The sequence below is a fragment of the Oryctolagus cuniculus genome, chromosome 1 (assembly GCF_051225735.1).
Source record: "Oryctolagus cuniculus isolate XC-2025 breed Fujian yellow rabbit chromosome 1, ASM5122573v1, whole genome shotgun sequence".
Taxonomy (NCBI): domain Eukaryota; kingdom Metazoa; phylum Chordata; class Mammalia; order Lagomorpha; family Leporidae; genus Oryctolagus; species Oryctolagus cuniculus.
This window is the reverse complement of record NC_142867.1, coordinates 61,429,017-61,501,105: the sequence shown is the minus strand read 5'-3', so window position 1 is coordinate 61,501,105 and position 72,089 is coordinate 61,429,017. Positions and strand designations below refer to the sequence as shown.

The 72,089-nt window shown below is 38.9% G+C and overlaps 6 protein-coding genes across 6 annotated transcripts; 2 read left to right on the top strand and 4 right to left on the bottom strand.

The window, feature by feature from the left end:
• Positions 1–10,425: 10,425 nt before the first annotated feature.
• OR51Q1 (olfactory receptor family 51 subfamily Q member 1) lies at positions 10,426–11,373 on the top strand. The gene has a single exon (NM_001171458.1). The coding sequence runs from the start codon at positions 10,426–10,428 to the stop codon at positions 11,371–11,373; it is 948 nt and encodes a 315-aa protein (NP_001164929.1).
• Positions 11,374–19,899: 8,526 nt separating this feature from the next.
• On the bottom strand, positions 19,900–20,850 carry OLFR639 (olfactory receptor 639). Its single transcript, NM_001171459.1, has one exon. It carries the CDS (start codon positions 20,848–20,850, stop codon positions 19,900–19,902), a length of 951 nt encoding a protein of 316 aa, NP_001164930.1.
• Positions 20,851–29,686: 8,836 nt separating this feature from the next.
• Positions 29,687–30,631, bottom strand: OR51I1 (olfactory receptor, family 51, subfamily I, member 1). The gene has a single exon (NM_001171460.1). It carries the CDS (start codon positions 30,629–30,631, stop codon positions 29,687–29,689), a length of 945 nt encoding a protein of 314 aa, NP_001164931.1.
• A 13,842-nt stretch (positions 30,632–44,473) lies between these two features.
• Positions 44,474–45,412, top strand: OR51I2 (olfactory receptor, family 51, subfamily I, member 2). Its single transcript, NM_001171461.1, has one exon. It carries the CDS (start codon positions 44,474–44,476, stop codon positions 45,410–45,412), a length of 939 nt encoding a protein of 312 aa, NP_001164932.1.
• A 7,685-nt stretch (positions 45,413–53,097) lies between these two features.
• OLFR642 (olfactory receptor S85) lies at positions 53,098–54,042 on the bottom strand. The gene has a single exon (NM_001171462.1). It carries the CDS (start codon positions 54,040–54,042, stop codon positions 53,098–53,100), a length of 945 nt encoding a protein of 314 aa, NP_001164933.1.
• A 12,685-nt stretch (positions 54,043–66,727) lies between these two features.
• OLFR643_1 (olfactory receptor MOR13-2) lies at positions 66,728–67,672 on the bottom strand. Its single transcript, NM_001171463.1, is given in 1 exon segment — positions 66,728–67,672. A coding segment is annotated over 1 exon segment (945 nt).
• Between the last annotated feature and the right edge of the window lie 4,417 nt (positions 67,673–72,089).

The window sequence follows — 72,089 nt, the reverse complement described above, 5'->3', positions numbered from 1 at the left end:
AATCCCACCAACCACAGAGCATGGTACAGATGTTAACGGGAGCATTGCGGGAACACAGAGAACACACAGGTGAGCCTGGAATGCTCAGTGGGTGGTCGAAGTAAGAGGAGGGTGTACCTGGTGAGTGAGAACAGGAGACCTCCCTCAGTGACAGAGGAGAAGTGTAGCAAACTCATTTCAGATACACAGAGAGTGGGGACTGCGGTGAAACCTATAGAGCTCTATCACTGTGCCCCTACTATGTGCAAAGAGTAGCCTTGGGTCCATTATTCACTTTTTACCAAATCTGTAGCTGTCACAGTAAAAGTGTTATTGTGCGTGCCACCAGCACAAATTTTTTAACCCTGCCCTCCCTAAAAATTAGACTTTACCAGTGGTGTTCCCTATTGTTCTTATTTTTATCTGTCTGCCTTCTTTCCCTGCAATTGACTTATTGAATGTCTCAGAAAAAAGTGAGTTCAAGGGACACGTGAACGCGTGAGTGTAGGAACAGAACAGAAGCCAGGATGAACCTGCTAGGGGCTTGCAAATTATAAGGTTAAGGTTCTGTGAGGTTAGAAGCCAATGTGAAAGTAAATAAATAATTTTCTCAATGTTTTTCCAGTCATAATTCAGACTTTACCACCCAAGGACGTGTCTAAGAAATAAAAAAGTGGGGTTAGACGAAATATAAAAATCTAAACTACCCTGCACCACGTCCACCTAGCATAGAGTCCCTAAGAATTTTATCTATTCAGAGTCACTTGAGAGGCTAGAAAACAAATGTTGTTTGCAGCAGAGTAAAATTATTAATAACATTTTACTGATACCAAGAAATTTCCTTCTTCCTTCCTTCCCTCCTTTTCATCACATGTCTATTGGCTTTAGGTCTGTCCCTCTGAGGTCAAAAAATATCAAGTGTAACTCCTGGATTCTCTACTTTCTGGTAGAGTTTGGGGTGATGTGTGTTGTGTTCTAGCTTCACCCTGACCTGGGCACATGAATGCTCATGCATTCACGCGTGGTCGTAAACATACACATTCTCACATTTTTCATCTGCTTGGCTTCTCAATTCTATCTTGTTTTGTGCCTGTCACAGCCTGTCTCTCCCAGATTCACTCCTTTAGATGTCTCTGCTATTACCCTCCAGAGCCCTTTTTCAGTTCTCAGCACCAGTTTTCACTATCCTTGCAATCAGGCCCAACTGTCAAAAATACAGAGGATGTTATTTCCTTCACATGTCATCTACTGTCATCAAATATGCTCATTGTCTGCCATAGCCTCTTTTCCACCCTCTCAAATTTCTACCCATTCTGCAAACAGCTGATAGTCCACTTCATCTGTCAAGACTGTCCTGGATTAAAAAAAAAATCACTCCTCCATCAGTAGTACACATCCCTCGTTGTATAAAATGATAGCCATCAGTTATGCAGTTATGCAATAACTTAAATGAGTGAAAGCAGCTAAACATCCAGAAACTGTGTGAGGCACAGCTTAAATTCTCTCCAAACCTTGTTGCTGCAATCGTTGTTTTGTCCTCAACTTTGGCATCCACAGAAATAAGCACACCACATCATCTGTCTTGGTTTTACTCAATTAGAACACTAGAAGAGATTTTGATTGTGGCGAACAATATTGAAGCTTAAAGTAAGTGCAATTGTCCTGCCACATCCATGGAGGATTGCTTCTAGCACCCTCTGCAGACACTCTCAATCGCTTATGTAAAATGGTATAGTATTTTGAGTGCACATCCTCCTATATATTTTAAATCATCTCTAGATTACTTATACCGTGTAATACAATGTAAATGCTTATATTTACTTGTACATAAATAGCTGTTATACTTTATTGATTATGAAAAAAGTCTTTATGTTCAGTGCATACCAAACTGTAGATCTAATTACACAGTGAAAATCAGCAACAATATGATTTTTCTTTTCAAAATGCTTTCTTTTTAAAAAAGATTTTATTTATTTATTTGAAGATCAGAGTTACAGAGAGAGAAGGAGAGACAGAGAGAGAGAGAGAGGTCTATCATCCACTGGTTCACTCCCCAATTGGCTGCACGCCAGAGCTGTACTGATTTGAAGCCAGGAGCCAGGAGCTTCCTCTGTCTCTCACAAGGGTGCAGGGGCCCAAGGACTTGGGCCATCTTCTACTGCTTTCCCAGGCCATAACAGAGTGCTGGATCAGAAGTGGAGAAGCCGGGACTCAAACTGGCGCCCATGTGGTATGCCACAACGCAGGCCCCTGAACTTTTTCTAACTGGTTGGTTGAATCCATGAAGGTGGAACCCATACATACAGATGATCAACAATATCTGGGCATCTCACAGATAGATATATCTTGTCCCTCAAGAATTCTCTGAAAATTACAGTTTACTCTTAGCTTTGTTAATTTGTAAAATCGATTATTTCATAATCATACACACACACACATACACACACATATATCACTATTAATATATACACTAACCAAATTAAAATAAACTGAAATACAAAAACAATGGCCGGCGCCGCAGCTCACTAGGCTAATCCTCCGCCTAGCGGCGCCGGCACACCGGGTTCTAGTCCCGGTCGGGCGCCGGATTCTGTCCTGGTTGCCCCTCTTCCAGACCAGCTCTCTGCTGTGGCCAGGGAGTGTAGTGGAGGATGGCCCAGGTGCTTGGGCCCTGCACCCCATGGGAGACCAGGAAAAGCACCTGGCTCCTGGCTCCTGCCATCGGATCAGCGCGGTGCGCCGGCCGCAGCGCGCCGGCCGCAGCGTGGTAGCCATTGGAGGGTGAAACCAATGGCAAAGGAAGACCTTTCTCTCTGTCTCTCTCTCTCACTGTCCACTCTGCCTGTTAAAAAAAAAAAAAAAAAAAAAAAAAAAGAGAGAGAAATACCACATACATGAAGAAATATATGTTAGTATCTAGAAAAAATTAAGGTATATGTTCAAATTGTGTGACTATGTCAAAGCCGGAATGCAGTGAATCATTAAATGTTGACTAGTACCAACATAAGTAGGTATTTTTGTTTTTATTTTTCTAATTAAACAAAAAACTTATCATATCCTGGTTTTATGAAAAGGTTCTTACTTGCATCGAGGTTGGATGGGAATCACATAGATTTTTCCTAGGATTTTCTTTCCTTTATTTCACTTCTTCAAACAAATAACTGTCTCTGATGAACATTTTCATTATTGAGAATATTTTATAAATTTCTAATGCTTCAGGTATTTAATGAAAGACCAGTTAGCTCAGTGCTATGAGATTTTAAAAACTCCTCCCTTTTTTTTTGTAGCTTAAGCCTAAAGAATGTCCCAATTCCTATCATTTATTATTTTATTGGTGATCTCTTGCTGGCCTTTAAATTTCTCCACAGTTTTGGATAATTACATTTCATTTCTAAACACTTATCTGTAGTCCTTTCTTTTTAAAAAATATTTTATTTAATTGAAAGAGTTACAGAGAGAGAGAGAGAAAGAGAGAGAGAGCTAACATCTGCTGATTCACTCCTCAGGTGGCCACAATGGTCAGGGCTGGGCCAAGCCAAATCCGGGAGCCTGGAGTTTCATCTGGGTCTCCCATATGAATGGCAGGGGCCCACACATACAAGCCATCATCCGCTGTTTTCCCAGGACATTAGCAAGGAATTGGAAGGGAAGGGGAACAGACTGGACACAAACCATTGCCCATATGGGCTGCTGGAATCACAAGTGGCGACTTTACCAGCTAAGCCACAATTCTGGCCATTGTTTTTCTTAATCAAATTTGCTAGGGGATTTGAAATTACAATGGCCATTTCAAAGAAATAATACTTGAATTTTTAATTATTTTTAATTATTCTAATAAAATATATCCATTTTATATTTATACTGTTTGTTTCCATTTCCTTTAATTTTATTTCATTTTTTTCCAAATACTGGAATTTAACGATTTTCTAGTGATTCTTAGTTTAGCATTATGGACCCATTAGGGAGTCTGTTTTTAGACTTCAAAGACTCTGAGAATCCATTAAGTATTGTATATTTCCTGATAAGAACATTCTCAGCTATCATCATTGGAATATTCCAAAAATTAATAAACATTCATTTAGTCATCATATTCATTATTCTATGAATAATAATCTTTTAGCACAGCAGTTAGACTATACATATGAAAAGTTATTAACAATAGACTGAAAATATCTATCACAAAAAATTAGCATGTATCATATAAAAGACTCATTACCATTTTGTTAAAAAATACAAAAAAAAAGAAACTCCCTTAAGAATTTCATAAGAGAAGATATAGTTTGTTAACATGCATATGGAAAAATATCCAGCTAAACTATAAGGATATTAATTTTCAATTATTCATAATCTATTTTATTACATGATAAGATTCTTTAACATGTTCTGAGTACTTAACAAACACAAAAATGTATACCTATTCTGTGGGACTCAAGGTATGTTGGCTTATTTAAAAGTATCATGGAATTCTATTATTTACAGAGTTTGTGTTATTAATTCAATTAAGGCACAGATTGTTGACTTTTTTTTAAGATTTTTTTTGGGGGGGGGGTGGCCGGCACTGTGGCACAGCTGGTAAAGCTGCTGCTTGCAGTGCCGGGATTGCATATGGGCGCCAGTTTGAGTCCCAACTGCTCCACTTCCGATGCAGTTCTCTGCTGTGGCCTGGGAAAGCAGTAGAAGATGGCCCAAGTTCTTGGGCCTCTGCATCTGTGTGCAGAAGAACCTCCTAGATTCTGGCTTCAGATCAGCACAGCTCAGACCATTGCAGACAATTGGGGAGTGAGCCAGCAGATGGAAGATCTCTCTTGATCTGCCTCTCCTTCTCTTTCTGTGTAACTCTGCCTTTCAAATAACTAAATTTTAAAAGGTTTTTTTTTTTGTTTGTTTATTTGAAAGGCAAAGATATGGAGAGAGAGAGGGAGAGGATCTTCCATTTGCTGATTTATCCTCCAAAAGGGCTCGGTGAGACCAAAGCAAGGAGCCTGGAGCCCCTTCCAGATCGCCCACTTGAGTGCTGGAGTCCAAGGACTTGCACCATCTTCCATTGCTTTCCCAGATGCACTAGCAGGAAGTTTTATCAGAAGTGGAACAGCTGGACCTCGAACCAGTGCCCATCTGGGATTCAGGCAACACAGACAGAAGCTTAACCTAATATGCCACAATGCTGACACCAACTTTTTTGTTTAAATAAGAAATTGTGCAGTCTTGGGTTTTTATATCGTCCTGCTTGAGGAGAAGAGCTGTGTCAATAATCCACTTTTGACTTTACAAGGAAAATCAGCATGCCCTGATGTCATCCAGGACACAAGAGTGTCAGGGTGACTAACCTGCTGGGGTTACTTGAGCTGAGTATTTTCTCGAGATGTGGGACTTCCTGTGCTAAAACCGTGGAAGTCTTGAGCAAACAGGAAAGAGTTTGTGCAAATATTAACCAGGAAAACAAATTCTTAAGACAAAAATCACAATTATAGATGTTTTAGATGTCAGAGATTACTTTTGTAGGACATGGCAACTATTTTTGAAGTCCAGTTTTACAAGATTAATTTGTTAGTAATTGCATTTTTTAACTTTTATTTAATGAATATAATTTCCAAAGTACAGCTTTTGGATTACAATGGCTTCCCCTCCCCATAACTTCCCTCCCACCCCCTGCTCTCTCTCCCATTCATTCACATCAAGATTCATTTTCAATTCTCTTTATATACAGAAGATCAGTTTAGTATATATTAAGTAAAGATTTCAACAGTTTGTACCCACATAGAAACACAAAGTGAAAAATATTGTTTGAGTACTAGTTATAGCATTAAATCATAATGTACAGCACAGTAAGGACAGAGATCTTATATGAGGAGTAAGTGCACAGCGACTCCTGTTGTTGACTTAACAAACTTGTCATGAGTTGCCAAGGCTATGGAAGCCTTTTGAGTTTGCTGACTCTGATCATATTTAGACAAGGTCATAATCAAAGTGGAAGTTCTCGCCTCCCTTCAGAGTAAGGTACTTCCTTCTTTGATGACTTGTTCTTTCCACTGGGATCTCACTCACAGAGATCTTTCATTTAGGTGTGGTGTTTTTTTTTTTGTTTTTTTTTTTTTTTGCCAGAGTGTCTTGGCTTCCCATGCCTGAAATACTCTCATGGGCTTTTCAGCTGGATCCAAATACCTTAAGGGCTGATTCTGAGGCCAGAGTGCTGTTTAGGACATCTGCCACTCTATGAGTCTGCTGTGTATCCCGCTTCCCATGTTGGATTGTTCTCTCCCTTTTTTATTCTATCAGTTAGTATTAGCAGACTAGTCTTGTTTATGTGATCCCTTTGACTCTTAGTCCTATCATTATGATCAGTTGTGAACTGAAACTGATCACTTGGACTAGTGAGATGGCATTGGTACCTGCCACCTTGATGGAATTGAATTGGAATCCCCTGGTATGTTTCTAACTCTACCGTTTGGGGCAAGTCTGATTGAGCATGTGCTGAACTGTACATCTCCTCCCTCTCTTATTCCCACTCTTATATTTAACAGGGATCACTTTTCAGTTAAGTTTCAACACTTAAGAATAACTGTGTATTAATTACAGAATTCAACCAATAGTATTAAGTAGAACAAACAGAAAAAAATACTAAAAGGGATAAAATATTAAGTTGTTCATCAACAGTCAGGGTGAGGGCTGATCAAGTCACCATTTCTCCTAGTGTCCATTTCACTTCAACAGGTTTTCTTTTGGTGCTCGGTTAGTTGTCACCGATTAGGGAGAACATATGATATTTGTCCCTTTGGGACTGGCTTATTTCAATCAGTTGATGTTTTCCAGATTCCTCCCTTTTGTTACAAATGGAGTAATTGCACTTTTAAGTTCAGTATTACCTCATAAAACTAAATATAGTTTTCTGTAATGATAGATGAAGAGACAATAATATTTTCTTTTTATTATTTTTATTTTTTTAGAAATTCAAATGAGCTTTAGTTCAAGATAAAGTAAACATTAGTGGAATTTCCATACTATTTTCCATAATAGCTGTACTTGTTTTCACTCCTACCTACATTGAATGAGTTTATTTATCTGGATATCTTTGCCAACATTTGTTGTTTTTGTCTTTTTTTATAATATCTGTTCTAACTGGAGTGAAGTGATAGCTCATTGTGATTTTGATTTGCATTTCCCTGATGGTTAGAAGTGGTGTTTTTTCTTTTTTCATTTTTTAAGATTTATTTATTTATCTGAAAAACAGAGTTAGAGGGAGAGAGAGTTAGAGACAGAGAGAGACAGAGCGAGAAATACAGAGGTCTTTCATTTGCTGGTTCACTCTCCAAATGGCCAAAATGGTCAGGGCTGGGCCAGGCTAAAGCCAGGAGGTTCATCTGGGTCTCCTAAGTGGGTACAGGATCCAGGCACTTGGCTGTCTTCTGTTTCTTTCCCAGAGGCATTAACAGTGAACTGGATTGGAAATGCAGCAGCCAGGACTTGAAGCAGTGTTCATATGGGATGCTAGCTTCACAGGAGGTAGTTTTACTGACTAAGCCACTTAGCCAACCCCATAGTAAGCATTTTTCATGTATCTATTGGCCATTTGCATATCATCTTTTGGGACATGTCCACCTAGCTTTTGTCCACTTTTAAGTTGGATTATTTGTGCTTATTATTTATTTTTTGTTTTTTGCTTATTGAACTTGCTTGAGTTTCTTATACTTTCTGAATTTTTTGTTGCTTATTTTTATTTTTAATATAAAGAGAGCACATTTCATGTATTTAATAGATGCAATTTTAAGAAGATAGCCATACTTTGCTCCATCCTTTTTTCCCTCCCTCAAGTCCCTGCTTTCCTTTCTATTTTTCTCTAATTTTTGCAAAAACAGAATTTCAATTTACTTGGTAATCACAGGCTTGATGCACCACTAACCATAACACTCAACAAGTAAAAAGTAGATAGACCACTGTTCCACAGGAGTATAGACAAGGATTTAATTTTAAAAGATATTAATTTTTATATTATTACTCATCTTAGTTTTCAATCATTTTAAATTTAACTCTTAAATTTTGTCTTTTTATTTTAAAATATTTCAAATTACACAAAACTTTACAAGGAGTTCAATGAGTTCACCAGATTTGATGTTTAACATTTTACCATATTTACTTCATAGTTAAACATTATGTAAACACATGCCGTTTATTTTTTTAAATAGAAGTATGTATTCATCCCATAGGGGGCAGCATAGTCAACTTTTCGTCTTAACTTCTTAGATTTAATTTGGCTTCTCTTTATCTCTCTCTCTCTCTCTCCCCTAAAAGATTTATTTATTTTTATTTATTTATTTTTATTTATTGTTTGTTTGAAAGGTACAATTACAAAGAGAGAGAGAGAGAGATCGAGATCTTCCATTCGCTGGTTCACTCCTCAAATGGCCACAATGGCTGGAGCTGGGTTCATATGAAGCCAGAAGCCTCTTCTAGGTCTCCCACATGTGTGCAGGGACTTTCGGCTGTCCTCCACTGCTTTTCCAGGCACATTAGCAGGAAACTGTATCAGAAGTGGAGCAGCCAAGGCTGATGCTCATCTGGGATGTGGGAACACAGAGAGCAGCTTTACCTGCTACACCACAGCTTCAGCCGCCACCACCACCGCCACCACCACCACCACTACCCCCACCACCACCCCGCCCAATTTGGCTTCTGTTTTCATTACTCTGTTGAAATGCCTTTCCAAAATGTTTATGTGAGCATTCATGTCACTGAACTGAATAGGTGCTTTTTAAGATCCTTTTCAGTGACTGTCAGAGCAGCATTAAGTCATGGGCCCTTTAGTCCATGATTTTGATTTTGATTTCTGCTGCTTCTCTGATTTTGACTTAGTTTTCCTCCCTACTCTCTCCATAGTACTTTACAGTAGTCACTGTATTGTCTTCCACATCTCCTGAACTGCTGAATTTTACTCTTCCTTAGAGACCTGTCTTAGGCCTCTTTCCTTTCTCATCCTGATTTTTTGCCTAAGTTATCAATCCTAGGTTCTCAACAACCATCAGTTCGTCAAAGATACACATAACTCCTAGTTGGCCTCTTTGTCCTCTTGGACCTTATAAGCATTTTCTTAATCATTATTTGTCTTAGGCAGCTCCCATGAAGTTAAACTCAACATACACAAACCAAACCTGTGATATTTCCCCCAGTGGTTCCTTCTCTAGCACTCTGTATGAAATCAATAGTCACTATAATGCATGTAGTTGCTCAAATAAGAAACTGAGCATCATATAATTCCCCCCCCTTTAATACTATTACCATTCAACAGTCAGCAGTATGTTATTTTCTGTGATGTCAAGTATAATGTGGACTAAGGTAATGCTTTGGGTTTGGTTATTAAAAGTTATTTGAAATATTAATGAAACTGGTTTCAGTAAGTAAATGCATATATCTAAGTACATATCTATATATACACACATACAAGAATCAGGGCATGTATTACAAGTGGTTTGCAAGAAACATAAAGCTAAATTGTAGTGCACAGTAGAGTTTGAAATTTGAAAACTAACAAACTCAAACTGATAGAATAAAAAAGGGAGAGAACGATCCAACATGGGAAGCGGGATACACAGCAGACTCATAGAGTGGCAGATGTCCTAAACAGCACTCTGGCCTCAGAATCAGCCCTTAAGGCATTTGGATCCAGCTGAAAAGCCCATGAGAGTATTTCAGGCATGGAAAGCCAAGACACACTGGCAAAAAAAAAAAAAAATGACCTAAATGAAAGATCTCTGTGAGTGAGATCCCAGTGGAAAGAACAGGTCATCAAAGAAGGAGGTACCTTTCTCTGAAGGGAGGCAAGAACTTCCACTTTGACTATGACTTTGTCTAAATATGATCAGAGTCAGCAAACTCAAAAGGCTTCCACAGCTTTGGCAACTCATGACAAGAGCCTAGGGTGATTACTGACACCATAAACAAGAGTGTCAATTTGTTAAGTCAACAACAGGGGTCACTGTGCACTTACTCCTCATGTAGGATCTTTGGCCTTAGTGTGCTGTACATTGTGATTTAATGCTATAACTAGTACTCAAACAGTATTTTTCACTTTGTGTTTCTGTGTGAGTACAAACTGTTGAAAGCTTTATTAATACATGCTAAACTGATCTTCTGTATATAAAGAGAATTGAAAATGAATCTTGATGTGAATGGAAAGGGAGAAGGGAGGGTTGCGGGTGAGAGGGAAGTTGTGGGGGGGGGAAGCCATTGTAATCCATAAGCTGTACTTTGGAAATTTATATTCATTTAATAAAGTTAAAAAAGAAAGATAAACTCATAGTTACTAGGTGTCTGGCTAGTATGTTGCTCAGTGGTGTTAGGTCAACCCAAACACATTTTGTGTCCTGGACTGACTAGATAATGACCCTGTGACAGTAGCATGCTGATGAGATTCTTAATACAGAGCACACAGATTCTGGTTTGCATTCACCAGGTATGTCTGAAGTGACTAACAACACTCAAGGTCCCTTCTACTTCATTCTCATGGGCATCCCTGGATTTGAGGCCTCCCACATCTGGATCTCCATCCCCTTCTTCTGTCTCTACACTGTCTCCATCGTGGGCAACACCACCATCCTCACGGCCATCCACACACCACCAGGCCTCCACCAGCCCATGTACCTGTTTCTCTCCATGTTGGCAGTGACTGACCTGGGCCTCACCCTCACCACCCTGCCCACGGTCATGCAACTCTTCTGGTTCAACATTCAGAAAATTAGCTTTGAAGCCTGCTTTGCCCAGTTCTTCTTCCTCCATGGATTCTCCTTCATGGAATCATCTGTCCTATTGGCCATGTCCTTTGATCGCTATGTGGCTATCTGCCGTCCCCTACATTATGCCACCATCCTCACCAATGAAGTCATTGGTAGAATTGGGCTTGCCATCACTTGCCGCTGTGTTCTGGCTGTTCTTCCCTCCCTTTTTCTACTCAAGCGCCTGCCCTTCTGCCACTCCCACCTTCTGTCTCACTCCTATTGCCTCCACCAGGATATGATTCGCCTGGTCTGTGCTGACATCCGGGTCAACAGCTGGTACGGATTTGGTCTGGTCCTGCTCATTATTGTAATGGACCCTCTGCTAATCATAATCTCCTATACACTCATCTTGAAAAATATCCTGAGCACAGCCACCTGGACTGAAAGATTCCGTGCCCTCAATAACTGTCTGTCCCACATTCTGGCTGTTCTGATCCTCTATGTCCCCATGGTTGGTGTATCAATGACTCATCGTTTTGCCAAACATGCCTCTCCACTGGTCCATGTTATCATGGCCAACGTCTACCTGTTGGCACCTCCCGTGATGAACCCTATCATTTACAGTGCAAAGACTAAGCAGATCCGCCAGCGGATTACCCACCTCCTGTTCAAGGGAAAAGCACACTAAAGATGGAAATTTAGATTTGCAGCAGTAATTTTATTTAAGTAACATGAATTCATGAATACAGACTGCTGCCATCATTACCAAGTAGCAAAACGGGGAAAGAAATAGGTACTGTGTGAGAAGCCTCTGGTGTAGATAAAGAGACTTCGTCAGTCCTTGACTGGCAATTAGAAGTGCAAAGATTTAAAAAAAAATGAACTTTTCTCTTCATTAGCAATTTGAGATTGTGAAGAAAACCATTTAGAAATATAATTCAAAACACAATTCCTGTTCTTTGTTTTTTACAGTGTTCTTAAACATGTGATAAAATCAAAGATTCTGCATTTTAAACTCAAAATTCTGTTAAAATATGAAAATACTTATTGAAATAACATCCTCATGTACTTACAGTTAACCCCTAAAGTAAATGTTAGCGCTTAATTAAGCATGGATACTCATGTCATATCAATCTGTAATGAAAGACAACCTTCACAAGCTGGGGGCAAAACTGAAGAAAATCTATTACAGGATATTGGTGCTACATGGAAAGAAAACAGAACACTAAATCTCAAAAACCAAAATGGAAGTAGCCTGGAAAACTGTAGAACTAATTTTCAAGGCAGAATTCTCTTAAACTCAGTGGTGGGAGCAAGGATTCAGAAATGAAAAATACTGCTGAAAGAAGACAGTAGATCCAGGTGGTAATTGTTAGACAGACACCTCTGGAAGACTGACATACAAAGAGAGTGAATATTAAATGTGAATGTAAGAAAACAATTGAGAATTGCTAAAATTTAGACATGTCTCCTAAGCTGGCTTAAATTGTGCCCCCATTATATGAGTACCTCTGATTTGTTATCATAATTTGTTAAAAAATGAACTGAGGGTGTTTACCTTTTTGAGGAACAGTTTCTTAATCTATAAAAAATTTGCAGTTATACCTTAATAACTTTTAATTAATATTGAATAGAAAACATTTGTTAGCTGCCTTAAATTTTAAGGAATTCTTTCTATGTAAATTATTTAAAAAGCACTATATAGATTGCAGTTGCTCTTAAAAGGGGTTATTGTCTTCCCTTCACTAATCCCATTCGGTAATATTTTCCATCTCTATCCACGTGCATGGCTGTGTGTGTGTGTGTGTGTGTCTTGGGATTATTCACTAACCATCTGGGATATTTGAGATACCTCCTAGGCTATACTTCTCAACTCCCACCTTTCAAACACCATAAACAAGATTTTTCACATAATTGTCAATAATAGGGATAATCTAGTAGTAAAGACATTTGAGGTATCAGAACTGAATATAGATTAAGAGCTATTCTAGGAACTTTTTTTTAAAGTTTTTTTTAATTTTATTTATTTATACAAAAAGTATAAAAGAAGAATGGGTGAGAGAGAGAGCAAGAGATCTTTCATCTGCTGGTTCACTCCCCAAATGCTCACAATAGTTGGAATCAAGTCAGTCAGAAGAACTCCATACAGGTCTCCCAAGTGAGTGGCAGGGACCCAAGCATTTGAGCCATCATCTGCTACCTCCCAGGGCGAGCATTAGCAGGAAGCCGGATTGGAAGCAGAGATGGAGCTTGATGCCAGGCAGTACAGTATGGGATTCAGTGGCTTAACTCACTCTCACTGCACAAAAATATCACATTTCCAGAATATTTTTAAGATGTACTGTTTATTTATTTGAAAGGAAGAGGAGTCACACACACACACACACACACAGAATCTTTTATCTTCTGGTTCATTCCTCAAATGGCCACAACAGTCTTCAGCTGTCCTGTTGACCATATCCTTGACCACAATGTGGCCTTCTACTCCCCTCTGTATCATGCCTCCATGCTAATGAAGTCATTAGCAGAAAAGTTTTCAGCATCATTTGTAACTGTGTACTTGCTGACCACCCGCCCCCTACAGCACACGCCCAAACACACACACATTTTTTCTGCTCCAGTGTCTTCCATCACTCCCACATTTTTTCTCCCTACTACTGCCTTCACCAGGATATGATTTTCCTGGTCTGTGCAGACATCTGGGTTAGTAGCTGGTGTGAATTTGCTCTCAGCATGATCATTAGTGTAATGGGCCCTCTGCTCACTGTACTCTCCAATGCAGTGATTCTGAGAAGTCTCCTGAGAATAGTCTCCATGGTTCAGAGTATACTCTCAGTGATTCTTTGCCCCATATTCTTTCTGTTCTGATCCTCTGTGTCCCTGTGACTCATCACTTTGCTAAGTATGCCTCTCCATTGATCCGTAGTATCTGGATCCACAGACATCTGCTAGCATCTCCTATGCTGAAGCCTGTTGTTTACAGAACAAAGAGCAGGCAGATCTGCCAGGAAAACTTCTATGTCCTCTCACCCCCAAAATATGCATTCAAAATGAGGACATGAGCTTCCTAAATTACTGACGAATAAGTCATAGACACAAGAGGAGATTATAGACAGAATTGAATGTATTTAAAGGGAATATCTGTTAACACAGAATGACATGGTCCTAGATTTTAGCAGGAAATTTTGTCTAGTAGCAAGAATTCTATACAAAAGAGATGTAAACTCTGATTTATGAGCTTCTAGCTCATTCTAACAGCTATGCCAGTGGAATGAGCTTTATTGCTTGAAAATAAGATGAAGGTTAGGCAAGATATCTGCCCTGTTCTTTGTCTCGTTTCCCTTGGTAAACTTTTGGTTATTCTCTCTCTCCCTTCTCTTTCTCTCATTCTCTTTCTGAGTGTGTCTGTGAGTGTGTGTGTGTGTGTGTGCAGTTTATTATTTTAAAAATGTCATAATGTGTTTAGATTTCAAAATATATCTCATTTTTAGATACTTTATTAAATTGGGAAATGTTCCCCAGAATTTTATCTGTGCTTAGAATGTAAGTAACTCTAAAATTCAGATTGTATTTAAGAATGTATTTTAATTCGTAATATTTGGATAAGAATGTAGCATTATTTGTAGCACAATGATCTGTAAAAAAGGATACAGGATTGGGGTTAATTTTTAGAAGAGCTATGTGGATTTCACTAGTTCAAATAGAAGACAGCTCAGATTGCATCTTTGGAAGAATACACTGAATGCCACCCTAAAAACTAAGAATCCTTTTTGCAAATAGTAAGCATCAAAAGAGGAAACTTGATTCTGTCAAGATGTCTTTTAGTAGATGACTAGACAAGGAATTGCAGTACAACTATGCAATGGAATATCAATCAGTCATTAAATAATGAACCACGAAACTACACACAGACAAGGATTAATTCTAAATGGATATTGCTAAGTGAGAGAAGCCTGTCTTAAGCGGCTTAAAAAATGCATGAATCCATTTGCATAAAATTCTGAAAAAGGTAAAACTAGAGAGAGCTCTGATCAGTGGTGGCCAAGACTTTAAGGGCGGGGGATTGGAATGTTGAAAAGGCAAAGCACAGGGGATTATTTCTAAGGCAGTGAAATCAATCTTTAAAACTGTTATTGTGCACATATGACACTATGCACTTACCAAAATCCATAGAAATGTATAGTAGTACAGAGGGTACTTTAATTTGTGAACATTTTTTAAAAAACCTTTTAAGACTTTATAAGATCCCAAAATGGAAAGCAGAATGTGACAAAGGAATCTAACTCCATTATGCTATATGAAATAACTGCTGAAAAAAACTTGGAGGAAAAGCCACTGACCTAAGTTATTTTGGAAATGAGTAGAATCTATAAGAAAAAAGGCACAAAATATAGTCAGTGCCACTATATTCTACTTTACAGTGCAGTTTTCATGGAGATTTAGTTTGATTACCAGTTCTGCAATTGCTACACACATTGAAAGTAAAAAAGTATATGTGGACTGCAGAGAGTGTGAGCCAGGTTTCTTAGAAGCTGGTAGAAGATGTAAGAGGTTGCCAATAGAAGGAAAAAATCGTTGAATAATCCATGGGTTAGGAATCAGAGCCATCAGTGTGAAGTCTTTTTAGCTTAATCTCAGATACAGATAATTAAATAAAAAAACAGATACTAAAGTACAAAGTAAATGAGACATATTACTTTGCTTGATAAGCTAAGTGTCTGGAAATGATGACAACCCAATAATAACGAGTGCATGTATTCACTGAAAACCAAATATTTCTGAAAATGTTTTTTATTTATCTGAAAAATAAAACAGCATAAGAGTTTGAAATGATTAGATTTTATCCGAGAAAATAAACCTAAGACTTTCACAATTAAAATTATTCTTGTAAACATTTCATACTGAAATCTATTTTACTTCTAATATATAAAAAGAATTGTACTATATATATTGTTTTGATCAATTTAAACACAAAACTATTTAAAGAGAAACTCAATTGTGAATACATTTTTAAACAATACTTTATGCCATCAATTTCTAAACATCCATTTTAAATATATAGACACATTTTTGTTACAAAGAACTATGCCAGTGTGATCATTAAAATTGTTTCAGAAATAAAAACATGATACATGATCAAATATCTTTGGTGGAAGTTAAAGAAAAATCTGTTTTATGGGGGAAAGATACTGATGTAAAAATATCTTAATGTTACGAGTATGTTCACGTATTTCAAAATTCATGATGTCAAGTATTAAAGCAATATGTATTAGATTTCATTGGATATTTTGACATGTGAAATAACAATTTATTGTGAACTAATTATATCTATAATATATCTCCAAATGCATGCCCAGCAACTAAGTTAATTTAGTATAAAATTCTAGATATTAACATAAAAATAATTGAAAATGTTTATTGATATTTTATCCAATATATTAGAGAGTACACAAATAAAAATTTGATAGCTAGTCTTCTAAACAGACAAAATAATAATGAAAAATCACTGTGTAAAATTGATCCTGGTGAACTGGATGAGTCTGGGAGAATAAGATATAAGGTGAGGTCCCCAGTTAGAATGGCTCACATACAGAAATCTACCAACAGCAGGTGCTGGTGAGGATGTGGGGAAAAAGGGATACTAACACACTGTTGATGGAAATGCAAACTGGTAAAACCACTATGGAAATCAGATTTCTCAGAAATCTACCATACAATCCAGACATTCTACTCCTTGGAATTTACCCAAAGGAAATTAAATTGTCAAATAAAAGAGCTGTCTGCACCTCAGTGCTTATTGCAGCTCAATTCACAATAACTAAGACCTTGAATCAACCTAAATGCCCATCAACAGTAGACTGGATAAAGAAATTATGGGATACGTACTCTATAGAATACTACAGAGCAGTAAAAATCAATGAAATTCGTCATTTGCAACAAAATGGAGGAATCTGGAAAACATCATGCTGAGTGAAATAAGCCAGTCCCAAAGGGACAAATATCATATGTTCTCCCTGATCAGTGACAACTAACTGAGCACCAAAAAGGAAACTTGTTGAGGTAAAATGGACACTATGAGAAATAGTGACTTGATCAGCCCTTGTCCTGACTGTTGATAAACAACTTAATACTTTATTCCTTTTAGTATTTTTTTGTTCTACTTAATACTATTGGTTGAACTCTTTAATTAACACACAATTATTCTTAGGTATTTAAATTTAACTAAAAAGTAATCCCTGTTAAATATAACAGTGAGAATAAGAGAGGGAGGAGATGTACAGTTCGGCACATGCTCAATTGGACTTGCCCCAAACGGTAGAGTTAGAAACATACCAGGGGATTCCAATTCAATCCCATCAAGGTGGCATGTACCAATGCCATCTCACTAGTCAAAGTGATCAGTTTCAGTTCATAATTGATTATAATGCTAGAATTAAGAGTCAAAGGGAACACATAAACAAGACCAGTGTCTGCTAGTACTAACTGATATACTTAAAAAGGAGAGAATGATCCAACATAGGAAGCAGGATACACAGCAGACTCATAGAATGGCAGATGTCCTAAACAGCACTCTGGCCTCAGAATCAGCCCTTAAGGTATTTGGATCTGGCTGAAAAGCTCATGAGAGTATTTCAGGCATGGGAAGCCAAGACACTCTGGCAAAAAAAAAAAAAAATGACCTAAATGAAAGATCTCTGTGAGTGAGATCCCAGTGGAAAGAACAAGTCATCAAAGAAGGAAGTACCTTACTCTGAATGGAGGCGAGAACTTCCACTTTGATTATGACCTTGTCTAAATATGATCAGAGTCAGCGAACTCAAAAGTTTTCCATAGCTTTGGAAACTCATGATAAGAGCCACCATAATAAAGAGTGTCAATTGTTAAGTCAACAACAGGATTCACTGTGCACTTACTCCCCATGTAGGATCTCTGTCCTTAATGTGTTGTACTATGTGAATTAATGCTATAACTAGTACTCAAACAGTATTTTTCACTTTGTGTTTCTGTGTGAGTACAAACTGTTGAAAGCTTTACTTAATATATACTAAATTGATCTTCTGTATATAAAGAGAATTGAAAATTAATCTTGATGTGAATGTGATGGGAGAGGGACCGGGAGAGGGGAGGGTTGTGAGTGGGAGGGAAGTTATGGGGGAGAGAAAGCCACTGGAATCCAAAAGCTGTACTATGGAAATTTATATTTATTAAATAAAAGTTAAAAAATAGATAAGGTGAGGCAAACATTCTTGTAATTTAAGGTCAGGAAGTGAGTGAGACTGAAAAGCTGGTGTGTTTCTGATCAACCAGCACAACCCTGAATCAATTTACTCTACACAAAGAACCATGCTCTTGAGGGGAAACATTTGACCAATGTTTCCAGGAAATCATAGACAGAAGCAGGCAGGACTGATAGACTCGTGCTTAGGGGAAAAGGTGGAAAGGAAACAGCCAGGCATGGTGATTCCAAGGAAGGCAGGTGTAAGTCATGAGTATCTGTGTCACATCAGCAAATATCCCCACAGTACTCAGTGCATGCTCCTGGGATGATTTTTTGTGGGGAAGGTGTGTTGCTCTTCAGCTTTATCTCATAAAACTGGAAATTTGATTCACTTCAATTCAAATGTCTTTAGGTCTTTCAATTCTTTAATGGTAACTTATTATTTATCAAGCATTTTCCAGGAGTTTTGAGAAAAAAGAGGAAAGGGAAATTCCTTTTTTTTTTAGATTTATTTTATTTACTTGAAAGACAGAGTTACAGAGAGAGGTAGAGACAGAGAGAGAGGTTTTCCATCCGCTGGTTCACTCCCCAGATGGCCGCAATGGCAGGAGCTGTGCCAATCCAAAGCCAAGAGCCAGGAGCTTCCTCTGGGTCTCCCACACAGGTGCAGGGACCCAAACACTTGGGCCATCTTGTACTGCTTTCCCAGGCCATAGGGGAGAGCTGGATCTGAAGAGGAGCAGCTGGGACTAGAACTGGCGCCCATGTGGGATGCCGGAGCGTCAGGCCAGGGCTTTAACCCGCTGCACCACAGTGCCAGCCCCGGAAAGGGAAATTCATTATTTCTTTTTTGGTTTTAAAATTTAATGATTTTTAACATTTTGCCACATTCACTCCATATGCAAACAATATATATATATATGTATATATGTATATATATATATATATATACACACACATATATGCTATTTTTTTCTCAGAAACACATATTATCACAAAGTGTGGGATAAATGACAGTGATCATGATGTGGGAAAAGAAGGTTATATTGTCATGTACATGGTATGATCCAGTGAAAAATATTTATAACTATATACCAAATGATATGGCATCCAAACTATTTATATGCTCTTTGTATAAGAACTACCACAAATAAGGAAGAATATGTGATATTTGTCTTTCTGGGTCTAACTTATTTCACTTAGCAGAATGATCTCCAGTTCCATCCATGGAAAATATCAAGATTGCATTCTTTTTTATTGCTGAGTAATATTCTGTATCTTTCCTATTGTAAATTGAGGGGCTATAAACATAGGAGTGCAAATTATCTCTTTCATACGCTGATTTCACTTCCTTTAGGTACATTCACAGGAATGGGAAAATTGGCTCATATGGTAGGTCCATTTTTAGTGGAAACACATTCTTTCTTTCTTTTTTAAAAAAATCATTTATTTTCAAGGCAGATTTTCAGAGAGGGGGAGAGAGAGAGGTCTTCATCCACTGGCTTCACTCCCCAAATGACCGCAATGGCCAGAGCTGAGCTGATCCAAAGCCAGGAGCTTCTTCTGGGTCTCCCATGTGGGTGCAGGGGCCCAAGGACTTGGGACATCTTCTACTACTTTCTCAGGCCATAGCAGAGAGCTGGATCAGAAGTGGAGGAGCTGGGACTCAAATCAGCACCCATATGGGATGGTGGCACTGCAGGCAGTGGCTTTACTCACTACATCACAGTGTTGGCCCCAGAAATGCATTATTTCTGTCTTTAAATTATCATATCTGAGTTAAAGGAAAGGGATGTACATGTATACACACAGTGAACACATACAGTGATAGAATGTGAGATGGAAAGGCATGGTTACTTGACCCAGATTCAAGTCTTTGCATTCCTTCTTTCTATTCCTCTCCAATATGTCTGGTGAAGAGCACCGCCCATTGGAGAAACAGGATCAGAGCTTATGGATTGAATGAGAGTCTCCCCTCCCCCACATTGGAGTGATTCAGAACAATTCCCTCTTGCTGGAAAACAAGGTGACAATTCCCTCTCGGATTGGCTGAGTCTTAACACTGTAGATGATGGGGTTGAGCACAGGAGGCACAAAGAGATAGATGCTAGACATGAGCGTGTGGATGATAGGTGAAGCATGTTTAGCAGCACGATGCATCACAGACACACCAATCATAGGAACGTAGTACACAAGCACTGCACAGATGTGTGACACACATGTATTGAGAGCCTTCCACCGCCCCTCCCCAGAAGAAATGCTCAGCACTGTACAAAGAATCAGCACATATGAGACCATGATGAGCAGTGAGTCCAGCCCAAAAGTGGCCAGGACAATAGCCAACCCCAGGATGCTGTTGAGTTTAGTATGAGCACAGGGCAGCTGGATCAAGTCTGAGTGGAGGCAGTAGGAATGGGAGAGGACATTGGTGTGACAATATGGCAGTTGCCTCAAAAGGACTGGAAGTGGGGCCATGAGTGCCACGCTCTTTACTGTAATGCTCAGACCCATGGAGATGATACGGGGCAGGGTCAGGATAGCTGTATAGCGCAGTGGGTTATAGATGGCTACAAACCGATCATAACTCATGGCAAACAGGACCCCTGACTCCATGCAGGAGAAGGTGTGAATGAAGAACATCTGGGCCAGGCAGCCATCAAAATCAATCCTGCGAGCATCAAACCAAAGAATGCCCAAGACAGTAGGCAGTGTAGACAGAGAGACTCCCACCTCAGTGACAGCCAACATGGAGAGGAACAGGTACATGGGCTCATGGAGGGCAGGGTTGGACTGCACTGCTGCCATGATTAGGCTGTTGCCCACAATGGCCACAATGTACATTATGAAGAAGGGGATGGACAGCCAGCCATGTTGGTCTTCCAGTCCTGGGATGCCAGTCAGGAAGATAGATAGGAGGTCAATACTTTCATTGCTCTTAGCTTCCATGTCATTAGCAGCAGAGATCAGTTTCACCTGCCATATAAAAAAAAAAGAAAAGAAAAATGGAATTAGTACTCAAGTACTCAGTACCTCAAGGACTGAAGAAATAAACAGGCATTTGGCCTGCCAGTTAAGATGTTTCCTGGGAAGATGTAAACCATATCATAATGCCTGGGTTTGCATCCCAACTCCACTGTCAATTCACACTTCCTTTTAATACCCACCCTGGGAGGCAGCAGGTAAGACTTAACTGCTTAGGTCCTTGCCACCTACATGGGAAACCCAGATAAAGTTTCAGGCTCCCAGTGTTGGCCTAGCCCAGCCCAGGTTATTGCAGGTATTCTGGAAATAAATCAGTGGAAAAGACTCTCTCTCTCTCTCTCTCTCTCTCTCTCTCTCTCTCCCATATATAGATAGATAGATAGATAGATAGATAGATAGATAGATAGATATAGATATAGTAAATAACTAAACTTTTAAATAATAAAGAATAAAGAAAGAAAGAATATGAGGGAAGGGAGGTATGGGGGCAGTTGGTGTCATCTATATCATTTTGAGTGAAAATGTGGCATGCTTTCTTTTCTCTACCTGGTCTCCTCTGGTTCCTAATCCTAAATGTTACAAATAAAGAAGATATTTCAGACAGCCTCATTTTATGAGACAGAATTATTTTTTAAAGATTTATTTATTTCCTTAAAAGTGAGTTACAGAAGTGGTGTGGGGCAGAGAGAGAGAGAGAGATCATCTACCTGCTGGTTCACTCCCCAGATGGCCACAATGGCCAGGGCTAAGCCAGGCCAAAGCCAGGAGCCAGGAGCTTCATGTGGACCTCCCACCTGGGTGGCATGGGTCCAAGCACTTGAGCCATCTTCCACTTCTTGTCCTGGGCCATTAGCAGGGTGCTGAATCAGAAGTGGAGCAGCTGGGACTTGAACCAGTGCACATGTGGGATGCCACCATCACAGGTGGTGGTTTACCTGCTACACCACAATGCCAGCCCTGAGAAACAGAATTCTTAAAAATCAACAGTGGAAGCTTTAGAATAAATCAGATCTGGGTCGAAATCCACATGCAACCAATTACTATATGTGTGATGTGGACCACTTATTTATATTGTGATCTAAAGTTTTATTTTGTTTGTGTTTTTTTTTAAATTGTAAAGTGAAGATAATGCTATTCTCTGCTCAGATATAAAGGAAAAATAAGAAAATTGATATCATTCTCAGCATTTTAGAGATTTGCACATTGATTTTAGAATACTTTGATTTGAATCTCAATTGATGGTTTACTCAGGATGAGTTAGATCAAAGAAAGTAAACTTCCTAATCCTCAGTGTTTCTATTTGTAAATTGGGTATAATTATGCACCACTTTATTGTATTTTGTAAGAGTAAATATGACACCTTGTGACAAATAACACGCAGAATAAATATATTAAGACCCAACAAAGGACAGTAACACACCAGCAATTTAACAGGCAATTTCTGCAGAGCCTGGATTACAGCTTAGATCCCTAGACTCTTCTTGTATTTACGTTCTCAATTTCATTATCATTATGGAAATGGAAGTAACCTTGGTTCTATTTATGTTGGAGTCATCAACAATAATGAGTTTTCACCTATCCAGTGTGGATCTGGGAAGACAAGGACACGTAGGAAAGTGTCCAGCTCCATTGGTCCTCAGTTCAGCCCAATAGGAGAAACATTTTGAATTAGAGACTGGTTTCAGAGAGCTGGAAAATGGAGAAATAGAAATACAGGTGATGAAGAACATGGAAATTACAAGTCAAAGTGTGATAGGGCTGGTGCTGTGGCATAGCGGGTGCCGACATCCCATATGGCCAATGGTTCGAGTCCCGGCTGTTCCACTTCTGACCCAGCTCCCTGCTATGGCCTGGGAAAGCAGTAGAAGGTGGCCCAAGTCCTTGGGCCCCTGCACCCATGTGGGCGACCTAGAAGAAGCTCCTGGCTCCTGGCTTCAGATCGGCACAGCTCCAGCTGTTACGGCCAATTGGAGAGAGTACCAGCAGATGGAAGAACTCTCTCTCTCTTTTTCTCTCTCTCCCTCTCTCTGCCTCTCCTTCTCTCTCTGTGTAACTCTTTCAAATAAATAAATAAATCTTAAAAAAATGGTATGCTATGTCTTGAATATTGCTAATAGCACTGCTTTAAAAACTCAGTGGTGCAGGTGTCTCATTTATATAATTATTTCATTTCTTTTAGATATATACCCAGTTGTGGGACTGCTGGGTCAGATGGCAGTTATATTTCTAATATTTTAAGGAACTCTCAATATTTTGAACTCTGTTTGCAATTCAGAAGTCACTTGAGAATCAACATACTGAATTCCTTTATTGAATTCTTAAATTCCTTTATCTCTTTCTCAAATAACTTGTCTTAAAATTTTGTGCCACACAAGTCCTCTTATCAGGGTAACTGATGCATAGTAAATTTAAAATTAATCATCACTCATATGAGATATAGATGTACTCACGTGGGATATTGGATGCATTATCCCAAGCAGTGTTTTAACCCTTATGCCAAATGTCCATCCCTGCATATAATACTCTAGATAGGCTTTCAACTAGCAGCACCTGTGCAAAAGGAAAGGGGGCTTATTCGTATGAAGGTCATTGAAGGAATGAATGTTGCTTTGTTTTGACAAGAGGAGATGCAGTAGCAGTGGATGAAATGGGGATGAGCGGTGGCAAGCGATAGGAGATCACAGGGTAACAGTCTGGCATTTGTGCAAGCAATATTTTCCTAAGAATCAGAGGTATGTGGTGGAATTATAAGCTTCTTAAAAATGAATTATAGGTTTTTGACCAGTGGAGATGTTCAAAGACAAGATAACCCTTTATGGGAATGCTGGAGTGAGGATCCCAGGATCTACTGGGGTGAGAATAAAGTCTTTGCAATTCTCCCACTCTCAGCCTTAAGGTGCCAGACTACCAACGTGTCTCCTATTCTGTGGCAAAATAGCACAGCTGTGGGTCTGTGTGGAACAGAACACCAGCAAGTTCTCAACCCCTGTGTTGTGATCATCTATGTGTCTCTCATTGCTGAAGCAACCCAATCTGAAAAAACCTAGGTGACCAGGTGGCCATTTGAATTAACATCGTTCTTTCCATAGAAAACCTACATAAAATGAGACTTGAGGACTTTTTCCCTTGAATGTCTCCACCATAAGCCAAATAAATTGTAACAACTATGCAAACACACAGGCATTGACAGAAATTAATTCAAATATACAGAGATGACATGAGAGACTGAGAGAACCATACAGAAGCACAAACACAGTTGTAGACAGAAATATAACCTTTTCCCAATATGTAGAAGACATAGAAGATTCAAACTCACCTGAGAAATCTTTGTGAAGTGGCAGTTGTAGTGATAGACAGGGCCAGAGCTCACGATGGCTCCAGAATGGGCCACTGGGAAGCACTAGCTAAGACAGCAGGTAGATTTTATGTCTCTCAATGAGATTCTCAAAGGCCAAGGTCTCTGGGGTGCTGCTTTGCCTGAATGAAATGCTGTGCTGGTGATGTGGAAAGGGGAAGGGAAGCTAGATGTCACCTTGGGAATAAAAAGATATGAAGAAAAATATCTTTTGTTACCTCCCTGCCTCCACAGAGTATGAGATTCCATTCCTTCCTCATGGTGAAGAAGAAGATGAAGTCAAATTTCTCCAAACACCTTTGGAACTGTGTGCCCAGAACCCAAAGTCTAGATCCCTGAATTCTGAGCTTAAACCCAAGCCCCAGGCAGGACCTAAATCTTAGAACCTACTGGGAAATTTCCAGAGCCTCCATCTCAGACAACAGAGCTTGGCCCAGAATCAATTCCAGAATTTAACTAATAGAGGCTATAACCTGGACTGCCCTAATCCATTTATTCCTACTGTTCCCTATTCAATCTCCATTCCCATCACCTACTTTTCAACTTTCCACATGTTTGACAAGTTCAAGTTCTCTTCCAGCAGAGATAGGGCGATTCAGGGCTGGCGCCTTGGCTCACTTGGTTAATCCTCCGCCTGAGGAGCCAGAATCCCATATGGGTGCCAGTTCTAGTCTGGCTGCTCTTCTTTCAATCCAGCTCTCTGCTGTGGTCCAGGAGGGCAGTGGAGGATGGCCCAAGTGCTTGGGCCCCTGCACCCACATGGGAGACTAGGAAGAGGCATCTGACTCTTGGCTTCAGATCGGCGCAGCTCCAGCCATTGCGGCCATTTAGGGGGTGAACCAACAGAAGGAAGACCTTTCTCTCTCTGTCTCTCTCCCTCTCACTGTTTGTAACTCTACCTCTCAAATAAATAAATAAAATATTTTTTTAAAAAAAAGAACCAGGAGATTCTAACTTTACAAAATCTATCTTTAAATCCCCACTTTTCCACCTATTAACTTCATGATATTAGGAGATTGACGTTCCTTCAACATGAAACCTAACCTATACAGAGACTAGCATCTACCTGCAGGAGAGACAAATTCAAATAAGAATTGGTTGTTCAATTTTGTTTGTTTTTATTTCTTTAGATTTAGAGACAGAGAGAGCATGCTCCCAACAGCTGATACATTTCCTCAATAACCTCAGTAACAGGAGCTGGGTTAGGGTGCACCCAGGTACCAAGAACCCAATTTGGGTATTCCAGGTGGGTGGCAGGGTCCCAACTACTTTAGACATCATTTGCTGCTTCCCAGGTTGCACATAAGCGGGAGTTGGAATCATAAATTAAACTAGGCCTCAAATCCAGGTACTCTGATATGGAATGAGGACATTCCAACTGGCATCTTAACCATTATGCCAAATGCCTAAACCATGTTTGCTTTTAATTGATGATGTTGGGTCCGGCGCTGTGGCGTAGCAGGTAAAGCCGCCACCTGCAGTGCCGGCATCCCTATGGAAGTTCGAGTCCCAGCAGCTCCACTTCCAATCCAGCTCTCTGCTATAGCCTGGGAAAGCAGTAGAAGATGGCTCAAGTGGTTGGGCCCCTGCACCCACGTGGGAGACCCAAAAGAAGCTGCTGGCTCCTGACTTTGGATCAGTGCAGCTCCGGCTGTTGCAGCCAATTGGTGAGTGAACCAGCAGATGGAAGACCTCTCTCTCTTTCTCTACCTCTCTCTTCGTGTAACTCTGATTTTCAAATAAATAAAAATAAATCTTTAAAAAAATAGACTATGTCGCACATAATAATTACCTTTCTTATAAATTTTACTTCAGGTTCCAGTTTCAGATGTCTTGTATAGTTTCCCAGTACCTGGGTTTCCAATTAAATATTTTTTAATTTATTTGACAGATAGAGATATAGACAGTGAGAGGGAAAGACAGAGAGAAAGGTCTTCCTTCTGTTGGTTCACTCCCCAAATGGCCGCAACGGCTGGAGCTGCGCCAATTTGAAGCCAGGAGCCAGGTGCTTTTTCCAGGTCTCCCATGTGGGTGCAGGGGCCCAAGCACTTGGGCCATCCTCTACTGCTTTCCCAGGCCATAGCAGAGAGCTGGGCTGGAAGAGGAGCAACCGGGACTAGAACCCAACGCCTATTCAGGATGCTGGCGCCGCAGGCGGAGGATTAACAAAGTGAGCCACAGCACCAGCCCCCCATTAAATATTTAATTTTCCCTTTTCCTCATTTCAGTTTCAAACTGAGTGAGGATTTATTGAGGAATGGAATGGCTAGAGAGCTCCCTTCTTTTTCTATAAAGGGCTGGGATTAGTGTGGGGAAGCAAACAGAAGATGGGCATGGAGAACATTCTCCTTTTCCCTTTGCAGAGTTCTGAAATAACAGAAGGGCAATTCGAGATGAGAACCCCTTCTGTTTCCCACTATTGTTACAGGATAGCTTAGGTCATAAATAAGTTGGGAGCCAGGATATGGGTTTCAGGAGAATGCAGACAGCATGCTGGTAAGAAAGGTATCAGAATCACAGGGAAAGAAGGAGACATAAGCATAACATTTTGAAGAGCTTTAATAGGTATGGAGTGAATGGGCTCTGATTCTGTCATTAGAAGCAACAAAAGCAGAATAAGCACTAGTCTGGGAACAGTACCCTCTTTCATTCAATTAGTTGTTTGATTGTTCATTTAATTTATGTGTAGTGGATATGACAAGCTTGAGCTAGATATAGAGCTTAAGCTTTGTCTGCCCATATCCTTTTCTTCTGACTTTTGAATAGTCCTTTTGCAGGACTTGGTTTCTGTCTTCATTAAATGAAGGAATAAGAAAAGAGACACCCAAATACTCACTCACTCTGTGTGTAATAAAGCTAAACAGAACATCTGTGTAAGTCTCATCACAAAGAGTGTATTGTAAAAGTTAAAGGTCACCTGTGAGGAAAATCTGTGGTTTGTTGTATCTCACACAATGTTTAAATATAGAAACAAATGCCCTGTGCAGTTAAATGGAACTTTCCACAATGGAGTAAAGAAAATACAGGCATAATATGCAGATTAGTGTTTTGGTACACAAGAATACAACCAGATTAAATATGTTCCATATTTTCTTTTTTTAAAAGACTTATTTGTTTAGAAGAAGAGAGGGAGAGCGAGGGAGAGAGAGGGAGAGAGAGGGAGAGAGGGAGAGAGGGAGAGAGGAGAAATTCCACAACATCCAGGATAGAGACAGGCTGAGTTCAGGTGCCAAGAAATCCATCCATGTGTCCTGCATTGGGGGCAGGAACTCAAGTACTTGAGCCATCACCTACTGCTTCCCAGTCACCTTAACAGAAAGCTGGGTGAATGCAGAGAAGGCATGACTCAAATTCGCACTACGATATAAAATGTGAATGTCCCAAGCAGTGCCTTAACCTGTTGCACCACAGCACCTATCCCATATTCTCTCTTAAGAAAGAAGATAATAGACATTGCAGAAAAGAAAAAAGTTAATAAATAAACTCACAGAAAAGCAAAAACATCTCAGAAGAGGTCCTGATTAAAAGAATTATATCTGTTGAAATGCCATTTATGAAGTCCTGTTGCCTGATCCCCCATCTCATTGTGACAACCATCTGATACAATTGTTTCTCCAGGTTTAATTTTCTTAGTTGCAGACATAAAATTAGAGTTTCCTTGAATTTGGGACATGGTGGGGGAATGGGGGAAAATGAGGGGAATGGCATCCTGGGGCAGAAATTAAGGAAAAACTGAGGATAGTGTATCAAATTCTCCTGAAATGATGTCTGTTCTCTGCTAGCACCACCCATGGAAATGATAAATCTTCATTTCCCTTCAACAGCAATAACATATCTTTACTTGTTACACACACAGTTTAATCCAACTTCAAAAATCATTCAACTTCTTTTTTTTAAATTTTTTATTTAGTAAATATAAATTTTCAAAGTACAGTTAATGGATTGCAGTGGCTCCCCCCCCCATAATTTCCCTCCCACTCACACACCTCCCATCAAGACCTTATTCTTTGTTTTAGACAAAATTGTCCTTTGTTAAAAAGAAACCTATTTGTTGGGGCCAGCGCTATGCTATCGTGGGTAAAGCCACTGCCTGCCGTGCCAGCATCCCATATGGGTGCCAGTTCAAGTCCCAGCTGCTCCACTTCCTATCCAGCTCTCTGCTGTGGCCTGGGAAAGCAGTAGAAGATGGCCCAAGTCCTTGGGCCCCTGCACCTGCATGGGAGACCCAGAAGAAGCTCCTGGCTCCTGGCTTTGGATCTGCACAGCTCTGGTTGTTGTGACCATTTAGGGAGTGAACCAGCAGGTGGAATACCTTTCTCTCTCTCTCTCTGCCTCTGCCTCTCTGTAACTCTGCCTTTCAAATAAATAAATAAATCTTTAAAAATATATTTGAAAATTTTCCAAATAACCTAGTCTAATATTCTAGCTTAAAGGTTCTCAACCTTGAATATATATCAGTATGACCCAGACAACTAGCTAAAACACAAGAAACTGGCTCCCACTTCCCAGAGATTCTGGATCGGGGGGTTCTGAGAAAATCCTCAGAATTTCTATACCTCATCAGTGCTAAGCAATGCTAATGATGCTGGTCTGGCAATCATAGAATGAGAATCACTTTTTCAAACTTTTGTTATCCTTGCTGTACTTGTTGCACAGCAGACTGGCAACCAACCATGCAATTCCCAAGAGAAGTTAGAAAGGAGAAATAGGGTACTTCTCAAACTTTGGTCACCAAATATTCTTATTAAAGGCAATTCTCATTTAGTACATATTGCGTAGGCTGTAAGTTTCTCTAACATGCTACCAGATACAGCAATGCTATTGTTTATGGGACCATATTTAGAGTAGTTATTTTCTGAACTTTTCTACCTACATATTTCTTTTCAAGCAGTTATGTTCACCAAGACCATTACATTCCCTTCTCCATGCCACCCTGTATTAAGTCTCTAACTACTCTCATCCATCAACAACTTCATAACCACCCTGCATAACCTCTTCTTATTTGCACAAACCAATACTTTCTCCCTCTTGCATGAAGCACCAAGCCTTGATAGAATTTAGTCTGTCTTTACTGTATTTTACCATATTTACTGTCATTTCTCTCACTTAGGGTAGTAGTACAATTATTTGTTTTCAAAATTAATTGCCAAATATACATTTTTCAAGAAAAGTGTTGCTCTGTCTTTATATACTTCCCTGCTGTCCGTTGACTAAAAATGTCATACTCACCATTGTAACATCCTCAGCAGCCAGTAGCAAACATTTTTAAACAGTAAATATCCAGTATGTATGTAATTTTATTGAGTGAGATATTCTTTTATTAGTTTCACATTCGTGACTGCCAAACTTCTGGATCTTCTTCCTCCTTGTTTTAGTATTCCTGAAGCTGGCACACAAGTTTTGGTCCTTCTCCCAAGGGAGTTCTCTGAGCATTTGAAGGTTTCCTCAGTCCTGAGATTTATTAAATACCCTAAGAATCCCTCTGCGGATCTCCTTCGTCTTCACACTGTAGATGATGGGATTGAGCATAGGGGGTACAAATAGGTAGACATTGGACATCATGACATGAACAACAGGTGGGGCACTTTTCCAGAAGCGGTGGATCATGGAAACAGCAATTATGGGCACATAAAAGGCTAGCACTGCACAGATATGTGACATGCAGGTGTTGAGTGCCTTGAATCTCTGCTCCTGGGATGCAATGGCCAGCACGGCTCTCAGGATCAATGCATAGGAGAGTAGGATGAAAGTTGAATCCACACCATAAGTGAAAATGACCACAAAGAGCCCATAAATGTTGTTGACATGGATGTCTCCACATGCCACTTTCATGAGATCTGGGTGGAGGCAATATGAATGATGCAGAACATTGCCCTTGCAGAAGGGAAGCCGTTTCACAAGAAACGGGAAAGGGAAGAGAGTGGTGAAACTCTTGGTAAGGATACCCAGTCCCATAGCCAAGATGCGGCTGTTGGTGAGCACAGTAGCATAACGTAGTGGGTCACAAATAGCCACAAAACGATCAAAGCTCATGGCCAGCAATATACCTGATTCCATGAAAGAGAAAGTATGGATGAAGAACATCTGTACCAGGCAGGCATCAAAACCAACATGACGGTAGTTGAAGCAGAAAGTGGCAAGTACAGTGGGAAGTGTGGAGAGGGACACTCCCAGATCATTGAGAGAGAGCATAGAGAGGAAGTAGTACATAGGCTGGTGCAGAGCAGACTCCTGAATCACCAAAGCAAGGATGCTGAGGTTGCCTATGATAGATATCAGGTAGAGGATGCAGAAAATCAGGGCAACCCAGGCTTGGCCTGTCTGCACCCCAGGAATGCCTGTCAGCTGGAGCGTGTCTGGTTGAAAGGAGGTGCCGTTGAGGCCCAGCATGACAAGCTGGTGGGCCCAAGAGGAGGTGTTGGGGGAGTTCTTCACTTCCTTTTTTTTTCAGATATCCTGTCTCCAAAAAAGGTCAGAAATTAAATAGATTCGTCTGTGTTCCTGCATTCTTCCACTAGATTCTGAGTACCTGGCTTCTACTAATGTCTGTACCACCAAGGCCCACATCTGTCTGGGCCATCATAAAAACTCTGAAGGTCTAATGATCAAATGGAAGCCCATAACATGACAAGACAATAATTTCAGATAAAACACAAACAAAGTTCTACTATATTCTTTCACTTCTCCATCTTACCCCCCAAAGTTATATTCTGTCCAGACCTTTGGGACCCTTCAGTAGATAGCATAGATGGAACACCTATAGCTATAAAATTACCTTTAATTACCTTTAAAATTATCTTTGATAACATTTACTTGGATTTTACTCAGTCTCCCAATCTCAATCAAGACCTGCCCCTGAACTTGTCATCAACAAAAGCAATTCTATCTCACTCTTCCAATGACGTTCCTCATTGGAATCTTAAATCTCAAGTTTTTCACATTGACTTCTACCTTCCAACTCTCCTACTTTCTTATGCCCATACACTTGCTCTTAAATCTCCATGATTCTTCAATTTTCTTCTGGTCTATTTGTCTATTAATTCTTCCACGTTTACTTTCTCCTGACTACACCCACAAAGATTGCTCTTTACCTCTTGTTCACATTCACATGATAAATCCCAATCTTTGATAAATTCTAGAATCAACCTGGGTGTACAGCTGGTTAAACCAAAGAAGAAAATATTCTGTTGAGACGAAGAAAGTCAAGAGAAAATTATTACTTACTACTATCTAAGTTTTAAACTTATTCACACTTTTATTTATTCTTACTCCCCTTTTTCTGAGAAACAAATGCCTCTCATTCTCCCCAGGAAGGTCTCTGCCTTCAAGAATCCATTTCTTTCCACTTCATGTAGAGGACCTCATCCAGAAACTCATGGTATTGCATCTTCAGTTTCTTTCTCTTCCTGTCTTTTCACATCAGGCAATAAGAACATGCCAAATTATCCCTTAATAAATATACTGTAGTCTTCCCTCAAAAACTTTTTTCTTAGGAAAATTTCTTGAGACACTGTCTCTCTAGATACTGAGGACAATGAGCTTGTGCTTTGTGTTTATGTGTGTGCTTTTCCACTTGATTCAAATATACTCAATGTCAGGGATTCAGTCTCAGTGACCTTACCTTCTATCACTGCTCATTTCATTGTATTGTGCCTTCCACACTCTCCCCACTCCAAATTGAAACAGATTTGTCTTTAGTGTTCAGTCACTTCTTGGTCCTTAAGTCTAATGATGATAATCTCTCTCCTATCCATTTAGTCCCTCTGACAGATTTCTGTTTTAGAACTGCCTTCTTCCTTGAAGGGTACCATTTTCCCCAAGTTTTTTTCCTACCTTGGTTTCTCTCTAAAATTATCTTTTTTTCCATGCAGGTTTAAAGTCAAAGTCTCTAAGAAGTGCTTTTTGATTCAGCCTGTCCAAATGGGTATTTTTTTTGTATTATCTCTACTCCAATATTGTCTCTGAGACCTAAAGAAATCCAAAGAATTTTGGTAGCATTTAACAGATAGTTTGAACTCTTCCAAAAAGTATTTTTGCTCTGCTATCTATAAATATACTCTGGTGGGTAAATAGAGTTTGTCCAAGAAGGCAATATTTCATATTTGCTTGAGATTTCCCTTAGCCTAGAACAAATTTTGAAAATTTCTATCCTAAGAAGAACAAATTCCAATCACTACCCAATAGCCTCCATACTTTTTATTTTTGTTTTTTTTTTTCGCTTTGTCCATGAGGATGTCAGTTAAACATGCCTAAATGTGACCAATTTAGTAAGAAAAGTTAAGAAGATTGAAACAGCATATGTATGAACATGCATATGCATACAGTCATTGAGAGATACTAGAAATATACTTTTTTATACTTCCACACCAATGTGCCATGGTATTCAAAGGTAGTACCTCACACACATATTTTCCAAGGAACTGTATCACATCCTTGTTTATTCACATAAAAGAATTTAGGAATATTCGCATCTACTAATCAGCGTTATATAATATGTTTCCAATCATCCCTCATGTCTTTAACATCCAGAAGGCAATTTACAAACACACACATGGTATCACAAATGCATCATCATTAACAAACTCACAGTAATAACCCCACCAATTGTATTCCCATGATATATCAATGCTGAAAACTCAGCTAAGGTTGAAGACCACATTGTTAAATGACCAGTTCACTTAATTCTGTGATTTTTCTCCAGTTGCACACCCAAGAGCTCAGTATAAGATTCAATAAATAATTTGAATTATAGAATTTTTAAAAAGAAATACAAAATACTCTCAAGAAAAAATCTAGATCTTATGCATCAAATCCTCACTAATTGGAATGTGGTTTGGTATTAGGTTTTTGAATCAGATAACGTGGCAGCAGGGTCTGTGATCCTGGCTTTGGAAAGGGACATATTTGGCTCACATTTAGAGTTGAGATTTAAGAATCAAAATTTGCCTGGAAATGTCAGGGAAAGGCAAAATTGAGACTATAGTTAGAGAAGGAGCCTAGTTGGGAAGTCTGAAGGAAGGAGCACTCACTGGGGTGGAAGGTCCTTCTCTTCCCAGTAACTGGATGTGTTGTGCTGTGCTGCTGATCCACCAGGCAAAGTGGCATCAATTCATCTCTCTATGACTCATAAATTTATGAATACCCCAGAATCCAAAGGCTCATTTGTATGTTGTGGGAGGAGGCAATGAATATAATTGGGAGTATGGTATCAGTGAACAGTGAGCTGAGTCTTAGGACAACTGCTCCTAGGAGAATTTTATTGTTGGCCCCATCATCCCTGATGTCATCATCCACATACACTAGTATGATAATCACATCTTGATCCAAGAGCGCAAAGAACTTAGACATAGACATCCTGAGATCCCCACAGATATACCATTAGGCACATAGAGCTTTAAGTTTCTAACACCCACATTTCATTTTTATTTTTTTAATTACAGGGCACCTGGCTATTTAAAAGAAATGTTAGTAGATGTAAAGGGAGATATAGATTTCAATACAGTAATAATGGGGGACTTCAATACCCTACTTTCAGCAATGGACAGATCAACCAGACATAAAATCAGCAAGGAAACAACAGATTTAATTGACACTATAAACCAAATGGACCTAACTGATATGTACAGAATTTTTCATCTTACAGTTGCAGAATGTACATTCTTCTCAGCAGTGCAAGGAACTTTCTCTAGGATAATCCACATGCTAGGCCATAAAGCAAGTCTCAGCAAATTCAAAAAAATCAAAATCATACCATGTGTCTTTTCTGACCACAATGGAATGAAGCTGGAAATTAACAACTCAAGAATTTTAGAACATATACAAACACATGGAGACTGAACAACATGATACTGAATGAACAGAGAGGCATAAAAGAAATCAAAAGGGAGCTGGCACCACAGCTTACTAGGCTAATCCTCCACCTTGCAGCACCAGCACCCTGGGTTCTAGTCCCGGTCGGGGCACCGGATTCTGTCCCGGTTGCCCCTCTTCCAGGCCAGCTTCTGCTGTGGCCAGGGAGCGCAGTGGAGGATGGCCCAGGTGCTTGGGCCCTGCACCCCATGAGAGACCAGGAGAAGCACCTGGCTCCTGCCTTCGGATAGGTGGCGGTGCGCCGGCTGCAGCGGCCATTGGAGGGTGAACCAACGGCAAAGGAAGACCTGTCTCTCTCTCTCTTACTGTACACTCTGCCTGTAAAAAAAAAATCAAAAGGGAAATAACAAAATTGCTGGGAATGAATGAAGATAATACATTATGTCAAAACTTATGGGATACAGCAAAAGCAGTGTTAAAATGCAAGCTTATAGCAGTTGGTGCCTACATCAAGAACCTAGAAAGGCACCAAATAAATGAGCTATCAATGCATCTCAAGGACCTAGAAAAACAAACCAAACCTAAAATTAGCAGAATAAAATAATTGAAATTAGAGAAGAAATAAATATTGAAACAAAAAAGATCAATGAAATGACAAGCTTGTTTTTTTTTTTGAAAAAATAAACAAAATTGACACACCATTAGCCCAATTAACCAAAAAAAAAAGAGGGAGAAAACCCAAATCAATAAAATTAGAGATGAAAAAGGAAATTTAACAACAGATACCACAGGAATAAAAAGAATCACCAGGAATTACTATAAAGAGCTGTATGCCAACAAATCAGGAAACCCAGAGAAATGGATACTTCTGGACACACATAACCTACCAAACTGAGCCACAAAGACACAGAAAACCTAAACAGATCAATAACCAAGATGAAAACTGAATCAGTAATAAAGACCCTCCCAATAAAGTAAAGCCCACGACTGGACAGCTTCACATTTCCTTTTCAAAATTTATATTCAATAAACACAAATATGGGTATGATCATGCACCTGCCCAATGTTCTAGTCTCTCATGTATCTTAACACATCAAACATACTACATAGCCTGTGCATTCTTTTTTAAAAAGACTTACTTGTTTATTTTTTAAAGTCAGAGCTAGAGACAGAGAGAGAGAGTTTCCATCCTCTGTTTCACTCCCCAGATGGCCACTATGGCCAGCATTGGCCCAGTCTGAAGCTAGGAACTAGGAGCTTCATCTGGGTGTTCCCTGATGGTAGCAGGAGCCCAAACACTTAAGCCATCTTCCAATACTTTTTTTCAGACCATTAACAGAGACCTGGATCAGAAGTGCTGCAGCCAGGACTGAACCAGAACCAATATGAGATGCAGTTGTCTCGGGCATGGGGTGGTTTATCCACTACACAATGCTGGCCCCAATATGTGCATTCTTATGTTAATTGTAAAGTCTAATTTAGATTACAGATGTAATTTTAGAAATAAATAAAGACACAGACATATTTAAAGAAGTAATCAGGCCGGTGCCGTGGCTCAATAGGCTAATCCTCCGCATTGCGGCGCCGGCACACTGGGTTCTAATCCTGGTCGGGTCACTGGATTCTGTCCCGGTTGCCCCTCTTCCAGGCCAGCTCTCTGCTATGGCCCGGGAGTGCAGTGGAGGATGGCCCAAGTGCTTGGGCCCTGTACCTGCATGGGAGACCAGGAAAAGCACCTGGCTCCTGGCTTCGGATCAGGATGATGCACCAGCCGCGGCGGCCATTGGAGGGTGAACCAATGGCAAAAAGGAAGACCTTTCTCTCTCTCTCTCACTGTCCACTCTGCCTGTCAAAAAAAAAAAAAAAAAGTAATAAAATTTGTTTGCAATACATTCCCATTTTATTTTCACTTAACCAAAAGTATATATTTCGAACACACACTCATTATCATTAACAGATCAACCAAATGTACAACAAACTTATATCTTCATATCTATTCACAGACTGACACATGGAATTTGTCAATCATGCACTTTGCTGTATAGAAACCAGCATCCATATAACATGTTTCTTCTGTAAGAACTCCTTTTATTCTACTACTGTACTGTAGAGGGCCTAAAAATTACAAACAGTTCATTTCTACTAAAACTAAACAAACCAATAGAAGAAGAATTTTTTTTGAGAAATATTTATTTTTTTAAGTTTTTTTTGTTATTATATAAAAGGCAAAGAGACAGACAGAGTCAAAAATAGACAGACAAGAAGATCTTCCACCCACTGTTTGACTCCCAAAATGCCCCCAAAAGCCAAGGCCAGAAATCTGGAACTTAATCTAGGACTCCCAAGAGAAATGAAATCAGCATATGAAAGAGTTATCTGTACCCACCCTGTATATTGCATCTCAATTCACAATAGCTAAGATATGGAATCAACACAAATGTCCATCACTGAAGACTGGATAAAGAAGTTATGAGATATGTACACCATGGAATACTACACAGTGGTTAAAAAAATGAAATCCTATCATTTGCAGCAAAATGGATAAAACTGGAAAACTTTAAACTTAGTGTCATAAGACATTCCCAAAGGACAAATGCCATATGTTCTCCCTGATCTGTGGTAACTAAAAGAACACTGAAAAGGTTACCTACACAAGTGAGATTGACACTTTAAAATGCAATGGCTTTGAACAGCCCTTGTCTCAACTGTTGAGGAACAGTTTTGTTTTTTGTTTTTTTTTTTCATACTGTTTGTTGAACTCTTTACTTATTAATCTTATGTGTATAAAGTTAATTGAAGGGGCCGGCACTGTGGCGCAGTGGGTTAACACCCTAAACTGAAGCGCTAGCATCCCATATGGTCACCAGTTTGAGACCTGGCTACTCCACTTCTGACCCAGCTCTCTGCTGTGGCCTGGGATGGCAGTAGAAGATGGACCAAATGGTTGGGCCCCTACACCCACGTGGGAGACCCGGAAGAAGCTCCTGGCTCCTGGTTTCAGATTAGCACAGCTCCAGCCGTTGTGGCCAATTGGGGAGTGAGCCATCGAATGGAAGACCTCTCCCTCTCTCTCTCTACCTCCCCTCTCTCTGTGTAACTCTGGTTTTCAAGTAAATAAATAAATCTTTAAAAATAATAAAGTTAGGCTGGTGCCACAGCTCACTAGGCTAATCCTTCGCCTGTAGCGCCGGCACTCCAGATTCTAGTCCTGGTTAGGGCACGGGTTCTGTCCCGGTTGCTCCTCTTCCAGTCCAGCTCTCTGCTGTGGCCCGGGAGTGCAGTGGAGGATGGCCCTAGTGCTTGGGCCCTGCACCCACATGGGAGACCAGGAGGAAGCACCTGGCTCCTGGCTTCAGATCGGCGCAGCGTGCCGGCCATAACAGCCATTTGGGGGGTGAACCAACAGAAGGAAAACCTTTCTCTCTGTCTCTCTCTCTCTCACTAACTCTGCCTGTCAAAAAAAAAAAATAATAAAGTTAATTGAAAATAGATCTTAGTAAAAAATAAGAAGTGGGAATAGGAGAGAGAGGAGGAAGAAGGGTGGGAGCACAAGTGGGAGGGCAGGTAGGGTGGGAAGAATCATTATATCACTATGTTATTAATTAGTATTTATGAAATGCATGAAGTTTGTATACCTTAAATAAAAGATTTCTGGGTAAAAAAAAAAAAAAACACTGGGTGTCCCATATAGGTAGCAGGGCCCAAAAAGTATGTTAGCCATTGTTTGCTCCCTCTGAAATCAGGGGCACAGAGGAAACTTGAATCCAAACTCTCCAATAGGAGATGCAGACATCCCAAATGGCGTCTTCACTGCTGTGCCCAGTGCCCATCCCAGCAATAATTTAGATATTATTCTCAGTACAGATGATTATGTAAAATAATAAATACATCGCGGCTAATATAACAAAGAAGTTAAATAGTGAAAAACCATCCTGTCCAAAAATTCAAATATACTTCCAGAGCTTACCTCGAAGTACGTCATAAACATATTTCACAATAAAACCAACGCATTTGTGAAAAATCATTTAATGTTCATGTAAGATTGAACTTTGCATGCTTGAAACAAATCTAAGAACTGCAAAAATGTGGAACTTCAATTGATGATAAGAATGTTAAAATATTTAGAGGGAATTGTATTGATGTTGCAGAATACTTGGAAATCCATAAAAGACAAAATGGGGATGAAGTTTGATGCAGTGGTTAAGCTGCTGCTTAGGATTCCTACAGCCCAAATCATAGTGCCTGGATTCAAGTCCTGGCTCTGCTCCTGATTCCCACTTCTTGCTGATGTACACCCTCCAAGGCAGCAGATAATAGCTCAAGTATTTGGTCTGTCAATCACATGGGACACCCAGATTGAGTTTGCAGCTCTCAGTTCAGCCTTGAATGTTACAGGCATTTGGGGATTGAAAAAGCAGATAGGAAATCTATCTTATTTTCTCTCTAATTAATTAAATAAATAAATATTTTTAAAAGATTAGATAGATTTATGGATGTTTAGAGGTATGGATACATGGGTGTATATGATAAATAAAGTTTAATAAAGTGTTAGTGATATAATATCAGTGGCAGATATACTATCACTGTAAAATTCAAGTTTTCTGTGTTTGATAATTTCATTATGAGATATGAGAAAATTTGTTTAATGAAAGTAAGAAAAAAAGATGAAGTAAGAGAATATTCTTCTTAAAATATAAACAAATAGCAATGAAAATTCAGCCTAATACAAGATATCTCAAGTTCCAATTGAAGCCAAAACTGGGTATCTTTTTGCTTTATCTGTGTTAGGACATGTTATGGAATAAATTTAATGTATTTGGTATAATTGATGTATTTTCATATGATTAAGGGAAGGCATCAAATTTCTCAGCTGTAGCATGTTTTGTCCAAGATCAAATAATTATGTTCAACAAATTAGCACTCCTTGTCGTATTTATGTAACATTCTAGAGACATCTGTTTCTTCTCCAAGCTATCTCTAGTAGAGGTAACAGAGCAAACACAGCTATAATTAATTGTGATCATTGCTTTCATGGCAATAATAGAAGTATCAGGAAGAAAGAGAATTAGTTCTACTTGAGTGGATAAGGAGAATTTGATCATATGCCAGTCTGAAGTATTGCCTGGTGAAATCTGTCTACCAGTTTATACAAGAGAATCTCTATTCTTGAGAAGTTGATAGGTTCAATTATGCCTATCCTTATGGACTACAGTGAGCTGACAATTTGCCCTATAGTGACTAGGTAGATGAAAGCCAATGAGAGATCATGTATTTTACAATGTTGTTAATGATGTAGGAGTAAGGCAAATCGATTGGGCTTTATTCTACCAAGGTTTGCAAATCAACTGGTCACTCTTCTGAGGATTTCCTCCATATCACAGATCTCCAATGATTACCTGAAGAATGTTCCAAACTCCCAAGACAGTTGACTTTCAGAGTGATTCATCTATTGGGAAGCATGACAGTTATAGGGTATGTCTCTCATTCCAACTCTGCTACAGTCAGAGTCTCCACCACCGATTGCATCTTTTCCATGGCTTCGGCTCCCAGTGGTCAATGTCACCTTGGTGGTAGCTCTGGCAGTGCTTATTTGACTCTGTAGTCCGTGGATGGTTGTGGTCCCCACTGCAGCAAATGCATAGACTGTATTACCATCTGCTGGTCAGTTCCAAAGTTCCTCTGAAATTTAAATAAGCAATGCCCATTATTAAATGAATATGTTTTGTTGTACTGGTCAGTTTATTATTGTCTCACATTCTCAATCCCACCTTCTAATCTATATTTTTCTTTGTGCAATGGGGCTGATTCAGTGAAAACCACCTTTCTGCTTTGCTAATTAGATCCTAAGATCTAAAAGTAGAGGGCCCTAGGAAGCTGAGATGGAAAAGGAGAACTCTCAGTCTCTCCTTTTTGTTACCTCAGCAACAATTCTTCACTTACACATGAAGGGTTAATTTCAGTGGCGTAGTTGGTTCTATTTTGCAACTTTCCAACACTCCCTGAATAAATCTTTCCCTGCCCTCTTAAATACCTCAGAACAAGCCAGACGAGCCTCCCTCCAAACTCCTGTCTCAGGAGAGTAAGTCCAAATCATAGAGGGGTTCTGCCTGAGATCTCGTGACCCAAAACCGTCTAAGCAGTGCACGCTCCTTTCAGCTTGTAGGACTTACTGATTCTAGATCCTTCTCTTTGTTCCTTCAGCTCCATGACTAGAAGTTACTTCCTGAAGTTGCTACCTCTGATGACATGTTCATATTCCCTTTTTGTCTTGTGTGCTCTCTAATGGTTGCTGAACAATTCTTTACATTATTTTTTCTCAATTAAAGGAATTTCTGTGTCTCTTATATTCTGATTGGTCTATTACTGAGCAGTAGTTTTGTTTCTTGAATTATATTGTGACAGGTAAATGTGAATTCAACAGAGTGTAAAATATGATGAAACTCCATGTCAAAATTAAATAAATAAAACCTAAATTTGATAAAATTTTCCTTTTTGTTATGACAGCAGGATAGACCAAGAGACCATTCCTGCTTTAGGGTAGGGTATTAGTTGTGATCAAGGAAGCCTGACCATTTCCTGCATCAACTACATCCTGGAGAGACCTGGACTGGTGTTGTCTTAGATGCTGATCAATTGAATGTAGGATTCTACCAGGGGGAGCTGTGTTATACATAGTAAAAACAAGCTTACAGAGTAAAAATACATTTACTGAAATCAAACGAGAAATAATTGAAAGATGATGAGACTTCCTTGAGTAATTTATGAAAATGCTAAATGTCAGAGAGTCAGGCTTAAACATTTAATAAGCCCGGCAAACATCATAGAAGTGAAGAGCAGTAATAATGAATTATGAACTTTCAGTTCCCCATGTCTCTGTTGCCTGGAGGGGAAAACCACAACCATGGTTAGCAATTGAGACATGGGAGAAAAGGAAAAGCTGTGACTGAATGCTGACCTGTTTGACAATTATGTGAGGCTGAGCATTCCAATTCTTCACCACAGCATATTTTATTCTGTGAATGCAACTGAAAACTTTAGTGAACTGAGTTTAATTCAGTAATAAAGAAAAAACTATCCCCAACATACTTAAGGGACAAGAAAGTCAAATAGTTATTTTCTTATTGCACTTTATTTGCGCTTATATATTACACATTACACAATAGTGGTACCACTTAGAACGTAATTAGCTCTGTCTTACAGCACTTACCCAACTATCACCACATGGTGTCTTGTGTTGTATGGAGAATTGATCTGGCAGACTACTGAGCTCATATTCAGTTAAAAGAGTATATACCTTATTCCCAGTCTTCATTAAGGACTTTGGGAGATTAAAATCTCCCTGAAGAATTTTCAGGCACAAAGTCAGCATCACTTTTCTCTGTCCCTGAGGCTCAGAGTGAGACATAAAAGAGCCAAACAGGAATTCACTTTAGCAGACAGAGAGAAGGTGCTGCTTTGTGGGGGTCTCTTATTGGTCGCTCTTCTGGTGAGTTCTGAAGCCCTGGAGGGGTTAGCCAGGTGATGCTCATAAAGCCTGCACCTAGAACAGGCTAGACCATGCAAGGGTCAGGGTGAGTGAGAAGTGAGAAGCTGAGTAGGGATTTCTAAAAGCAGCATCCTGGTAGAGAGAACAGAACAGGTGGAAATCTTCCTGGATTTGGGGTTCTGGTTCTGGTGCTGCCACTGATTATTTAACTCTGAGTAATTCATTGTACTTCTCTAGATCACTTGCTTGTCACAATCTATTTCCCTGAGACACCAACCTTTAAAAGATGAAATTTATATAATTCAATAACATTGCTGCAAATTCAGGGAAGGAAACAGAAATCAGAACACAGAAACTTCCTAGAAATGCAGCACTAAAGTGGTCACAATTATTATTCAGTAACTCAAATCAACAGCTGAATCACACAGGGTCTAATTTAGTGTTGTTTTACAAACTCTGAGTTGTCAAAGCAAGAAAAAGGAATAGCAGAAATGAGCTAATCATAAACTTTGTGTTAACTGGCGTTTTACTCTCCAGGAGAACAAACAAATGTGAGAAATGGGCTAAACACTTTGCATGAATCATGAACAGCTGGATTTATAGTCTTTTCCTATCCAGTATATAGATTCAAAACTATTGTCTTTAGACATGCTACTCTGTAGATCCTTCCAATCTTGTCTCTTCTTTATTTCTGCCTTCTTTCAGTACCTTAGGAACATTCATGGCAGAATAAAATAAAAGTACACCAAAACTACAATGGATCTCAGAGAATATAATTTTTAAAAGCTGTAAATAAGATACTGGTCTAAAAAAAGAAATGTATTTTTCCCAATTTACATAGGCAGGAAATACCAGAACTGGGTTAAATCTCAGGATTCCTGACACCCAGCCCAGAGTCCTTTCCCCTAAATCACTCTGGTTCCTGTTAAGTCTTTGGTAACGTAAATTTTCTGGGTCTCCAGAGCAGAATAGCTTGATTTCAGTTTGGAGACAGGTATTTTTCTGCTCCATTCTATTCACATATATCTGCCTTTAGCCATTTCCTTGTTAAAGGGTAGTTGAGAAATCTCTATACAGAAATTACAAAAATGTATGCTTCTATTTTCCTTCTTGACTTTCCTTCCAACACCCTAATTGATCCCTCAAAAGCATAGGTAAGGGAATGGAATCTTGCAGATCTTCATTTAACTTGTGATTTTATCATCTATTTACTATGAGTTATTAGGCAAACTAATCTCACTTGCCTCAGTTTCCACATTTCTCAAGGATTAAATGATTAAACAATTATAAAGTGTTTTGCAGAGTTCCTGGTACACAGCTTGTGTTTAATAAGTATCATTTTTTCTCTCTGCATTCCATTCATAGCTATCCAGACAACCTGTAATGTCAGAGGCCTCAGGTCATGGGGAAAGGTGTGATCCTGAGATTATTGGACATCTTTCCCACAAACTCTAAAACTAAGGTCCCCAGATCCACAATGACTTTGCCCATGGCATGCACAGGACCCTGACTTCAACCCATTTTCTTTCCTCTTCTCTTTCTATTTCCTTTATATTAGCTCAGTTCTATTCTGTGTTTTCTGATTATCTGCTATAAGACTCAATGTGAATAAGGGGAATATAAAGATGTATGATACGAGACAAACGAGGCAGGTTAGCCCTGGCTCCCAAGGAGTCACAGTTTCATGAGGGTCACAGGCATGCACAGGCTAAGATTTCAGACTATAAAGGAGTGATCATGTAACACAGAGTGATGGTCACTGGCTTGCTCAGAATGGCAATGCATGTGAGTTAGGAACCACTTGGGAAAACCCAGACATGCTTCCTGGAGTGACAATGTTCCATTGCAAACAATTTCATCAATTCTGTAATTTTCAGATACCTAAGGATCCTAGTTCCACTTTGTTCTCCATTCCCATCAGAAAGGGCTTTGGAGTGACCTTGTTTTTTTTTTGTTTTTGTTTTTTTATGTTGGAGATGGAGGAGAAAGGAAAAACAGAGGTATGTATTTCTGGAATTCTTCTCCTAAACGAGAATGTCCTATAATATAAATCTGAAACATGCCCGCCATGTGGAAATCCTTCTGGCCTTCCTTATCCTCAGCCATCATGAGGCAATGAACATGAAAACATGTCCATAACATCTGAATGATGACCTGAATTATGGCTATGGGAACTAAATAACATATGAGTGCCATGTGTTGGTATAAGAAAAACTGAGTAAACAAAAAATATGAAAGTTGGGCAATCTGGAAGTATGTGAGTAGACAAGTTCTGCAAATATACAAATCCATGTGTATGCCTGAGTGTGCCTATGTAAATGCTACTTCTATATACATGTGGACTGAGAGTATGAATGAGAAAGATGTGCAGTTAAAGAGTATAAATATCAAGACAGTATGTACTGCTGCACCTGCTCTTCTCCATGCAAGCACACATCATACCTCAAGCTAGCTCTAGGAAATTCTCTCATTAGTTAGTGATATGTCTGAATTTAACATTTTCAAAGAACTATTTCAATACTTCCAGGAGCTACTGATGACTCAAATCCCATATCTCCCTCTGTAATGGCTATCTATTAATTGTAGTTAACACATTTCTATTGAATAATACTTCTAAAATGCATAAAAGTTATGGATAATGTGGTTAAAATGTTTTCTTTGTAACTGATTTTTTAATGAAATTGTCAATGTCTTCCTCCATCCATAGAACAGAAGGAAATATTAACCTGTCCTGTAGCCTGATGATCACAAAATAAGAAGTTTGCCTGAATCATCTCAAAATCAGTGACTACATGAACACGTTTCAATTGTGTAAATATCATCTTCTTTAATTGTGCCTCATAACCCATAATTGCTTATCCTCCAGTAAGTACAACTCTTAGAGTTCTCCAAGTGAAAAGATCTGAGCCTGAAGAGTACCCTGGGTTCTTCCTGTAATGGGAATGTATAATGTCACTCATCCTGCTTCCTTCCTCTTGACTGGCATCCCTGGTCTGGAGAGGTCTCACCCCTGGCTGGCAGGGCCTCTCTGTATGATGTATGCTATGGCCCTTTTAGGAAACACATTGATCCTGCAGACTGTGCGAGGGGAGCCCAGCCTCCATGCACCCATGTACTACTTCCTGTCCATGTTGTCTTTCAGTGATGTGGCCATGTCTATGGCTACACTGCCAACCGTACTCAGAACCTTCTGCCTTGATGCCCGCAATATTGCATTTGATGCCTGCCTATTCCAAATGTTTTGCATTCACTCCTTCTCCATGATGGAATCAGGAATTCTTTTGGCCATGAGTTTTGATCGCTATGTGGCCATTTGCAATCCATTGCGCTATGCCACTATGCTTACCAATGAAGTCATTGCTGGGATGGGTTTCGCTGTGACTGCTAGGAGCTTTATCACTCTTTTCCCTCTTCCTTTCCTGATCAAGAGGCTGCCTATATGCAGATCCAACGTTCTTTCCCACTCCTACTGTTTGCACCCGGATATGATGAAGCTTGCCTGTGCTGATATCACTATCAACAGCATCTATGGACTCTTTGTACTTGTATCCACCTTTGGTATGGATCTACTGTTCATCTTCCTCTCCTACATGCTCATTCTTCGTTCTGTTTTGGCCATTGCTTCCCGTGAGGAACGCCTCAAAGCTCTGAACACATGTGTGTCACATATCCTGGCTGTATTGGCATTTTATGTACCAATGATTGGGGTCTCCACAGTGCACCGCTTTGGGAAGGATGCTCCACGCTACCTACATGTCCTCATGTCCAACATCTACCTCTTTGTCCCCCCTGTGCTCAACCCTCTCATTTATAGTGCCAAGACAAAAGAGATCCGCCGAGCCATTAAACGCATGTTTCAACGCATCAAAAAGTGACTTTCATAATGTGTCTTGCAGTCACAGGCTCTCATCAGTGAAATCATCACCATCATCATCATTATCAACGTTATCTGGTATAAGGTAGACGTGTATATTGGGGGGAAGTATAAGGCTAGGAACAAAGATGGAAAACATAACACAAAAGAAGAAGTTCCAAATGAATAGTACATTTAGTAAACACCATTGATATTCAAAGAAAGATAAATATTGAAGGCCATCAAATGATTACACAATCTTACAGAGGGCCCAGCCTTGGCTGTTGTGGGCATTGCTGGAAGATCTCTCTCTGTATATCTCTCTTTCCCACTCCCTCCATCCTCTGCCTTTCAAATAAAATTAAAATAACCAAAAATTAAATACTATCTGAACTCTTTAAAAACTGATGATTTTTAATAGCTTGCAATTTTAGTTTCAAATGAATACATAGATGCCTTAAAGATAAGACTTAAAAAAGCTACATACAAAAGTAAAGAGAACACTCTCTGATTGCCAGCTCATAGAAAGAAAAGGAGATATCTTTTTGACCATAATAATCCTGATTTTGAAACCCATTGGTATAAGGAGAAAGGACAAGGAGCAAGGGAATATGAGCTTCCAATGAGAGTTTCAGGCTCCTTTCCACTTTACTTCCTCCTTCTTTTCTACCTCACCAATTAAAAGAGCTACTGCTTCTCAGAGACTAAAGGAAAAGACATTTTTGGGTCTCTTTTCCTCTGTAAAAAACCTTAGATCACTCTGCAGCTCTAATCCCATGAAGACTTAATATAAGGTTTGTTTCTGAGCTTGAGTAGAATATTTTCCAACCTTTTTATTTGATATGTTTTTCTTTGAATTCAATGTTTTCCCTACAGAAATGGTAAAATTCCCAAATTTGCCTAAAAAAAAGAAATAAAAAGAAACTTTTACTTCATTTCCAGGGCACCCTTTAGTGCTGCTTCTAGCCCAGGCAAATGAAATATCAAACAGAATTCATCTAAGCTTGTGAAGGCACTAGCTTGAGATTAATAGAAAAACATCTCCATGATAATGGTCATCTCTTTGTTTCCTCTTTTCATGTAAGAGAGCACTTTTTTATCCTCCAGGGTCAGTGCTGGGTGGAGGGGTAGAAACTAGGAAAAAGAGTTACCGTAGGACAGGATACATTCTTGATCTCTGTGCCTCATAGATAAGAATCATAAAAGGACTAAGATAACTAGAATCTAATAAAGAATGAAAAAGTACAAATTCGTATTAGTTGAAGTTCTTTGAAATTTGTTTCTTTGCCAACTCAGTGAATGGAAAAATTTCCAAAAATGAGTACGTGGTAGAAGAGGGCCATGTCCAGGCTTCTATATATGGTTACCCATCAGTCCTACTATTTGAATACTTGTCCATTGAAGAGTTATTTGGCTTGGTTTGCATACATAAATTCAGGTGGCAGGTGACAACAACTAAACAGTTGATATGTCATTAAAATTGGCATACCCCACCAACATTCTTTAAATGTAAAGGGCAATCCACAGCGAAGATGTCCAATAAATTTCTAGAGGCATGTTTCATGCACCCAAAGCCTTGACACATAGCAGGTTTATTTAAAGATTAGATGACACACAAATTGAAGTTAATAGAAATGCAAAGGGTGGACCTGAATATCAAATAATCTTGATCTGACATCATTTATTTCCAGTCATATTGCTCAGAAATTCTCCCTAAAGTGTTTCTCAACCTTTTTTTCCTCCTACCAGAGATATTTGCCCACTGTCTTTTACTCAACCCTAAGTCTAAACCAATGAGTTGCTTTTGGGAGTGGGGAAGGGAAGTTTTGCTCTTCATTTGCTTATAAGTAACATAACAGCCCACTGATTTATTTGTGCACTCTACAATATCGATTGAGACCTACCATATACCAAACATGGTGTTAGATGTGAGGACTCAGTGATTATGAGATTTGGTCATTAAGGATTGTAAGAGAAACCTACCTGAAGAGATATGGGAGGCACATGTCAGCCTGTCCTGGGATTTGTTTACCTACTGCATATACCTTTAAATATCCATTTATACAACTTCACTGTGCTTGGAACACCTACAGTGTGATGGAAGAGTATGACTGGTGGATCAATAGGAAATGTTGGTGTGAATCATGTGAGTGCTGAACAAAGGCTGAGACCTAGCAGGCTGCATATTTAAGCCGAATAGCTTATAATTACAACATGGGAGAAATAAGCTTTCTGGGTGACAATTTATATTTTTATGGTGAAAAGCAGATATAAACAACTGGGCATGAGAGTCAACATTTTTATTAGTCTTAAGAGCCAACTTGAATATTTCTGATTGAAATAAATTTTCTGTAATTGTTGAACAGATTATATTGTCAAGTAGCTTTACTTGTCAAGTAGATTTTTCTACATTTGACATAAGATTAATATTATATGATTTTGACACAAAAATCTGAGCTATCCATTTAATAAATAAATTTTTGACTAAATTAAAAGATAAGTAAAATAAATCAGAAATTCCTGCTAAATATATATATATACAAAATCTCTTATAACTGGGTTATATGCATTAGATTAGAACTATTTCACATATCAGTTGTTTATAAAGCATAGAACTGATGATCACATTCATCAGAATATTCCACTCAACATTTATAAGCAAAATATCTAATAGGGAGCATTTAGTACAACAGTTGAGTATCTGCTTGGGATATTTTAATTCAACATCAGAGTGCAGGGGTTGGAGTCCTGGCTCCACTCTTCTTTCTAACTTTCTAATAATGTGTACTCTGGTTCAAGTATTTGGGTCCCTGCCATCCTTGTGGAATAACAAGATGGATTACTGGTTCCTGACATTAGCTTGGCCCAAACCTGGTTGTTGCAAGCATTTGTGGAGTGAATCAGTGGCTGGAAGAGTCTCTCTATCTTTCTGTCTCTCAAATAAATTGTATATATTTAAATACATGTATTTAAAATTAATTAAAATATATTTACACTTAAAAATTTAAATTTAAAAGTTAGATTTAAAAATTATATATATTTAAGTATATATTTAAAATTAATTAAATAAATTTAAATTTAAAAACTTAAATTTGAAAATTAAAGATTTAAAAATTATATATATATTTAAACATATATATATTTAAAATTCAAATATCTGTAATAACATATTTAGAAATAAATTTTATGTATATAAGTGAAGAAAAGAGGTAAAAAAGAGGTATAAATTCAATAAATTGACCCTTTTTTAAACAGATCCAGATCTAATTTTCAAAATGATTTATTTTTCTTACTCAAATATTCATAACAACTTTCCTCTTAATAGTCTGAAACTGAAAATATGCAAATGCCCATCAATAGGTAAATAAATCATACATACACATAAAATTGAATATTAAAAAACCACTGATACATATAACAACATAAAAGGTTCATTATATTCTTCAAAATAATTTCATAATGAACCTCTCAAACTTTAATCCATTTAAATATTTTTAAAAAGTTTATAACCTATCATGTAACAGATGTTAGTACATTAAGTAGAATATTTACATTTTCAAATTGCACAAGTACAAAGAACCTTGTTTCCTGAGTATATCCATTAAGAAATTGGTTAATATTAATCAGGCAGCAGTAAAACAGAACATACCCTTAATGATAGGAAATATAAAAATGTCCTTCATTATTATAGAAGTGCACAACCTTCCCTTCTCCATATCCTTTTTTTTTTTTTTTTTTTTTTTTTTTTTTGACAGGCGGAATGGACAGTGAGAGAGAGAGAGAGAGAGAGACAGAGAGAAAGGTCTTTCTTTTGCCATTGGTTCACCCTCCAATGGTCGCCGCAGCCGGCGCGCTGCAGCCAGTGCACCACGTTGATCCAAAGCCAGGAGCCAGGTGCTTCTCCTGGAACTCATGCGGGTGCAGGGCCCAAAGACCTGGGCCATCCACCACTGCACTCCCAGGCCACAGCAGAGAGCTGGCCTGGAAGAGGAGCAACCGGGACAGAATCCGGCGCCCCCACCAGGACTAGAACCTGGGGTGCCGGCGCCGCAAGGCGGAGGATTAGCCTAGTGAGCCACGGCGCCAGCCCATATCTTTTTTCTTTTTTTTTTTTCTTTTTTTTAATTTTTTGACAGGCAGAGTGGACAGTGACAGAGAGAGAGACAGAAAGAAAGGTCTTCCTTTGCTGTTGGTTCACCCTCCAATGGCCGCCACGGCCAGCGCGCTGTGGCCAGCGCACCGCGCTGATCTGATGGCAGGAGCCACATACTTATCCTGGTCTCCCATGGGGTGCAGGGCCCAAGGACTTGGGCCATCCTCCACTGCACTCCCTGGCCACAGCAGAGAGCTGGCCTAGAAGAGAGGCAACCGGGACATAATCCGGCGCCCCGATCGGGACTAGAACCCGGTGTGCCGGCGCCGCAAGGTGGAGGATTAACCTAGTGAGCTGCAGCGCCGGGCCCCATATCCTTTTAATAACATCCTTTTTCTATTTAACAGTTTGTAGATCAAAAATCCATGTGGGCTCAGTAGAACCAAGGCTCTAGCTAGTCTGGGCTCCTTCGCACAGATCCTGGTAGGACCTACTTCCAACCTCATTCTAATTGCTGACAGAATTCAGTTCCTTGCAGTTGTAGGACTGAGGTTGCCATTTTCTTGTTAGTTATCAGTTGGAGGCCTCCCCTAGCTTCTAGAGATTGCTTGAATCTGCATTATACTGCCATCTCCAAGCCTAAGCTAGCAATGGAATGCCAAATCCTGTTCACTCTTAGAATCTTTCTCACTCCTCTCCTATAACCAGCCAGAGAAAACTCCTCTCTGCTTTTAAAGAACTTATGTGGTTACATTAGACCCACCTATATAATCCATCTCAAAATCAACTGATTAGTAACCTTATTATATCTGCAAACGGTTTTTTGGCATGTACTATGGTAAACTCACATGAGTTATACCAGGAATTGGAAACCACGAGGTTCATCTTTGAATTCTGCCTACCATAATTAAATTGTTGTTATTTAGCAATTGCAGGAATAGAAATTATTCCTTTTTATAACTTCATTGTAATCTGCCTGAAGATAGAATTCTACTTTCTACTTTGCTACAATTTAGTAGTTGAGATTAAAAATGCAATTTTAAAAGCCTAAAAAATGCCGAAATCACCAACATGGTTTCTAATATTCAGATACAGTTACTGACATGTCAAGGAATTGAAAATATATCATTAAAAAAATTAAAGGAAAGATAAGAAATCAAAGAAGGAGGGTGGGAAAGATGGAGGGAAGAAGGGTAGGATAGGAAGTATTATTATGCTCTTAAAATTGTATATATGAAATACATGAAATTTGTTAATTCATATAAATAAAAATATTTTTAAAAACTAAAAAATTATTCCCATTGTTAGTGTCACTACAATGGTCATGGATTAATATTTTTCCTTGATGTTTTTTTCTTTCATTCTTCCTTGTAATTTCTTATAGATTTAGCTAATATCCCCTTTTTGTTCCTATATAAGAATATGGATTTTTTTTTGGTTTTCCAGGGTGACTAGGAGGAAGAAGATTGGCTAGAGTAGGCTTTCTAGCTTCTTAATTATTATGCTCCCTCTGCTATTGTCCAAAGACTCAAAATAACACCTTTCTATGAGGCCACTTCTGTGTGTCAGAGATAAGGCTGGCTTTACAGGATGCCTCGCTTCCTTGCTCTCCAGCCCAGAACTCCACAGGCCTTTCTTCCACCTGATACATTGTAACACTTTTTTTTTTTTGCATTTGCTTCCTCTCTTTCTTTCCCTTGCCATCAAAACCTTCTTTCAATCTTACTTAAGTGATTTTTACACAATTAACATGATTTCCATTGTGCTAAGGTTATAGAGTTTAGGAAGAGTTCATTTGGTACACTTTTCTGAATCTTTCTTTTTCTTTTTCTTTCTTTTTTTTTTTTTTTATTTATTTGACAGGTAGAGTTATAGACAGTGAGAGAGACAGAGAGAAAGGTCTTCCTTCTGTTGGTTCACTCCCCAAATGGCCGCCACAGCCGGCGCTGCGCCAATGCGAAGCCAGGAGCCAGGTGCTTCCTCCTGGTCTCCCATGTGGGTGCAGGGGCCCAAACACTTGGGCCATCCTCCACTGCCCTCCCAGGCCACAGCAGAGAGCTGGACTGGAAGAGGAACAACCAGGACTAGAACCCGGCGCCCATATGGGATGCCGGCGCCTGCAGGCAGAGGACTAACAAAGTGAGCCACAGCGCCGGCTGTGCTTGGGACCATAAGAGCACTAATTGATCCTCTCATGTTCACTAGGACTTGGAGCAGGTAAGGGTTACTTTCAATTTCACACACAGATCTAAAAGTCATTTACTGTTTCTACTCAGAATAGGATCCTTCCAATTGGGGCGGGTAAGTATTTCTAGGATCTTTGAGAGTTTTTGTCCTTATAGTCTGGTTGAAGATGACATTGGAGACATCATCTGTAGGTTATTATTTTGTTTTTTGTTGTAGTTGCTTGTTTTGTTTTAATTTTGTCCTGGCCACTTAATTCACCATTCAGGAAGTTTTTGTGGGCAAATTCAAATCTATACTTCTGTTACGTTTATGTCATGATCAAGTTACTTGGTCCCTATGATTGTATCTTATAAAATTTATTTCATGATCCTACAAGGAAAAAATGTTAAGGAACATTTTCTATAGTCATCCACCCAGGTGGAGTTACAACCTGGACTTTCACTGCCTGTGCATTGCCCAGTGAAAGTCTCCAGGTCACTCTGCTTGCTTCTGTTAAGTGCCCTCCTGCCTGTGTGGCTTGCGTTGTTTTCTTGGTTTCCTTTCACTCAGTGACTGCTGTTCTCTTTGAATTTCCTGACACATGTCAGCCACCCTTCCTGTGCTGTGGCATGTGCTGCAGTCTTAGGGTTGGGCTGCTGTCTGCAGCATATGATTTCATATTCCAGCAAACTATGAAGCCGAGTTACCCATGCTGCTGAAGTGCACCTGCCCATCCATCAACCATCAACACCCGTTAACCTTCCACTCTCTGGAAGAAATTTTATTGTCTCTTTATTTATTCCTGATGTATGACACCATATGACTGTTTCACAAAGCATTTTTCATTATTTTAAAATTCCAAATTTCACGTTAAATGGTTTGTATTGTATGATAATATGTGGCAAGAATTTATGTTCCATTGTAGATATTATGGCAGTATTTATACTTATTTTAAAAGTGTAAACACAAACAGCTATACTTTAATTTTTAAGGTCTAACAATAAAGTTTTATTCCATTAATAATACTTGAGTTATATATATGATGTTAAACATTAAGTAACATAATCCTGAATTATAGCATGGCATGTATGTATGCATTGCTTTTTGAGGATTACTTGAAAGCATAGATACTATAGAGGGACATATTTTTACTACTATATAGGTCTAATTTAAGATTCTCTTCCTTGTTACCTCTTAGAGAAGTCATTTGTGGCAACCTATAACTTGGGTAATTATAACTCAGGGAAGCCTGATGGTTTTTTAGTTGCATTTTATAGTCAGGCTAGTCTATATAACTGATGGCAGGGACATGATATTAGGTCCATGTATTAAAGATGATTGAAAGGCTTCAAATGGTTACCTTCTACATCCAAATATTAGTAACAATCCAAAACTTGGGATTTGGGGCCTTTGTTTTGGTATGTGGCTTTTCAAAATTTCCTCCCTGGTCAAAGTTTAAGTTCCAGCAACATCTTGCGTAACCTCTTGCGAATCTCCTTAGTCTTGATGGAATAGATGATTGGGTTAAGCATTGGGGGCACAAAGAGATAGATCAAGGACATGAACCTGTGCACATACTCAGGGGCATGTTTCCCAAATCGATGCACCATGGACACGCTAACCATAGGCACATAGAAAATGAGCACAGCACATATATGTGACACACATGTGTTCAGAGTCTTAAGCCTCCCTTCTTGGGAGGTGATAGCCAACACAGAGTGTAGAATTAACACATAGGAGAGAAGGATGAGCACTGAATCTACACCAAAGGCAGATATGACAATGAACAAGCCATACATGCTGTTGATGGTAGTATCTCCACAGGGTAAGCGGATCAGGTCTGGATGTAGGCAGTAAGAATGGGTCAGCACATTGGCCTTACAAAAGGGCAATCTCTTCAGGAGGAAGGGAAGTGGGAAGACCATGCAGAAACTGCGGATGATGATGGATGTACCTATGTGGGCCACACGAGCATCAGTGAGCACGGTGGAATAGCGCAAGGGATTACAGATGGCCACATAGCGGTCAAAACTCATGGCCAGAAGGATCCCAGACTCCGTCCAGGAAAAGAAGTGGATGAAGAACATCTGGGCCAGGCAGGCCTCAAAAGCTGTCTCTGGTATGTGAAAATACATAGCAGCCAGCACAGTGGGCATTGTAGAAAAGGACACACCCAGGTCATTGACAGACAAAAGAGATAAAAAGTAGTACATTGGCTGGTGCAAGCTCTGCTCCACCTTTACCATGAAGAGAATTAAGGTGTTGCCTAAAATGGAGATAGCATAAAGCAGCAAGAAGAGAGCAGCCAGCCAGTGCTCCAGCCCCTCCAACTCTGGGAAGCCTGTCAGCGTGAAGCTGGATGTACTCGAGGTGTTGGTCCCAAGGTCTCTCATGAGGGCTTCTCAGTGGCTTTCAGGGCAATAAAACCAGAGTGAGATGAGGTCACAAGGGGGAAATTGTGTAGATCAGGAGCTTTCGGTGCCGTATGGTAGAGCTGACAATAATGCTTAGCTTCCAATTTTGAAGATCACAGAAAGATCTAGAAGGAAGAGATTACATTTCAGGGCTTTTGCAGTCTGGCAATATCCCCAAAACTGCCATGGGCTCTGGCTTCTTCCCACAGAAGTCCATTAATTTCCTTTTGAACATTCTTCCTTATTCTTCCAGTGTGTATGTTCTTCGTAGAGGTACATTTTTTTCCTGATGGAAATTAATCTTGCCCTTTCCCTCTTCCAATTCTTAGCCACCACCTTCTTCAATAAGTGAGGTACAATATGTCCTCCATGACATCTTAGTATTCTCTTCCTCCTGATTTATGCCCTCTTGTACAGGTGGGATTTTCCCTTGTATTCCAGAATGTCCCTCCTCTCTTGCCCACACTCAAACATCACTCCAGTTCATTATTCTCTGTGTTGGTTGAGTACCTTATTATTTGCCAAGCATCTAAAATCTCACTCTTCCACACCTGCTTGCAACTAGTTCTTCTCTCTTACATGATCAAGTGCTCTTTCTCTTGTTAGATCAAGGAGTATCTAATAGTTGCGTATGTTAGATTCCCTTGAATAACTAGTAACCCACTTTGGATTGCTTGGGATCAAACTCTTGGCTCTGGCTCCCAATTCCAGCTTCTTGCTAATGCAACAGTGATGGCCCAAATAGTTAGGTTCCTGCCACTCACGTAGGAAACCTGGATTGAGTTCCTGGCAGAGGCCCCTTCAGCAGATGCCCCGTCCCAGGCATTTGGGGAGTAAACTAGTTGAAGACCTCTCTCTTTTTTGCTTCCCCCACTCTCTTTCTCTCTCTCTCTCTCTCCTGCTACCTTCTCTGACCCTCAAATAATTTTATTTTAAGAAACCATTATTCAGGCCAAATCAATATCAATTAAATTTCAGTCTCATATCCACAACTCAGAAACCGGCATTTTAAAAAAAAATATTTACTTATTTGTTTGAAAGATAGTGTTAAAAGCAGAGACAGAGAGACAGAGAGAGAGAGAGAGAGAGAGAGAGAGAGAGAAATGGATCTTCTGTCTGCTGGTTTACTTCCTAAACAGCCACAATAGCCAGGTCTGGACCAGGCCAAAGAAAGGAGCCTGGAGTCTCATCCAGTTCTCCCACATAGATGCAGGAGTCCAAACACTTGGGCCATCTCTACTTGCTTTCCCAGCTGCATTAGCAGGGAGCTGAATTAAAAATGAACAATCAGGACTCAACCAGCCAATATCGGAATTTCAGACTGCAGTTTAACCTTCTGTGTCACAATGCAGTTTCCAGGAATTGGCATTTTTTTAACTCTCAGGCAATTCAAATAATTGGCCAAGTCTGAGAATCGGGACTTTAAGTTACTCTTATGATGAGTCAAATATGTCCCACTTCCCACTAAGTTATTCCTCATGAGAGTCAATTTCAGGAGTTACTACATATGAAAACAAAAACAACAAATCTTTTTATTATCCCCTCATATTATGCTAGCAATTACTTATGTCTTTTCCCTTATTCACAACTAATGTTTTCAAAATTATTTTCTATTCATAATAGAATTTTCTCAGTCCAAACTGGCTTTTCTTCCAGCGGCTGTTTCATGCATGTAGTCCCTTTTTCATCATGAATTATAATAGCTCATTGGAATCTCAAACATAACATACACAAAGCTGAACTCTTTGTCACATCATACTTGACTGTCTTTAATAATTCTCATCTCATTAGAGTCCATTACATCTATTCACATGCTCATGCCAAAAAAAAAAAAAAACCTACAAGGCATCACAGATCTATTAATCATTTGTCGCATTTATAATACATAAGTAACTCTGGCTTATCCTCTCCATCTTGTTTTCAATGATAGGCCACTGCTTAGCATCTTGAACTAGGATACTTTCAGAACCTTCCTTTCTGATCATCTGGCTTAGTGTCTTTTCTCTTAAGAATACATTCCCCACAAAGCAGCTAGATTACTTGTGTATAATATACACAAAAAATTATATTACACTCCCACTTAAAATCTTTCACTGGCTTTGATTACCTTTTGAAAGAATTCAAATAGTAAGTTGAATATTTACTGTGGCATATAGTAGCAGCAGCACTATCCAAAAACTTGACTTGCCATTTTCCAATTATTCTATCATTCATTATTTCTCTGTTCCTATTTGTATGTCCTTAATATACCTCTTACATATATTGATCTTCTTGGCTATTACACACTTTAGAATTATAGTGCATTATTACATCTTTGGTTGGTTATTTGTTTAGTTTCTCTGTACCCCAATAAATTATAAGCTCCCATAATTTTCTCTATTTTTTTTCTTGTTTTACTCTCAGTGTTTAGGCAGGTGTTTATGCATATTCAGCCCTAGTCTGGGTCTCTTTTCCTATTTTATTTGTTCAGAATATTGATTAAATAGATAAATTTCCTTAGGAATAAGGTATTATGAGCTATATTTTTTAGTTTGAAGTAAATCATGTGAGTAAAATGACTTCCCTTCCATATAACATCTGAGTTTTGTCTCACCTTTGCCACATAGCAGCTGTGAATTCTGTTAACTTCTTCATACCTTACTTTCTCATCTATAGAATAGAAAAAACAATGCAGAGTCAAACATTTAAATGATATATTCAGGACTGTGGTACATGTCATGTACTAAATAAATAGTAACCAATAATATAATTATTAAGAGAGATATTTAGTGGCTGAAATTCCTGGGATTGTCTCCAAACTGTCTTCTCATTTCCAGTTTCCAAATCACTGACTCTTCATTTGTTTCAGCATTTTATCCACAGTCTAATGAAAATATCAGAATATAAGTTAACCATATTGAAGTTTTAGATGATGCCTTCTGAGCCAGATCTACATACCATAGAGTATAGCTCTAAGTATGAGACCAGAATAGTGGGGCATTAGGCACCAACAGTTATAAATTTTTAGATTGTGAATGAGGGGGCAGATGTAGGATACAAGGAAAAATTCTAAATCACAGAGAGGCCTCTTCCCAACTTCAAAACACTGCACACTAATCACTCTAAGATTTTTGAAGCTGTGAATAAGATTCCCAAGTTCCTCTCTGAAAGAGGAGCTGAAGCCCCCTCTTACCTGCTCAGAGTCACCCTTGTGGATGGCAGGAAAGAAATAAGTGAAGTGTCCACTAAGGGGAGAAACATCAAAGACTGCATATTCTTCACATGGTCCTACTGCCAGCCTCCACCCATGCCCTGGTGTGAGCTCTATAAATTGCTTCTGAATGGTCCTCTGGGATTGATTAAGTCCTATGGTGCCAAGAAATGGCTGTGTTGTCAGGAAGTGTGAAAAATCAATAGTGGATGATTCCTCCATGTCCTGTCATTACTCCCCACTGAGAGGTGTCAAAGAAATTAAACTGAGAACTGGGTTGTCCTGGCATGATTATCATAGTTAGTACTTCATTCTCTAGAACTGAGTCCCAGAAAGAGTCTTTTCATTAAGTCATCAAAAGAAATGGATATTAAACAAGACACTGATTGATTATAGTTCCAGTAACCATGTTCCAACATAGGTAACCAGCATACTGTAAAATCATTTACAGTAATAAAATAGAGTTATGATTATTTTCCTGGATGCTGTTGGGTTTAGCACTGTAAATTCTGCATCAGTGGAAACCATTCGGTCTCTGAATAGCGGACAATTTGTCATGCTATAGGTGAATCTAAATCCAAAACCATCTCTTTCCCTGTGTACATGAGCAACAGGAACATCTACATGACAGAACTATCATGTGATCTGAATACTCTTAACTATTATGCTATATGGCTATGACTGACTAGAAAAAGAAAGTCTTTCTGCTTTATTCTCTGAGGAGTTTCTTACTGCCCACTATAGAATGTGGAGACACTGTGAGTGTTCAGCAGATGGCCACTGAATGAATGGATCTGATTTGGTATCGTTCAGGTCTCCACCCTAAACTAAGGCCATCAGTGCTAGTGGTAGACAGCAATAAGAGGAAAAACATGAGTTGAAGAGTTTTCACGGTCGAGTCATTAACTCAGAATCATACATCTTCAATATGGGAATCAGATCATGGAATAGCCTCTGACTCCTTCATTAGCAATTGTGTCATCTTGGAAAAGTTACTCCTTCTATTCTAGTCTTAGGGCCTCAGTATCTCTAATTTTAAAACAAAAATAATAATTTTTACTTACATTGCAGTCTTGCTGATATGAGCTATAGATTTCAAATAATAACCTTTGCATTTTACATGGCACATAAGTCAGCAAATGAGGAGCTGTTGGTCAAAGTTTCAGTTGTTCAGGATGAATAAATCCTGGGAGTCTACTGCACAGCACAGTGTGGAGTGAACAGTATTATATTGCATGCTTAAAATTTTATTAAGAGGGTAGATATTAGATTAAGTGTTCTTATCACAAAATCAATAGACAAGAATGATGAGAAGAAATTTCTGGAGTGTCTGGGTATTTTTTATGGCACAGATTGTGGTGAGGTTTTCATAGCTATACACTTATTTCCAAACTCAAGTTCTGTACATTTACATATACACATCCTTATGTATTTCAATCACACCTCAGTAAAATATTAAAAACAAGAAGAGAGAGAGAAAATATTATTAGTATTACATTGCAGCTGGCAAAGTGAACATTAGAAATTTTCAGTGACCGGTTTAGTTAATCCACATAAATGACGAGATCAAGTGAGGTTCACAGTACAGACACCCAGCCTGCCTTAGAACAAATGTTCTGTTGCTTCATTTCAAATTAATGAGCTTATGTTATCTTTTGATTACAGAGAAAATAGTCTGGTGAGCACAGGCCTCAGGTGAAGTGGTATGTGAAGACTGAAACTATGATGCGTTTCCCAAATGCACTGAACTCCCTGAGCATCACAGAAAATGGCACTCTTGGGGCCTGAAATGAGGCCCCCATGGGGAAGGATGGTGGGCTTTCCACAACCCAAAGTCACATAAAGCCAGTTGCTCTGGGGAAACACTAATCCCCTGAGAATGGCAGAGCTGTGCATTTGGAACACTCCTCAGTATTCAACTGTCACAAATACTCATTTATTGACTTTCAATTGCGAAAGTCAGGATGCCAAGAGAAATAATGCAATTCTTCCCTTACTGCCTAACAAATGTGCCTGACAAATGTGACAACTTCTGAAACCTTTCCTTATTCCAGTCCTGCTCTTTAAAGGTAGCAGAGGGCTAAGGGAGCAGAGCCCGACTTAAAACGGCACAATTTGGGTTGACAGTAATTTGTAACAATCACACATGCCTCGTCTTGTTGAAAACAAGATTGAATAAAGAGTCGTTTATAAAGAGTTCTATAACCCCAATTTTCTATGTTTCCTGTTATTATAAATATAGCATAAAGTATCCAGAGACATCCTAAATAAACTACTTCAGTGTGTTTGCAAAAAAAAAAAAGACACTTGCACTGAAAATCAGTTTCCAAAATCATAAAGAAATATTTGAAAGTCACTCAGCCAATGTTCAGACACCACCTGCCCCACTTTGGGGCTTACCTCCTTAGAGTTCTCAGTTGTACTCGGTGGCCTGAATTTCTCTCTTTTTCTCTTTCTCTCTCCTAATATCTATCTCTATCTATATCATTGACTTATCTATAATCTATCAATCATCTTTCTCACAAACATAATGTGTATGTGTTATAGAAAAGTAGTAACACAGATAAATAGAAAAATGCATATTCTCAAACCTCACTATCCTGAGATTACTAACAGTTTCTACCAATTATTTTTTCTAGACAAATTTATATAAATTATTAATATTTTACCAAAATGTCACAATTTTCAATACTATTTTAAATTTGTGTTGTATTTTAAAATACTCTTTACAAATGCATATATATTATTTTCAGCTACCCATGCTAGAAATATGTTGTGACAGTGTCTTCTGTTTTCATAAGTATAGCTTCTTTGATTTTTTTAATTCACATTTTAGCATCTGAGAGGATACATTTCTCTCCTCATTTTTTCACATTTTCAAAACTTTTGTGGGAAGACAATTTTGCTTACATTTTTTTCTTCATACTATTTGTTGAATTCTTTACTTAGTGTAGATAGAGTAGATCTTATGAGTATAAAATTAACTGAAAATAGAAAAATAGATATTTGTAAAAAAAATAAGATTGAGAATAGAAGAGCGATGAGGAAGAAAAGAGGGAGTGTGGGCAGAAGAGAGGGTAGGATGGGAAGAAGCACTGTGTTCCTAAATTTGTACATATGAAATGCATGAAGTTTGTATACCTTTCTATTTTTTTAATTTTTTAAAGCTTTTATTTAATGAATGCAGATTTCATAGGTACACTTTAGGAACACAGTGGTTCTTCCCCCATACCCACCCTCCCATGCCACCTCTTATTCCTTCTCCCATCCCATTCTTCATTAAGATACATTTTTAGTTATCTTTATATACAGAAGACCAGCTCTATACTAGGTAAAGATTTCAACAGTTTGTACCCACACAGACATACAAAGTATAAAGTACTGTTTGAAGACAAGTTGTAGCATTAATTCTCATAGTACAACTCATTAAGGACAGAGGTCCTACATGGGGAGTAAGTGCACAGTGAATCTTGTTGTTGATTTAACAACTGACACTCTTATTTATGACGTCAGTGATCACCCGAGGCTCTTACCATGAGCTGCTGCCAAGGCTATGGAAACCTTTTGTGATCAGAAGTTTGTACACTTTAAATAAAAGGTTTCTAGTTTAAAAAATAAATTAACTTTGAAATCATTCTGTTTGTTACCAAAAATATTCATCATTGAATTAGGAAGAGCTTACACCTTCACAGCATGTTTAATCTTTCCATTTAGGTGTATTATGCTGTATCCATTCATTCAAGTTTATTTGGAAATCTATCAATAGTATTTTAAAAGGTTCTCTGTAAATTTTCTTATAAAACACTTTTGAGATAAATTAAATTCTTAAAATTTAAAAATTGAATCATGTATTAATATTTGTTAGTATTTTCAAAATTACTGTATATGTATTATGTTATGTAATCTTTCCAATTAATCTGACACACAAATTATATCATTTATTGATAAAAATACTATGGTCACACTCATTCACTTATCTAATTAGTAAGGATTTACAGAAATTCAGCATTTAATTCATAAAAATTTAATCACTGTAAAAATGAGAGTTTCGGCTGGCGTCACGACTCAATAGGCTAATCCTCCGCCTGTAGCGCCAGCACACCAGGTTCTAGTCCTGGTCGGGGCGCCGGATTCTGTCCCGGTTGCCCCTCTTCCAGGCAAGCTCTCTGCTGTGGCCCAGGAGTGCAGTGGAGGATGGCCCAAGTACTTGGGCCCTGCACCCCATGGGAAACCAAGAGAAGCACCTGGCTCCTGACTTCGGATCAGCACGGTACGCCGGCCACAGTGTGCCGGCCGCGGCAGACATTGGAGGGTGAACCAACAGCAAAGGAAGACCTTTCTCTCTGTCTCTCTCTCTCACTGTCCACTCTGCCTGTCAAAAAAAAAAAAAAAAAAAGAGTTTTCCTCATCATATACCTATATTTCAACCAACATAACAGTCATCTTACATATATTACCTCTAATATAACAAGCTTTTTTATTTTTCAGATATTCTTAGAAGACACATAAAAATTTAAATACTTACGAGTACATATGATTTTTTACTTTTTTTTAAATTTAAGTGACACCCAGACAGAGAGAGAAACATACAGAGAGAGAGTTCTCCCACCTGCTGTTTCACCCCTCAAATACCCACTATAGCCAGGGCTGGGCCAGGTCAAAGCCAGGAGTCTAGAACAAGATGTGTGGCCAGGACCCAAGTACTTGAGCAATCGTCTGCTGCTCCTCAAGGTTAGCAAGTAGCCGAATGGGAAGAGGAAGACAAACTCAGAACCCAGGTACACTGATACAGGATGCAAGCATCTCAAGTTGCAATTGAACATGTTAAGCTACAGCGTCTATCCCAGTCATATGATGCTTTCATGTACATATTCATTAAATAATGTTCAATCAAGGTAAACATATCTATACACCAAAACATTTAACTTGCCTGTTTTAAGATTTATTTATTTATTTATTTGAAAGTCAGAGTTACAGAGAAGGACAGACAGAGATCCTCAATCTGTTGGTTCACTCCCCAAATGGTTGCAACAGCAGGGCTTGGCCAATCAGAGCAAGGAGCCACATGTGGCTTTAGGAACTCACATGTGGGTAGCAAGGGCCCAAACACTTGGGCCATCTTCCACTGCTTTTTGCAGGCTATTAGCAGGAAGCTGGATCAGAAGTAGAGCAGCCAGAACATGAATTGTCACCTTTATAGGATGGCGGCATCATAGGTGGAGGCTTTACTTGGCATGCTACAATGTTGGCCCCTCTCTTTTATTACATTTTGCAAATTAATAAATTGAAACTCAAAAAGCTTATGATTTTTCCAAGGCAATGCTATACTTTTGTATTACTTCTGGTGGTCACCAATGACCCATTCCTTGAAGAGCTTACAAGTCAAATAGGGAACCAAGTATAATGAACAGAGAAGGACAAAATGGTATCTAGGTGCTATGTTACAATCCCACACAAAATATGTTAGAAGCATAAAAGCATTAGAATTTCTGTTGTATCACTGTTGGATGTGGGAAGATAGGAAGGTAGAGAATAGCTAGCAGAAGTGCTAGAAATGCTTTGTAAGGTAGATAACACACTGCTGAGTCAGTGTCTGGCACATTGTCTAGATCAAATAAATATGGCTTTAATAAATAATAATGATAGGCAGTTTCCAGGTGCATGAGTGTGGCAAGATGTTCTATGTAGTGACTATTATAACAAAAATCAGAGGCACAGCCTGCTGTTTCTGTTACCACGTGTAGTTCTGTATAGTTGAAGAAAATAATTTCAGGATGGGAATGATGATTAAAGATAGACACAAAGATGGCTACTTGTAGTGATGATATAATTAAGACATAGCCTTCATAGTAGGGTTTCATGCTTCATCCTTGAGTGATAATAGAGTAGAAGGCTAGAAGATGTATAATCAGATAGACTCCAGGAAGATTATTATAGCTACAGCAAAGAAAATAAAATAATGGTAAACAGTAAGATTAGTTTGGAAAATTATATCAATTTAAAGGGATAAGTGATAATGAAGACTCCATGTAAGGTAGCGACAGTGATGATGTACAGGCAGAGACTGAATTCAAGCAAAGTGTAATTAGAGTTGTTAAAATTTAGTGTTATACTGCAAAGTGACCAGGGAAATAGCTCATTTCTATTTCATGTTACCCTACATTTGTCAAAGATTCTTTTAAACATTAATGATTAATAATTATGATTAAAATATAAAACTGTTTTCCTATTATTTTAACAAGAAAGCATATTAACTAACAAGAAAACAGGAAGGAAGGAAGGAAAAAAGAGGGAGGGAGGAAACAAAGTATCATATTCCTAGAACTGTACCTAGGAACTACACTGAATAAGGTCTTTTTGTATTAATATCACATTAACATGACAATTGTATTGTAGTAATTATGATTCATTTGCTGTGATCCTAAGAATCTAATGTATTAAATAATTCATTTTAAAAGGGGGGGGGTTGCTTCATGTAATTGCAGTATGGATTTTTTGTTTTACTTCACCTTTTCTGAAATTTACATTTTTCACTCATTATAATCACTTTTATTGAGAAATTTCTGGAAATAAGTAATTTTTTAACACTATGACATATACATATATATGTTTATATTGTTTAATTTTATTCACGTATACTACTTACTTGTTTTAGTTTGTGTACTGTGCAGGTGTTTTTGCTGGTGTAATTATGTTCTCAATGGCTCATCAGGATTATATTTACTCTTTTGTATAGCTTTCCAACATTTTGTATAATTTAAGAAAGAGAAGAATAATAAACCATTTCTTTTTATAAAAATATTTGTTTATTTATTTGAAATTCAGAGTTCCACAGAGAGAAGGAGAGGCAGAGAGATAGAGAGAGAGAGAGAGAGGTCTTCCATCCACTGGTTCATTCCCCAGTTGGCCACAACAGCTGAAGCTGTGCTGATCCGAAGCCAGGAGCCAGAAGCTTCTTTTTGGTCTCCCACATGGGTGCAGGGTCCCAAGGACTTGGGCCATCTTCTACTGCTTTCCCAGGCCAAAGCAGAGAGCTGGATCAGAAGTGGAGCAGCCGGGACTCGTACCAGCACCCATATGGGGTGCTGGCACTGTAGACAGTGGCTTAATCCGCTATGCCACAGTGCCGGCTCCACCATTTCTTAAATTTTGAGGAAGTTGGCCTATTTTGCAAATCTTTTAGAAAGCTTTTTTTTTTAACTTTTATTTAATAAATATAAATTTCCAAAGTACAGCTTTTGGATTACAATGGCTTCCCCCCCCATAACTTCCCTCCCACCCACAACCCTCCCATCTCCCACTCCCTCTCCCATTCCATTCACATCAAGATTCATTTTCAATTCTCTTTATATACAGAAGTCAATTTAGTATATATTAAGTAAAGATTTCAACAGTTTGCTTGCACCCACACAGAAATACAAAGTGAAAAATACTGTTTGAGTACTAGTTGTAGCATTAAATCACACTGTACAGCACATTAAGGACAGAGATCCTACATGAGGAATAAGTGCACAGTGACTCCTGTTGTTGACTTAACAAATTGGCACTCTTATTTATGACGTCAGTGATCACCCGAGGCTCTTACCATGAGCTGTCAAGGCTTTGGAAACCTTCTGAGTCCACAAACATTATTTAGACGGGGCTATAAGGAAAGTATAAGTTCTCCCCTCCCTTAAGAGAAAGAGATCTCCCTTCCTTGATGGATCTCACTCACAGAGATCCTTCAGATAGGTTATTTTTTGCCACAGTGTCTTGGCTTTCCATAGAAAGCCATTTCCATTTCATTTTTCCTGAAATGCTCTGAAGGGCTTTTTAGTCATATCCTAATTCCTAAAGGGCTGATTCTGAGGCCATAGTGCTGTTTAGGGTCTGCTGTGTGGCCTGCTTCCCATGTCGGATCATTCTCTCCTTTTTAATTCTATATATTGTTATTAGAAGACACTTGGTCTTATTTATGTGATCCCTTTGACACTTATTCCTATCTATATAATCAGTTACACAATTAAAACTTTAACTAGTAAGATGACATTAGTACCACCCTGCTTAATGGGATTTGAAGTCAAATGGCAAGTTTTTAGCTTTACCCTTAGCGGTAAGTCCGTGGGAACATGTGCCAAACTGTACATCTCCTACCTCTCTTATTCCCACTCTTTTCTTTTACTGGGCTCTATTTTCAATTGGATTTAAACACCTATAAATAATTCTGTGTTAAGTAAAGAGTTTAACAAATGGTATTAAATAGAAAAATAAAATAGTTAAAAAAAATAAAACTGTTCCTTGACAATCAAGACAAGGGCTGTCCAAGTCATCGCTTCTCATAGTGTCAATTTCACTTCTACAGGTTTCCTTTTAGGTACTTAGTTAGTTGTCATAGATCAGGGAGAACATATGATATTTGTCCCTTCATGACTGGCTTATTTCACTAAGTACGATGTTTTCCAGATTCATTCATTTTGTTGCAAATGAATGGACTTCATTTATTTTTACTGCTATGTAATATTTCATAGAGTACATATCCCATAATTTGTTTATCCAGTCTTCCATTACAGGCACTTAGGTTGATTCAATGTCAGCTGTTGTGAAGTTGGCCTATTTTGTAAATATACATTGGATTATGCTTTGGATTATTCTTCCTCTTTCACCATTACATTTACCATTATATTTATCATTTAAGTTACATTATTTTACTTTTAACAATCTGAATAACTTTGTAACATTTTTATTCTTGTACAATGTCTTAAATTGAATGCTTAAGTAATTCACTTTTAATTGTCATAATGGTATGCTCAAAATCTTACAACACTTTAGGCAGAATCCATCATTACATTCCATGCTTTGTACATAATTTTCCTAATTTATTACTACCTTTATTGTATGCATGATATACACACAAAAATACAATTCAAATTATACGCTTTATATACACACATACATACAACTTAAATTATAAGCTCTATCAATTTTAATTAATCGACAATCACATAATTTAATAAAATTCATCCATTACTAAATTTCATTTTAAAAGATGGCATATTATGTGTGTTACATGGAATAAATGCTGGGCTGCATAGCTTTAGTGTGTGTGTTTGTGTGATTTTTAGACACAGACTTTGGTAATAAAATCTCAACCTTATTTTCGCTATGTTTCTATGGTGATACTAATTTACTGTGTTGATTTATTTTAATAAAAGATGACAAATTAGTATATTGTGACAATAAGGGACTAAATTTGAGGATATATATTTTATTTAAAATGAAGTAAAGTGAGAAAATATTTTTGGCAAATGACAAACCAGTTTCCTTTGGCAACTATGGTCACACTGTCATCAAATATCTGATGAGAGCAATCATAATGATGAACCAGTAGCCAAAAGAATAATAAAAATATCTCATCAAAACAGGTCTCAAAAACTCAAATTTGCACAGTTAGTGTAAAAAATCCTAGGAACCTTGACTTTTCGACATGTATCATGCTCAGAACTTGTTCCATAGTAGTAATTTACACAGCTTCCGACGAATCTCTTTGGTTTTGATAGAATATATGACAGGATTGAGCATCGGAGGTACAAAGAGATAGATCAGAGACATGAGAGTGTGTACATACTGTGGGGCACGCCTTCCAAAGCGAACAACCATGGAAACACCAACCATGGGCACATAGAAGATCAGCACAGCACACATGTGTGACACGCACGTGTTGAGCGTCTTTAGCCTCTCCTCCCGAGAAGCAATGGCCAGTACAGAGCGAACTATGAGTACATAGGAGATGAGGATAAGTACAGAATCCAAGCCAAAGGTAGAGAGGACAATGAAGAGACCAACAACGCTATTGATAGTGACATCTCCACAAGGCAGGCGAATAAGGTCTGGATGTAGGCAGTAGGCATGGGAGAGGACATTGGCTTTGCAAAAAGGTAACCTCTTCAGAAGTAAAGGCAGTGGGAAGACGACACAGAAACTGCGAATAATAACAGACATGTACATATGCACCACATGGGCATCAGTGAGCACTGTGGCATAGTGCAGAGGGTTACAGATGGCCACATAGCGGTCAAAGCTCATGACCAACAGGATCCCAGACTCCATGACAGAGAAGAAATGGATAAAGAACATTTGGGTCATGCATGAGTTGAAACTGATCTCTTTTAAGTGGAAGCAAAAAGTGGCTAGAACTGTGGGCAGTGTGGAAAAAGATACACCGAGATCATTAACTGACAGCATGGACAGGAAGTAGTACATGGGCTGGTGTAAGCTCTGCTCCTCCTTGATAATGAAAAGGATAAGGGCATTGCCCACAATGGAGACAATGTAGAGAGGACCAAGGAGCAAAATCATCCAGTGTTGGGAGGTTTCCAGCCCTGGGAGTCCAGTCAAGGTGAAAGGAGGCAGCCCTGAACTGTTGTGGGGGCTTCCTCCCATGCTGGGATTCTTGCTTTGATTCCAGGGCCACTGTCCTGTAAAGAAAATAAATAGATGCTCTGATACATGGCCCTGCCTAGTATTTTGAGAATATTTTCCAGATCCTCACCTCAGGACATTCATCAATTTTGTTCGCCAGGTCACTCATCCTTGCTTCTCATTGTTTCTAAAACTTGTGAAATGGTCTGTTATCTCATTTTATCCAGTTGGCAAAACAAGCCACTTTGCAATTCTTGCACCTCCCATCTTTAAATTTATGAGCTTATTTCTTGTCAGTCCATGAGTATGGCTTTGCTCAAGAATGAAGGGAAACATTCTCTTCATTACCACTTAACTATTCTGATGTCTTCCTAAGCAAAGATTTACTCAGTGAATCACAATTTCTTCCTCTTCCCACCCTTTAATGTGACTTAAACCCCACAACCTATCACTTCCACTTCCCATACTGCCATGTTGTCTCCATGTCTTCCCATAATGCCATGTTTTACATCCATTCATCTAACCAAAACTTAAATGGACAGAAAGACATACATCCACAGAAATAACCTTACACACATCATCAAGTTCACAATCTAAGTAATATTACTATGTTTAAAAGGAAAATTGGAAAGCATTCTATTCTGATTAGAATTTTCATTATCAAATGATCAGATCCAAACTCATTTACCCAGGCCCCCTCTAACATCGTTATTTTTATAACACTGTTATAAAACAGTGTTATTTTATAATAGTCAATATTTCTGGTCACTACCAAAATTCTCTTGCTTATACCTCAAGTTACCCACATAAGTCTACTTATTGTCACACAATCTGTACCTGCAGTTCTTGGCTCCCATTGGTTGCTCAAACTCTCTGAACATAGCCATTCTATCAACCTTCCAGGACTGAGATCAAAAGACAGCCTCTCACTTGAACACTTGGCTCATCATTTTCAGCAGAGTTAACCCTCTTGATGTCTCAAAAACCTAAACTTGCATCTCATTTAATGCTCCCTTCTCTGCTGCCCTGTGTTATACCTTTGTGGATTTTATCTTCTCTCCTCCAACACCACCTCAAGGAATTCAGCTCTGTCTCCTAAGCGTTGTTTCAGTCCATGCTACACTGAGCTTAGTGCAAGTGATGTACATACTCAGTAATTCATACCATATTTTGGAATGTTGGTACATTTATTGCAAATTGTAAATGTAAAAAAAAAAAACTCATGATGATGATGATGTTGTAAAAAGACAAAAGCACACAGTTAAGAAATGTTCAGGAAGGAAGATTTTGTAGGTGAGTTCCAAAGCCTGCTCTATGACCTCAATTCCAGGCTTTCGTCTTCCTTTTGTACTCAGGACCCCTCTGACCCTGTTCTCAAGATGCAAACTTTTCTCCATTTCATAAATAGGGTCCAATTTTCCCCTTCACTTAAGTTCTCCTGTGCACTTTTGTGTCTGCATGCATTATTAGAGATGGCTTAATTGAGGATCTTTTACTATTATATAAGGTCATGCAAAGTGGCATACAAAACAATGTCATCATATGTACTCCCTGATGTCATTTTTCCTGAGAAAACCATAGTTATTTATTCACACCTGATATCAATATTATAGCATGATATAATAACTCTTCTGAGAATGTCACATGAGAAGTAGAAAACTTTGTGACATGTGAAAGACCAAGAGCAAAAGGTAGAAATCATACACTTGGAAAATTATGAAGAACACATAAAGGGGGAAAGAACCAACGCAGAGTAAGGGCGGCCTTTCCTCCTGCAGATGGCTTTATTTGCAGCATTCAGGATTTCTGGATTGCTAATGGAGTGCCCAAATGCCTGAATATCAAGGATCTGATGTTTCAATACCTACCTGAGAATCCTATGCATAGGAACTGCAGAAAAAGGAGTAGAATACTGGGGACCTTGCAGGAGCGGCCCATGGCCCCCAGTTACCTCTGCCAACTCCCTGACCTGAATAATATATAGTTGCATGCAGAAGTCCCTGAAGCTGTTACAGGCTCAGATGCACATAGACCTCTGGGAATATGAAGCATCCACAGTGCTCCGCACCTTGCTGATTGACTATTTCATCTCTCAGGGGATTATGCTAGAGTAGGAATGATCAGAACTAGAAGGGATCTGTAAGGATTGTATCAGACTCCCTCATTTTACAGAACTAGAGACGACAAAGTGGAGGAGACACCTCAAACTTATTTAGTGTTTTAGTTAAGAATGAAATTTAATCCTAGGCCTTCTAAGTCTATTAAATCCTTTCTAATTCATTCCTTTAAAGAGTGCTTAAGTCCCTGTAAATTAATTTCAGCACTTGAATTTAGTAGGTCGTGGGAAATTCTCACTTGGATCATCCACAAAATGGACCCCACGATCACAGCGAGCATGATGAGAAGCATTAACAAGCGTTTCTATAGTGAATATATTAGCATTCACTCCCTGCATCTCAGCCACAGTGGATGGCCTCTGGACTTACTTCCAACCCACAACTAGTAGCTGGCCCTAGCTTTGGTCTCTGCATGCAAAGGTCCATTTTTCCTAGGACCATTTTTTGAAGAGATGCTCCTTGCTCTAGGGATTGAATTTGCTCTTGTGTCAAACATAAGGTTATTGTAGATGCATGAATAGATTTCTATTCTCTTCTATTTGTCTATATGTCTGTTTGTGCCAATATAAGCCTGTTTAATTATAATTGCCCTGTAGTATGTCTTGAAATATGGTAATGTGATTCCCAAGGCTTTTTTTTGTTATTTAATATTGCTTTAACTATTCAGGAACTCCTGTGTGTCTATATGAATTTGGCATAATTTTTTCTACATCTGAGGAGATTACTCTGGTACTTTTTTTTTTTTTTTTTTCAAAAAACCAGCTCTTCATATCATTGATCTTTTGCACTTCTTGTTTCACTTTTGGTTATTTCTTCTCTTATTTTAATTATTTCTTTGCTCTTACTAATTGTTGGTTTGGCTTGTTGCTGCATTTCTAGGTCTTTGAGAGGAATTTGTAGTTCATTTATTGGTACCAAGCCAATTTTTCATATAGGTGTCCGTTGCTGTGAACTTTCCTCTTAAAACTGTTTTTGCTGCATCCCATAAGTTTTATTTATTTATTTATTTATTTTGGACAAGCAGAGTGGACAGTGAGAAAGAGATACAGAGAGAAAGGTCTTCCTTTGCCGTTGGTTCACCCTCCAATGGCCACCACGGCCGGCGTGTGCAGACGGCGCACCACACTGATCCGATGGCAGGAGCCAGGTACTTATCCTGGTCTCCCATGGGGTGCAGGGCTCAAGCACTTGGGCCATCCTCCACTGCACTCCCTGGCCACAGCAGAGAGCTGGCCTGGAAGAGGGGCAACCAGGACAGAATCTGGCGCCCCGACTGGGACTAGAACCCGGTGTGCCGGCGTTGCAAGGCGGAGGATTAGCCTAGTGAGCCATGGTGCCAGCTTCATCCCATAAGTTTTGATATGATGTCTTGTTATTTTCATTATTTTCCAGAAATGTTTTGATTTCTTGTGTGACCCACTGTTCATTCAGCAATATGCCATTCAGTCTCCATATGTTTGCATATGTTCTAGAGTTTCTTGAGTTGTCATTTCCAACTTCAATCCATTGTGGCCAGAGAAGAGACATGATATGGTTTCATTTTTTTTTTATTTGCTGAGACTTGCTTTGTGTCCAGGCATATGGTCTATCCTAGAGAAAGTTCCATGCACTGATGAGAAGAAGAATGTGTATTCTGGATTATGCGATGAAAAGTTCTGTAGATATCCATTTGGTACATCTGTTCCATAGTGTGGATTAGCTCTGTTTTTCTTTGTTGATTTTCTGTCTGGTTAATTTGTCCATTGGTGAAAATGGGATATTGAAGACCACCATTAATGTTGTATTGGAGTCTATGTCTCCATTTAGATCAGCTAACATTTATTTTAAATAGTCAAGTGCTCTCTAATTAGGCACTTACTTATTATAGTCAAAAAGTTGTTGTTGTTGTTGTTGCTCTGTTTGTTCTACGTAAGACCACTGGCTGAACTCTGTAATCAATGCACAATCATTCTTAGGCGTTTAAAAATTAAAAGTGACCTCTGTTAAACATAGGAGTGGGAATAAGAGAGGGAGGGGATATATAGGTTGGCACATGCTCACTCGGACTTACCTCCAATGGTGGAACTAGAAATGTGCCAGGGTATTTCAACTCAATCTTACCGAGGAGGCAGGTACCAACGCCTGCGCACTTGGTAAAGTGATAAGTATAAATATACAACCGATCAAAAAGATAGGGTATGTGTCAATGAGATTTCACAAATAAGACCAGTGTAAGCAAATAATGAAGGATAGAATCAAAAGGGAGAGAATGATCCTGCGGGGAAATAGGACACTCAGCAGACTCATAGAATGGCAGCACTCCTGCCTCAGAATCAACCCTT

Bases quoted from the DNA above. Each gene is read 5' to 3' on its own strand.
- OR51I1 (NM_001171460.1), bottom strand. From the start codon at position 30,631: ATGCTGGGCCTCAACGGCACCTCCTTTCAACCAGACACGCTCCAGCTG.
- OLFR642 (NM_001171462.1), bottom strand. From the start codon at position 54,042: ATGAGAGACCTTGGGACCAACACCTCGAGTACATCCAGCTTCACGCTG.
- OR51I2 (NM_001171461.1), top strand. From the start codon at position 44,474: ATGGGAATGTATAATGTCACTCATCCTGCTTCCTTCCTCTTGACTGGC.
- OR51Q1 (NM_001171458.1), top strand. From the start codon at position 10,426: ATGTCTGAAGTGACTAACAACACTCAAGGTCCCTTCTACTTCATTCTC.
- OLFR639 (NM_001171459.1), bottom strand. From the start codon at position 20,850: ATGGAAGCTAAGAGCAATGAAAGTATTGACCTCCTATCTATCTTCCTG.